The sequence below is a fragment of the Lygodium microphyllum genome, chromosome 12, assembly GCF_053477565.2.
Source record: "Lygodium microphyllum isolate KBCC chromosome 12, Lygodium_microphyllum_v1.1.10, whole genome shotgun sequence".
Classification (NCBI taxonomy): domain Eukaryota; kingdom Viridiplantae; phylum Streptophyta; class Polypodiopsida; order Schizaeales; family Lygodiaceae; genus Lygodium; species Lygodium microphyllum.
The window spans coordinates 135,470,315-135,542,403 of NC_141146.1; the positions used below are offsets into that span (position 1 = coordinate 135,470,315).

A 72,089-nucleotide genomic window follows, 5' to 3' on the forward strand; every position below is an offset into this window, starting at 1 on the left:
GGGGCAAATGGGTTTGAATGTTTTCTTTTATCACAAGGGGCATGCGTTTTTGGGGAAAATTAAGAGTCTATTATCCAATATTAATTGATGAAATTTATTTGTGAATTTATTGCTTGTTGTAATTCATGTATAATCAGGTTTATTACCACCTTTTTGGAGAAGGAAGGCTAGTTTCATTCTTTGTCTTCTTTTGTTGTAGTGGAGCTTCTTAAAATGGATGTGAAGGAGTTGGAGTGATGGCTTGAGGAGTGCACCACTCTAATCATGAGATTACTTATGGGCTTCCAAGCTTCAAGCTACAAGATGGGAAGGAGTGTAGGTAAGTCCAACCTGAATCCTCAATGCTTTCTTTGCTGTCATAGGATTGAGATAGAGAGACTTGGTTGTTTTGAATGTAGAGTATGCGTCAATTAGGTGAGAGGTAGTTGAGCTATGGTTTGGGCTCTTGAATTAAAAAGAATATCCATCCAATGTCCCACCATTGAGATGTTGTTGAGGCCAATCTTTTGGTTCTGTTACTAGATATAGTATTGAATCGATTTATTCACAACACTTTGTTCTCACCATGTGGCACAATTGGAGGCTTGTACTCTTGAATGGGATGGAATAGTGAGGAATTGATCTCTTGCTTATGCATCTTGCTTACTCTAAGCTTAGTCCAAACCATGGACTATTAGATTAGGAGATCAGATTGATGTGAATGGGTTTGAGATTTGATTAGAGTGAATAATGTAGATTAAGATAAATAAGAAGATTAAATGAGATTTAAAAATTCTAGAAAATTTTAAAATTTCATTAAACTTACTATCCTTTGTTAGTGATGTTGAGCTTGAAAATCTATTTCTTTCTTGCATTGAATTAGTTGTGATTTTTGAATCATCTTCAAAAGGTTTTTGTGTGGTTGAGAAGAAGGATGAGGTGAATAACTATGAATACTAGAGCACTTAGGATAGTGTACCTACAATCACACTTGTTTGTTTACCCTCAGACTAGTTTGATTAGCTTACTAATAAGAGGCATACAAGTCTCCTTATCCTTAAGCTTTTCCACATAAACTCACATGTAGTTAGATTAGTTTGCTTGCACACTAAGGATTCTAACCCAAAATAAGGAGCCTGAGAGCACTTAACTTAGACGTGTCCAATCTACGAATGATCTTTATAACCTAAAGCTACTCTCACTTGCTTGTTCTCAACCTCAGGCTCAACCCTCTAGTCTAAGCCTACTTGAACTTAAGCTTGCCTAGCTATCCACTCTTAGTAGTGGGCCAAGTAAGCTCAAGATACACATATTTGGCACAAGGAAAGAGGCACAAAGGCTATAGTAGTCAACTCTAATGCCTAAGAGAAAATCACTGCTATGTAGCCAAACTCACTAGTCACCCTACTACTACTCATACTAGCACTACCTTACCATCCTTAAGCCTACGATTACTCATTGTACCACTCACACTAGAACCAATACCACCACAATTATCATTCACCCTACCACTACTCATCATACCACTATTGTTCCATTATTAAGCCTACAACTCACCCTACCATGGTTTGCTCTTCCACCTTAGGCCTAGAACCAAGTAGGCCAACCTACCACTAATTTATAAGATAGAATATAATAGCCAATCAAGCGACATGCCATGTAGACTCTAACCCCCCCTCCCCCCTCCCCCCCTGGCCCGCCCGCCTGAAAAAAAGAAAAAAGAAAAAACAACAACATAAAAAGTGCATATCACTAGATGATCTTACACCATTGCCAATCAAGCGACATGTCATGTGGCCCACAATGGTAAAAACTCACATGACTACCAACACACCAAATCTCAACCCTAATGTGCATACCAGTTTGTCAAGAAGAGACTTTGCAAATTAACTTCCTTCCTGAGCTTGAAAATTTTAGACTCATTCTTGATTTTCATGATGACAAGCCATTGGTTTTCCATCAAAAAGGCTTCGTGCTATCCATCCATGTGCTTCTTGCACCACAACCTCTACTTTGTCTCACACACATTCCTTCAAAATAGACTATCCTCTACATTATACCATTGTCATGCAATCATTTGCTAGGGTTGGATCTTGATCATAAGAAGGGTGAGTCATGCCTTAGGTGTTTAGGTGAGCCTTTCTCTAAGATCCACATGATATTATCTTCCAATGTAGGGGATGGGCCTCTTTTTGGATCTAAGATGATAAGAAGACTATTGTTGGTTGTTGTTGCCTTTTCACCACATTACTCTCCATGTGTGATCAGCCATGTAGTATTGCTTTCCTTTTTGCATGACCATGGTAAACTCAAATTCTAGCAGAAGCAGGAACCATCAAGCCTCTTATGCACAATTTGCTTACTAGATATAGAAATGCTTGATGATCCACAAAGAAAGTAAATGAGATGGTGATAAAATAAAATTATTCATTGCATATACCATTTCCAATCCTTCCCTTTCAATAATCGAATATTTCATCTTTGCATTAGTCAATTGTTTGCTCGCAAAACTCATTAGAAAGTCCATGTTGTGCTTGCCATGTTGGCATAATATTGTTGCGATAGTAGCCTTGCATGCATTGATATGCACATGAAAAATTATTATCCAAGTATCCAATTAGGAGCTTGTAAGATAGATGTGGTCATGACTCACACGAGCCTTTTTAATGCTTCAAAGGTAGTTGGATCCATTCCTCGATAATAAGAAGCTTATAAAGGGGCCGTGCTATTGAAGTGTATTTTATCACAAAGTGCCTATGGTATCTAATATGCCTCCTAAGAAGCATCGTATCCCTTTGGGTTAGTTGGTAGTGGTAAATCCATTATCACTTGAATCCTTGCCATGTCTATAGCTATGTTATTCATGGATACAACATAACAAAGGATGATTCTATGCTTCACTTGGAACTAGAACTTCAAGGGTTTCACTGAGAGAGTTGATACTATCTTTGCTATATCACTCATGGATACAAGATAACTAAGGATGATTCCATGCTTCACTTGAAACTAGCACTTCAAGGGGTTGAGAGAGAGAGTCCATACTATCTACATTGTTTAAAGACTATTTGCAACAATTCTAAGTGTCCATGCCAACTAGAGTTAACAAAAAGTTTGTCTACAAACACTTCAAACCATTTCCATAATATGTCCTTGAAGATGTTAAACATCAAGCATTGGCTTCACTTGAAACTAGCACTTCAAGGGGTTGAGAGAGAGAGTCCATACTATCTACATTGTTTAAAGACTATTTGCAACAATTCTAAGTGTCCATGCCAACTAGAGTTAACAAAAAGTTTGTCTACAAACACTTCAAACCATTTCCATAATATGTCCTTGAAGATGTTAAACATCAAGCATTGGCTTCACTTGAAACTAGCACTTCAAGGGGTTGAGAGAGAGAGTCCATACTATCTACAATGTTTAAAGACTATTTGCAACAATTCTAAGTGTCCATGCCAACTAGAGTTAACAAAAAGTTTGTCTACAAACACTTCAAACCATTTCCATGATATGTCCTTGAAGATGTTAAACATCAAGCATTGAAATGTGACTACTACATTATTGAAGTCGAAAGGCATGCCTATCCATACAAATTCCTTGTTTCATGGAAATTTTGTGCTCATTCTCAAGATGGACTTGCACTTGATTGTAACTTAAGAGGCTATCAAGGAAGCAATATGCCTCCTTTCTTGTCACTTCATCGATCATGTGATTAGTCTACCACAATGGATATTGGTCTCTTTTTATAGCAATAGTCACTTACTTGTAGTTTACATATACTAACAAAATTGTTTTTTTTTTTAGTAGGGTAAGGATGGATGATACCGAGTCTCTACGCTTTACTGCATAGATGAATCTTTACTTGAGAAGTTGATCCAATTCTTCTCAAACATGATATGCATAACATGGATCCATACGATAGTTCATTGTTTGACGTCCTTGGCGCCAAGGTTTGTTGGAATGGTACGTGTTAACACGTGAGATGTATTCCCTCGAGATTAGTGTAATTCCAAGAGAGCATACCTCAAAACTTCTTGAGCAAGTCAATGAGCTTGTTCTCATTTCTACAATGAGGTGACAGGTCCTCTACAATGTGTATTGGCTTTAGTGTCTCTCCATTTTTTGTGAGGTTTTCCTATCTTACTTTAGTAAGTCCCTCTATGGGCTCACTAGATTCACCTTATCTCTTTGTGCCACACATTATAATGATATGGTCCCTCCTCTTAATTTTTTGAAGCACTTAGGAAGATCTTGAGGTTTATCTTGACTCCTTGCATCAAGTTTCAATCCCTCTAAGCATTCTTGGGTTGCCTCCTTTACATGTGACATGAAGATCTCTCTTTGTCCTTTAGGTTTGGGCAAGCTTTGGGACTCTCAAGATCACTATCTATGCTATATTCCAAATCTAAGCTTGACTGTTTTAACTTCCTTGGGGAGTTAAAGTCAATCCTCTTTTCTCTCTAAGTCATGAGGAATTTGAGAGGGGGAATTAGGTGAATACCCTAAGAATTCATGATATAAGACCTCTAGGCACTCTAGCCATTTTAAATTGGGTTTTATTTTGACTATACTAGTATCGACAAGCAAACCTTGTACTTTTGAGTGCCTTAAATTTACAAGGATTTTTCTGTTGTTCTTTCACTTGTATCATAGTGAGTGGACTTGATATCTATTCTTGCACTCATACTCTAATGGTTTGTCTTTTGATTTCCTACTGTTCTTTCTCATTAGTGTCATCAATCTGCATTGTGGATATAAATGTATTCTATATATTATTTACAGCTTTTCCTTGGGGATCCCAAACCAACCAAAAGGCTCCCAAGCCTATGTGGCATAAGGAGGAGAAGCTTGGTACCCAAGATATAAAAATGGATTTTTCTTGAAGGGTGAGTGGGTACTAGGGGTTATATTTGTTTTCTATCATCTCTCTCTCTCTCTCTCTCTCTCTCTCTCTCTCTCTCTCTCTCTCTCTCTCTCTCTCTCTCTCTCTCTCTCTCTCTCTCTCTCTCTCTCTCTCTCTCTGTGTTGAAAACACACATATATACACTCTCTCCTTCTCTTTTTAAATTGAACATAGGATATAATCATGGAAAGGGGAAATGTGAGAATTTGAAAATTTGTATGTGACTCTCTCTCTCTCTCTCTCTCTCTCTCTCTCTCTCTCTCTCAATTGAAAACACATATAGATACACTCTCTTCTTCTCTTTTTTTAATTGAATATAGGATATGATAATGGAAAGGGAAAAGGTATTGAGACATTCCTTGATGAAATTTTCTCATCACAGTGGTTGTTTTCCCATAACACAAATATTTATATTGCATATCATGAATCCAATCTTTGTATATGGTAGTGTAACGTGCCATTGGTGGTCTGTTCTTAGTACCTCATCAAGAGATGTCCTAGGAAGCACAGTCCGAGATTTTGATAAAACCCTCAGAGTTTGCTAACTAGGCTCTCTTGAGTCTACCCTACAGTGGAAGTATCGATCGCTCCCACAAGGATTGACCTGAGGTTTTCTAATCTAATCTATTACTAGTGGCTAATTAATATTAGCAGATTCTAAAGTGATGTGAGTCACCCTTTCTAGTTTCTAATGGTCCATCAAGTGCGATATTTATTCCTTCTTAGGAAAGCTCTCGGCTTACTGAGACCACCTAGCCATAGGTCTGGATCCGTTAGGGGTCCATACCATCTTCCCACTTCCATTGAGAGAGTAGTTTTAGTTATTTAATTACCTACCACTTTAGGTTCAACATATAAAATCAGCTTCCTTGAATTATCTCCTGATACAAATTCGTTACACCCCTTTAATTTACGGTACAAAAACAAAGTAAAGCAATTATTTCTTAATAGTTCCTTTTAGAAAAATGACTTTTACAATGTTTTCTGTTCGAAGTATTATTCTCTCCAAGTTCAGTTCCCCAACTAGTATTGGAACTTCCAAAACACAGTCTGGAAATTGAAGGGTAGTTGGCAGTTTGTAAGAGACTAAGGGGTTTATGACCAGAGCCCCCTAGTTCGTCACCTCCTTTTGCCGATTAGAGTTCCCTATGACAAGTCCTTTCGTATCATGATTGGTCTAAACTCACTAACGCGAAACAAAAAAGAAAAAACCCTTAGAGTAGGCTTTATTCACGCTGGCTTTGGGGAGGTCTAACGTCATCAAGAACATTGCCTTAGTGGGCATTCTGTGTTCTCCAAAATATTGCCTTAGTTGGCGATCCATACTCAGTCATCCATCTTTTAGCTTGATGATTTTAGGAAAGATCAGTACCTAGCTTACAATCACAAACATCTTATTTCGAATGCATTATACACAAACTCTTAACAAGTTTATTTCCAAGACAAATATTTTCTTTCCAAAAATAATAACATTGAGACAATTTAACATAAGTGGCAAAAAAATTCGAGACAAATTAGCATAAGTGGTAATATAACTTCGAGACAAATCAACATAAGTGACAATACCTTCCAGTAGTCTTCTTGGATTTCCTCTTCCTTGGGATTAGTTTGGATTGAATTTAAGAAAGAATTTAATACTTGAGGATAACTCCCTTGGAGTTTCGTGGGTCTTTGCCCGTAATAAAAGAAAATCTTGATTAGTTTGATTACGAGAACAATATCATTTGGCAATTGCATTTCAAGGTCTCTTATATACATAGGATTAGCATTTGTGATTCAGAGATTTCATTTGATCAACACAAAAATCAGAAATTATATGCATGAATTGAATAAAATCTTATTTTTTTCATGCAGCTTCTATTGCCTATTCATGGAATAAAGGCATGCTAGCTACTTTTATTTAAGAAAATTAGTACATGAAGATCCGTGTGACAGGTGCTTGGTTGATGATATTTGCGGCTTCGTTTGTAATCCCCATACACACCATTTTGTTTGTAGTAATTGTGTCCGCACCGCTATTGTGGCAGCTCCTGCCTCCTCAACCTTCGTAGCTTTCTTCTTCGGGGCAATGGCCTTCATTGCAAGACCACAAAAAAGGGGAATTTGGCAAAGGAGCTTGGGAGTAATTAGATTGATGGAATTTTGATTAATCGAGGGGGAAGCTATTACCAAATATTTCAAGAAATTGAGAAGAGTATCGATTCCATAGGAAGGAATAGGATAGAAGAGATGGAGGAATTGAATTTGAGAGATTGCGGAGTATCCTCCTTGTCTTCTTGACGAGAAATTCCCATACTCGCACTTCTCTTGCCTCACTTCCTCTTGTTCTATACTTCTGAGAAGGGCCTCTCCCCTCTTGCTTGGATTACTCTCAATGGCTCCCCATGCCTCTTATTTATAGCTAAATTAGAGAGGAAGGGTTATGGCTAAGAAGAAGCGCTCTTTATGGAGGGGATCTTGTCAAAATCAACAATCTAATCTAATGCTCAAATCACAAATTTGATGGTTTCGTTGGCTCTGAAAGGGGGGTAAAACTCCAAGACACTTGCTTAGAAATATTTTAGATCACTCCTTCTTCTTCTCCTTGTTCAAAGTACTATTTGTTGCCTGTAAACTACGATCGCAACACACACGATTTTGCCAATCCTCTTTTTTAAAAACATGACATCATGTTCTAGAAATTTTTATATCTTTTTAAGATATTTACAATAAATGATGGTGATGCCACTGGGAGGACATGATCTACTATTCTTCTTGATAGGTGGTTTTGAGGTAGGTGTCTCAAAGGTCCCATGCCAATGGGGATTGGTAGTGGTGTTGTGCTAGATAAGCCAAACACACATGTGCCTTCCATTACTTTTTCTTCTTCCAATTTAGCTTAGACCTCCTTAACCCAATGCTTAATGTTGTTGATCATAGCTAATTGACACTTTGGGTCAATATATTCACCTACTTTGGCTATAGTTTCCTTTTTATTTTGGGATATTGTAGTGAGCTTGTTGCACTTGAAGCAACTTTGTGCTGTGGAAGTGTTGTGAGTCCATTCAAAGTGACCATGAGTGTAGCTTGCTTCTTTCTCTTTTCTACCTCTTTCTTCTTATCACCAATTGATCCATTAGTAGTGGAAAAAATAGAGCTACAGACTTCTCTTTTCTTGCTTTAGGCTCTTGTGATGGGGATGGTGTCCCTATCATTGATCATCTCCACTCCAAAGAGACTTAGATGCACTAATGGTCTATGATTATATTGTTGGTGCTAGCTTTGTGTTGATGGAAAATGGGTTTCATAAAGTGATTCCACACTCGGCACATTATTGGTTTCCTTGCTTAACTTTAGGAGATTTTTGTTTCTGAGGACATTTAATAGGCATATGCCTTGGTTGGCCACAACTCTAGCACTCTATTGTTTCACAAAACTGGATCATTCCTCTCCATCTGCCGCACATTGAAATCACGATAAGAATCATCTATAGTAGTCCATGAGGACTATGTTGTCCTCTTCATCGCCCCCATTTTCGACTTCAATGAAACTAAAGTTGAGAGTGGAGAATGATGACTTGTTAGTGGTATTGAGGCTCATGAACCACATTTGTCTCTTCTTGCTTAATCATAACCCAAATGATTATGCTCTCTTAAGTCTAAATTGAGCTTATTCTCCTCACCCCTAATATTCCCCTAGAACCCAAACTTAACCCCCCCTTCACTTGACATCATCTTGTCAGCCCATGACCACCTACTGGGCTAACCATTGACTATCACAAGCATTAAGGGGGTTGCCATAACCACTAAGAATTGGTGGTGAAAATTCACTAAACTTGACTTAGTAAAAGAGGAGGAATCACACTTATCTAGAGGGCTTGTTGCATCAAGGTAAACATGAGAAAGAAAGAAAAGAGAGAGAGAGAGCGCATACAAAGTGTTGGGGGAAGAAGGGATATCCAAGAGATTGCAACTTGCATTGAAACCACAACATCAAAACAAAGGTACTTGAAAGAACCTGCCTTCATTTAATTTCTATTTCTTTGTTGAGTTGTGATTAGGTCTCTCTATGACCATGTCTCTCATTGACATTAACAATCACACCACTAGCCTTGCTTACTATTGGACCTACCTATTATTGTTCTAGCCTACCACTAGAAATTTGCTTACCATTGATGTACCCTATCATTTCCCTAGCCTATCACCAACTTAGACTACCATTGCACTAGCCTACCACTAGACTTGCCTACCACTACCCTAGCCTACCACAAGTAGGACCTACAATTTAAATTCCAAGATAGTAATAATTGTGCCCAAAATTGGAAAAGTATGAAGAAAATGTTGAGTCACAATCACACAAGGCCAAAGTCATCACAAGTACATGGGTGGGTAAGATAGACATAACAAAGAAAGGCTTGCTCTTTAGCACCATACCTAAGGAAAACTTGCATATAATACAAGCCTAATGGAAGTAACCATAGTTGATGGGATAATGAAATGAAACTTGAATGATCTGTGGATCAAGTGCACATGAAGCAATTGCAAGAGCTAAAAAAGTTCTTTATAAACTTCCACATGACTAAGGTCATTAATAGTGCCCTGGAGTTTTTGAAAGACACACCATCCACCTTAGTGATCCACTAATAAGAGAAATCCCAACCCCACCTAGGAGAAACTCACCCCAAAGGAATGTAGATAACAATCCCTCAAAGAAAGGAGAGAGGAGGTAGAGAAAAAGAAAGCAAACAACTACTAAGAAGAGGCAAAGAGAGGAGGAAGCACAAAAGGTGGAAGGAGACGCAAGGAGAGTGCATGAGGCAAGAGACGAGCTCATGAAGGAGATGGCCTTATACCTAGCAAGCTCATTACAGAGAGAGAGCCAATTCAAGGAATAGATCCTTGTGTGCAAACACATGATGTTGCCAAAATGCAATCTTATCTACCTTCACGGTAGCTAGTCAAATCTCAAGGATCATGACATATAAAAATTTCCCAAGATCCCCAATGTGCGTGCCAAAAATCTTGATAAGATGTACTTGTTCCAACCCTGGATGTAAAGGAATCACTTGCCAACTTTGTTAAGAACTTTACCGACTATCTTGATAAGATTTCATCACTATTTGCAACTATGTATGGCTGTTGGTGAGATTGCTCAATCAAAATTCATTATGAAGATAACTTACCCTTGCTCTTCTTTGATGTTGACACTGGGATTAACAATGTCACAAAGGCATGGCCCATCTCCAAATTTTTCTTCATCCATCCTATTTCATTAGCCTATTGGAGGATATAATCAATATCAGGTTCAGTTGTTGTTGCATAAACCTATTCTTTTCAGAATCATCTATTAAATTGTGAGAGTTGGTGAAGAAGTACCTCTTGAGAAAAGGTTGATGTTCTAAACACAAAGAGAGCAAATGATCCAATGAGGTTAGTTACACTCACATCTACTACACCTAGGTGTCCTCAAGTTTAGAGATGCCAGATGGCTTGATCAGCTAACTTCATCTCTAATGCCCTAACTCTCCCCTCTCCCACGCTTCACAATTTCAAGGTACATCATGGGCACAAAAATAGAATTGCTTAAAAAAAATGCAACCCTAAATATCACATTGTAATAAGCACCCTATCCAAATGGATCTTCAAGTGTGGGACATGCACCAAGCAATTGGTGTTAGACACATATCCCAAATGCACTTGTATGAGCATCCCATCACTACACAGTTAGTTAGCCACACCCCTAGAGAGACAATTTTTGTGCAAGGACACTAAAGAGTAAGCATGGGTGGACATTTATCCCTCGTTAGCAACAACTACTTCCAACATTTTTCTTTACAATACATCATCTTGTTTACTAACTCTATTAGAGATTATATACAAGCTGTGAACAAGGTTTCCCCTTTCTATTATCTTAGCGGACGTCCATGCATTATGAGGCTTAAATGCATGGCTTCTTCAACTCTAACCTCATTAATTGCTAGGAAGGAGGTCATCCACAATTGTTCTAGTGAATAGTGGGTAGATAGTTGTGGCATTTAAACTTTATTATAGATCATGAATACAACTTAACCACCTCACAACAAATGATTATATTATCTAGAAGTCCATATTGAGGAAACCTTTATAGAAACTCCATGGGATTCTTTAGCCTAACTTGTATGCTGTTTTGTATGTATCTCATAATTTTGAAATAACTTAGGAGACATACATGAACATGTGATAACTTGTCCATTCATTATTATAATGTGATACAATGCAATATTTAAATAAAATAAAGGACACAACTAGAATTGCACCTTTGTGCCCCAATAATCAAGAGAAACCATAAAGATGGAACACTTGTCCTTACTTTCGACATATTGCTTGAGATCCTATGTTCAAAAGTATGAATGTGTATGCACATTTAATGTCTCTATTATGTTAATATAAATTTTCTCCTACATGCACATTCACACTTTGTATTATTTGTAGTTATTTAAGATGTGATCTTACAAAAATTCAGGTCAATCTAGTCTATATTGCTAAGTAAAGAACTTAGCCAATTGCATCACACATGCTACTTAACAAATTCACATATAGTATTATTTTTATCACAATGGGAAACTTAGGAGTTGAACTTGCTTTTTAGTAAAGACATTGGGAAAGTTTAGCATGTACATATAGTGGCTTGTAGTTCACTCTCATAAGGGCAGTAGAAGCATTTTGCATTGACATAACATACCATACCATGTGCAAAAGAACTTGTGTACTTTGTCACTTTTCCAAACCATCTTAATACACCATATTAGATCACACTAGTACAACATAAAGCTCAAGGAAAAACATTTTAAGCCCAAAGTTATGTGAAAGACTACACTTTTTGTACATGGTTTATTTTATTAATCTTTGACCTTGCTTCATACTTGTTAACTTTGAGTCAACTTCCCCATGCACATAGAGTCTAAGTAATCAACTTTCAATGCATGCATACTTTAGCATACAATTGTACCTGCCACCATGATACAAGATTAGTATATTAAGATAACTTTTTGAGGACATCTAAAGTGAACTAAGTCATTGAAATTGAGTACATGTGCAAATAATTACATGCTCTAAAAACAATTTTTTAAGAAAAGTTTGAAAAACATGGATAACAATAGGAAGAAATCACAATGTTTGCCTAAATGAAAGTCTCAAGCATAAGTAGGGAGAAGAAAGGACGAAGGTCAAAGTTAGATAGTAGTGGAAGCCACATATGGGATGGTCACCCTTGTGAAGGTCCTTGTAAACATATGATTAAAATGGAGTAAATGCAAGGACTTCTTGATGTTGAAGATCCATGCTAGCCTTTCTATTTGCCACATAGCCTCAGACTTCAAAATGTTTAGCCTACTCAAGCTCTAAAGTTATTTGTTAAGTTGTGAATGTGAGTAGACATAACCAAGTTGATTGCTTTCTCAGCTTGTCGCCCGATGGCATGCTATGTTTGCTTTGATCTCACTCTAAGAACTAATAATGTGGAAAAAGTTAAGGACGTTAAAAGCCATTGCTATTGTACCTCGCAACAAGCATGCTCTTACTTAGAAGGGGATGATCACCATGTGTCGCGACTATCTGCACGATAGTATGATGTGGGCAAGTAGAAGGATCGGCCAAGGCACCATAGCTGCCCATTGCTCCGCCAGCTCCTTGCATCCCAACATAACCAATGCACCCTTAGGTAGCAATGCCAAGGTAGAGGCACTAAATCCCAATGCCGAAGACTCCATCGTAGAGCAAGATCGGAGACCTTAATATAAAAGATGCCCTATTCATGGAGATTAGGTCATGCCCCACCACATTCATCAAGCTCCATAATTAGAATACTCTAGCATGGACCAAATTTGAATATAAATTTAGTCGAATTATTTAACATCATACATTCATAATCCATGTACATTCATAATGCATGTGTTGGCATAGTATAATGCTGGCTTTGGAGAATATTTGACATGGCCATTATGGACCGATGGATGGGAAAAGAAAAACCCATACTAACTAAAGAAGAGCTTAGAAGGTGAGACTGCTAGCAAGTGCTTCCTCGATTGCCAAATGAGTACTAGTAGACATATGACCAAATGTTCATCTTTTGATACACCAACTTGCCCATAAATCTTCAGTAACCCTTGCAATGTGCATACATAAAATAGAAAATAAAAACTTAGTGCGCCTTTGTGAGATACTACCAAATGTATGGGAGTGAATGAATGAGCTCTCACTTTTTAATAAAATACACATTAGCAAGATTAAATGATAAGTAATATTTTAAAAGAACTTTCCCATCACCAATGAGCTCCTAGTGCCCATGTTGTGTCTTTATTATATTTCTTAGTAGACATACAATTTTCATCTCTGGCACTCCTTTTATTTGTAACTGGCACTCCTTCTCTTCTCAGTCTACTAATTGGTCTTCTTTGACTCCTTTGATTGTTTGCCTTTGCCTTTGTTTCCTAAAATTTTTGCATCCTTATGTAATCTCCTCTACATAGGGTTATTGGTTTCTCCACCCAACACCCACCCACCCTATCCACCCCCCAACCCTAAAAAATTCACGTAACTCTTCCTTAGATTCTTCCACTACTACAATGATCCAAGTGAGTATTGTCGTCACTCAAGTACGGCTGCCACAGTGAATGAGGACTTCGCAAATGCTACTAACATGGAGGATGCTAACCCCACCCCTGCGAACAAAATGACCAGTGTGTAAAATGCCCAAATTATCAAGGCCTACAATAAGAGTGGTTGTTGTGTGGGAGTAGTTGAATTAGAGTAGATTAAACATTGTCTTGATATGATGAGTATTTTATGAAAAGCAAGAGAAGTGCATTGTCGATTTCTTTTTGTAGCATGAATACATGATTATTTGAAAATCTTCCCTCTTCTTATTGATTTCCTCCCTTTTCTTGGTTAAGCTAGGGGGGAATGTTAGCGAGGTTATGACCATAACCCAAGATCATAGTCATTAACGGGGTGAATCGAGCTATTGATTATGTAGCACTCTTTAGGCATGAGCTAGGTGGTGATTGGAGCCCACCCTATTATGTGATGTCCCTTGAACAAGTTGAAGGATCAAATGTTAGGTTCAAAGGGAGAAATCGACTAGCTAGATGCCTTGCTACTACCAAGTACGAGATGTGTGATCCCTTAGGGCATTACCCAATCGATGGGACTAGAAGATCTCATCCTATGTTATTGGTGAAAATAAGAATTGGTAATTGGTGGGTTGAATTGAGCTATCCCATTAGGTTGCATCTTTTGAGAATATATTAATGAAAAGTTCTTTTATAGCTAGAGAACTTTTATGCATTATTGTTTGGTTGATATGTCAATTTCCTTTTGTAGCATGCATAGAAGATTATTTAAGAATATTCCCTTTTCTAATTGATTTCCTCTTGTGTGTTGATGGAACTAGGGAGGGATGTTAGTAAGGTCTTTAGAGGATAATGATCATTGGTGGGTCAAATAGTAGTCATGAATGGGGTGAATTCAGCTACTAATTGGGCATGCAATGTTCTTTAGAGTAAAGTTTCCTAGTATTGTGGGCATGAGCTACGAGGTGATTGGATCTTGCCCAAATGTGTGATGTCTGTTGAAGGATTGAGCATTAGGTTTGAAGGAAAATTGACTAGCTAGATGCTTTACTATTGCCTAGGACAAGGTGTATGGTTCCTTAGCACAGTACACAATCGATGGGATTAGAACACCTATTCTTAAGTTATTGGAAAAAATGATCATCCATGGGATGAATCAAGCTTCCAACTAGATTGGATCTTTTGATACATCAATCAAAGGTTGTTTAATTGCTAGTGAAAGAATATTTACGCATTATTACATGGTTGATAGGTCAAACCTTTTATAGCATGCATGCAAGATTATTTGAAAATATTCCCTCTTCTGATTGACTTTCTCCCCTGCAATGAGGGAGCTAGGGAGGCATGTTGATTAGGTTAGGGAGTACCTAAGTGCTCATAGACCTTGGAGGATAACGATCACTAGTGGGTTGGACCGTACTCATCTCAGTGAGGTGACTCAAGGTGCTGATTAGATAACATTCTTTAAAATAAGTCTCCTAGTATTGTGGGCATGAGAGATGGTGATTGGATCCCACCCTAATGTGCGATGTCCCTCGAAGGAGCTAAAGGATTGAATGGTTAGGTTGGCTAGCTAGATGCCCTAATGCTACCTAGGATTAGGTGTATGGTTCCTTAGGGAATTACCCAATTGGTGGGATTAGAAGGCCGAGTTGTAGATTATTGGTGAAGAAAAAGATTTGATCTTATATTTATAGAAAACTGCTAGTTAATACATTTAAGGTCAACTAGTTTACATCCTATTGGCTTTTGTTCAAAAAGGCTAAAATACCTTTTGAGAATACATTAATGAAAGTTTGTTTCATTGTTATTGAAAGAATGGTTATGCATTATTGTTTGATTTATATGTTGTCCCTAAAGGATCATGTAAAAAACCTTGTCTAACCACTTAATCAATAAAGCTATTTGTATACATCAAAATAGTGTAGTAGCAAAGATTGCTTAGATAACAAAATCTTGCCGATTGCAAGGGGTAAAAGTGGATAGATGGGGGTGCCCACATCCCCATCATATTGATAGGTATACCATTAGTTGGGAAGCTTTCTACGAAGATCATTACATATGATAAAAATCTAGTGAAGATCTTTGTTGATTTAGGTAGTTTTTTCCTTGATTATGCTAGATTAATGTGGTCATGTTCTCGATCCTAATGCATGCCTTGAAACATTGAATGGATATTCAAGTCAAGGATTGACTGGCCACTATAGAGTGCATATTAAGATAGAACCCAAACCAACATTGTTTCAAGTTAATGTAGTGTGACTATCGTAGGAGAGGGGTTGACACATCATTTTCCCTCATTTCTTTCTCCTTGAATTGGCACTATCCTCAAGATGTTTATAAGTGGTCTATTTAGGAGGGGCATTAGATTGTTATTTTTGAATAATTTTAGAGATGAAGGATATTTAGGTTTGATCCTTGGGAAAATACCTTAATACTTCCTTATAAGATATACATTAAAAGCACTCAATCTACCTAAGACATTGCATTGAATGGGGTCCAGACCATATTGCTCATGGAGACGTATCCAACTAAAGGTTGTTGCTTTGACCTATAGGGTATCTTACATCATCTAGGGTATGTTGTCTCCAAAAGTAGCATTGCTACAAACAACATAAGGTAAAGGTGATCATCAACCTACCCTCACCTACTAACACCAAAGGAGTTTAATGCCCCTTAGGGCACACTAAATATTACAAATGGTTCATATTAGACTATCCTATGATCTAGCCAAATAAGGTCTTCTTGGTATTTGTGTGGATCAATGAATGCTAAGAAATCATTTAAAAGTTTAATAAGGATTTGAATTCAGACCTCTCTTACGAGCCCTAGCTTGGACCATCAATTTTGACAAATGCATAAAAAATGATAATCAAAGTGGGCTACCCTAGAGAGAATAACCTTGAATTCCTAGTGAGCTTCACTAGGAAAAAAGCTCAAGGATGTTGAAATAAAATATTCTAAAGGTTATTCTATCGAGAGTAACCTTGAATTTCTAGTGAGCTTCACTAGTAAAAAAGCTCAAGGATGTTAAAATAAATTATTCTAAATTTGAAAGAGAAGGTTTGGGGATGGTTTATATAAGTAAGACATTTATAGTTTATCTTCTAGTTATTCCATTTACTTTCTTGCTTGATCTTAAAGCAGTGCGTTATCTTGTAAATAAGCATTATAAGAAAAATCACATGGCTATTATTATTGCTTGAGTTAAACACTAGTGTAAAATGGGAATGAATGTTACATGGCATATGGCATATCATGACTAGTGGAGAACTTGCATTAGAGATTGACAACAACCTCCTTAGCACCCACTTGTTTTCGATTCAACATCAAGACACCAAACTATCCAAGTCTAAACGTTACACCATATTGGGAAAATGTTACATTTTAAATTCTAGGGAATGGAATACTGAAGAGATTCATCCAAAAAGTTTGACTATACATGCTATTGAGAGAAACTCACCCTTAAAAAATTAATAGCTACATCATTGTGTAGGCTAGGCTGGATGATTTCTTAAAAAGACTTATGTTTGAATTTGAAATTGAATTTTTTTACAAGAACGACACCTTTTAATGACTAGCTTGTGGCCATTTCAATGCTAAGATCATAGCACACAATGTGTTTCACTTCAAACTTTGGTAAGCCTGGTACAAAGGTGTAGCTTGCTTTGTTAGAGACTATGATGAGTGCCAACATGCTAAAGTCCCTTCCATAAAGGATGATGGAGTTAACACTTGTCATAACCTACTAAGCCTTTGAGAAGTGGGGTATAGACTTAATTTCTAAAGTAGCCCAGGTACACAATACTTGCAAGCACCATGAATCATTGTTATAGTGGACTCTTTGACTAGATTGAGGCTAGATCCCACAATAAAAAACAATATCTAAACCATGGAAAAGTTACTATGGAAGCAGGTCGTTTCAACTATCAAATATAAAGCTCATATTGGAATTAAGGAGCTTCCCTTGAGGGAATGATAATTTAGGATTAAGCGAAGCCTCCTTGGCCTCTTTCCTTTCAAAATGGAAGAATCTTATCATGAACGTCCATCTAATGAGTGCTTCACCCAATATGCAGAAGAATATCTAGAATAAGTAATTTGTACAAACCATTGTATAGCTGCCGATGAGGATGGTAATGTAGTCCTTATGTACTACCAACCTATCCTTGTCATGGTGCTTGGATGAGGTAGAGGCAAAGGCATGTGACAACCTCAAGAGGAATATTATGCTAGATTGACCAATTGGTCAAATTCTATCATGGTACCTTGAGAAGTAGGAGATAAAGAAGGACACCAAGGCAATTTATAGATATTGAGAATGTAGCACTACCCATATGTACCTTGGCTACTTGAAGAAAAAAGATTCAAGTACATAATCAAATTCAACATCAAGCACATAATGATATTTTGATCATGTAAAGGTTGTGAACTTGGGTAAGTGACCATGTGATATAACTCTCACAAAAGGAGGTAGGAACTTATCTTCTTACTAAGTGACCATGTGATATAACTCTCACAAAAAGAAGTAGGAACCTATCTTCTTACTAAGTCATTTGATTTTAGAATAATTTTGCTACGAATCTAATTGAACAAATCAATATGAGTCTATCTTGTTATTAAAACATTTGATTTTAGAATAATTTTTCATGCGTCTAATTGAACAAATCAACTAGACCACCCTTATGTGTATTTTTACAGGCTTGACATTAATTTACGAGGACAAGCCATTTGGGTAAAGTTGCAAAATATTAAGTTAGATAATTGAAGAGGGTTTAGTAATTCTACAAATCAAGCATATTTGTATGGAGCTACTAACCAAAAGGATGTTGATGGAATTAAAGTACTTATTCACTTTGTTCGCTCCTTTTGCAACTTCCCTTTATCCATAAGAGCCTATTATAGGATGGGAATATTAATTGTTCTTTGATCCAAATTTTTCCTATCAAATATTGTTGCATTGCACATCACAACTAATATTTGTAAGCCAATTCCAAATTAGGGGAGGGATCCTATCAGCCTCCCAATAATATTTTCTTTTCAAATAAAAGGGGTGATTGAATAAGACTAGGCTACTAAGCAAGTGTAGGGCTTTTTGATTCACCTCACAATGAATTAAAAAATGGAGGATGGTTTCTATATCCTTCCCACTAGTGGCCATTACCAGTACCTAGTTTGGTAGCTCTTTCACTAGTTCAAAGAGCTTCTTACAAGGTCAACCACATAATAGAAGAGATTTTAGATTGGATGGTAGGAGAACAAATATGAACCATCAATTTTTAGTTATGAATTTTGTGACAATGTGAGCCATCTATCTATAATGATGGCTTTAGATTAGATTTTGACCAAGGGAAGAGTATAGTAAATCACTTGCTACACACATAAGTATTAATCCACTATTTCAAGGTTTAAATTTTGGATGATATGAGGACCATGTGTATATAATATTGATTTGAGAATATATTTTTGGATAGTAGAATGTGAGAAATTCTTTTGATAATGCAAGGATGCTGAAGGATTGTTGGAAATGGATTTTAAATGGTTTTTACTTAAGAAGAATATCATTTTTTTCTTATCAAACTTGCTAGAGTGACTAGAGAGAAACTTATGAATAAATCCTTAAAATATTGCAATTAAAACTTTGAATTATTAAGCCTAAAATAATACATTTTTTAAATTAAGAAAAAAACCCAAAATTTGGTTACTAATGGAAGGGTGCTAAAACATTATTGGGAATGGGTTTAAAATGGTTATTACTTGAGAAGAAGATAATTTATTTTCCTTATCGAACTTGAATGATAGGATATAAACATGTAAATAAATCCTTGAAGTCAGATATGTGAGTTATCAAGTGTAAAATAAGAATTTTATTTTATTAAGGGAATAGGATTTTACCCCAAACTTAGTTACTATAACTAGATATATATGTGTGGGTCCAAGAGAAGGTCAACTTGAAAGGTGGAGCAAGAGTGGAAGCACAAATGGAAGCAAGAAAGAAGCAAGAGCTATGGAAGTTCAAGCAAGAGAGAGAGAAAGAAGATATGTGGGAACTCCAAGAGTCAAAATATGTGACTTGCCTTCCCTTATTCTATAGTCATGTAAAGAATAAAGAATAAAGTGATCGTGATGGGCGGTTGACACCTACAGTGTACATGTGTACAGATGTAAGTACAAGTAAATGTAGGTGGTTAGACACATGTGGCTTTTAACCCCCATCAACTTCCCACTTAAAGCATCTAAGTGCGGAGAAAACAAGAAAAAAATGACAAGATACAATGTGTATATACAAGTACAACTGGATGAGGAATATACTTCATCTCATCCTACGCCCATCATCTTCCTAAGAAAGGTATAACCTTCCATTGGGAAACTTTTAGTGAGCAGATATATTAGTCGAGATCTTGACAACAATCTCTATCTTCTTGTCCTCAATCACCTCTTTGATGAAGTGATGGTAGATCTCAATATGCTATGTCTTTGTATGAAAGAACAGATTAAGTGCCAATAACTGAAAGTGCCAATAATTGAATGGCACTTGTAGAGTCCGAACACAATGTAGGAGTCATAGACATACCAAGGTTGGTAGTCTGATGGCCTAACCATAGGGCCTCCTTGAAAGCCTTAATGGATGCAATGTACTTGGTTTCAGTAATAGACAAGGCCATGCAATTCTGCACCCTAGACATCCAAGAAACAACACCTCCAGCAAAGGTGAAGATATAGCTAGAGGTAGACTTCCTATCATTTGCATGTCTTTCATAGTTAAAGTCTATGTAGTCCATGACTCAGTATTTTGGGCCACCATAACAAATGCATATATTTGCAGTGCCCTTACGGTATACCATATCTGGCATGATACCCTTCACAACATCCCAATGTCTTCTACTAAGTGTCACTATAATGAGCTCGGGGGGAGGGATCACTTATGAATACATGTATGTATCATGTGAGTTTAAAATAAGGAATTTTAAAAACATCATTTTATAAATTTTTTACATACAAAAGGATGCCATATAAAGGGATTACTTATAGATAAAATAAAAAATATTATATTTATTCAAAATTTTTTATAGATAAGAATATTTATAAATAGACATTGAATGCATATCACACACACACACACACACACACACACACACACACACACACACACACACACACACACACACACACACACACACACACACACACACACACACACACACACTAGAGAGAGAGAGAGAGAGTGTGTGTGTGTAATGAACCTCTTGAGATAACAAGCCACAACTCCCATTGCTAATGCTATGTCAGAACAAGTGACTATCATGGTATAAATCAAGCTACCCACCATCGCGGATACATATGTGATATTGGCCATCTCAACCTTCTGATAACCTAATTAGGGACAATCTGCCTGACTGACCTTCATATGAGAAGGTAGATAGTCAATAGGATCACCACATTGTATATGGATTCACTCAAGGACTTTATGAATGTAGTTTTTCTGTGATAAGTAGATGAGTCCCTTAGAGTGATTGTGCGTAATACACATGCCAAGTATGTGATATGCATATCCCATATCCTTCATTTCAAAGCTCTTCTTGAGTTGAGTCTTCAAAGCATTTAGCTTATCACGAACATTCCTACCAATTAGGTCATCAACATTATAGCACTAGAATGACAAGGCTACCATCACAAGCCTTCTTTTATAAAGACATGAATCCATATTACCTCTCTGAGAGAACTCTATGAATGCATAAAAGCATCACACTTATGATGCCGTTTTCTAGGTATCTACTTAAGTCCATAAAGACTCCCTTAACTTGCACACTAGGTGTTCCCTACCCTTTTACTTAGAGCCCTTAGGCTGTTGCATATATATATCCTCATGCAAGTCCCTATGAAGAAAATTCATTCTCACATCCATCTCGTATAAGTTCAGATCCATTTGCACAACCAAGGCCAATACCAAATGTAACATTAGTCATCTTGACCATAGAAGAGAATATCTCATTAAAATCAACTCCCTTCTCTTGCTTAAAATTATTAACGACCAATCAAGCCATATATGTTGGCTTAGGGATACCATGGATACTCTTCAACTTGTACACCTACTTGCATGTAAAATTTTCTCATTAGACAAAGGAACCAAATCCCATATATAATTTTTCTATAGTGAATTATACTCAAACTATATGGCCCCTCTCCTAAGAGTGACTATCATCTATATGCATAGCCTCCTCATAATCGAGAGGCTCACTAGCATTTTTCACCATGATGCATAGAGGGCTTAAAACAATCATGAGGATGTGAGGCTCTAGGGGAGACTATGGAGCATGTATGATTTTTCCTCTCTATCTAACATCATGATCCTACACAACAAGTGGATTCAGGACCACTATATTACCAACATCTATAGTAAGCTGTTTGATTGGGACTAGCTGTACTATAAAAGAGGCTCCTCTTGAAAGATTACCTTACATATATCAACTACTTGCTCTGGTCTCATATGCATCTTTTCCTCATGGAATACGACATCAAGAGTGTGGATAATGTTTTGAGCTTGCGGATCCCAAAGGCGATAACCCATCTCATTTGGGTCACCATATCCAAGAAAGATGTATTTAATAGACTTCAGATCAAGCTTATTACACTTATCTTTAGGAATATGGTAGAAAGTATCATATCCAAAGACATGCAAGTGTGCATACAAGGAATATTTACCAAACCATACCTCCTTTGCAACTCCTCGGGTAAGTTACTCATAAATATATGTGTGCATCATGTGGGTTCAAAATAAGGTATTTTTAAAATACTACACACACACACACACACACACATATTACATACAGAAGGTTGTAATATAAAGGGGTTATTTATAGATTGAATAGAAAAATGTTATGTTTTATTCAAGAAAAATTCACAGATAATGATATTTATAAATAGGCCATGAACACAATTGATGTAGACGATATACATATACTAACTTCCCTGAGTGCAACTCTACCACCAATAGCAGTGCATGGGGATCTAGTAATCAAGTGAGCCACAGTAATAACTAGCTCAATCCAAAAGTATTATGGTAAGTTTGCTTGACTAAGTATATTGTGTATTCTTTCCCAAATAGTCCTATTTATATACTCTACAATACCGTTTCAAGGTGGGATGTATGGGGTGGTCAACTCACACTTAATATCCCTCTCATCATAAAATTTCTCAAATACCTTAGAGATATACTTACCCCATTGTCAGATTGTTGGAATTTCAACTTATGCCCAGGCTAGTTCTCATCAACCATAGCAAGAAGGCATTGAAAAGTAGCTAAAACCCTTGACTTCTATTTAATGCATGGCCAATCCTTGCAGTTTGGCACGATGCTAGTAGGTTTGATGTCATCCTCTAGAGCTCTGTTTCACCTGGAAAGCCAAGGTATTGTAGACTCCTTAAAATCCCTTTATAATCTGCATTTCAACACGAGCATGTATAATAACCAATAGCCTATCCAAACTTATCTCTAGAATTAACAAGGTTAGAATGGAAGTAGCCAACTCTGGGACACATATTTTGATGGGCACAAAATGCAATAAGTTCTACAAGAGAGAAATCAACATATTGGACTAGATTATCAACTCCAACTTGAAAAGATGTAATATGACAAACATTCTAAATCCCATCGACACCATGAGGCTCTTGCAAATAAGACAAATCATGAACAAGAAAGCCAATCGATGATTGCAAGTGGAAGCCTATCGGCTAGAGGTATAAGCAAACATCTTCAAATTAGTAAAGGAAAGGTGAAGTAATTCTGCTAGACTTTGTACACAACCCTAGCATAAAAATGTGGAATCTTGAATATAAAAAGAGAGCTCTTATTGGTTAGTTCCATGGGCCTTTGTTGAGAATTAAGCTCGTGATCAGTATCACCAACATGACTGACCTTATCTAGACAATTGTTGTCTTAGCTATCACTCTACATGTGTGTTGTAATAACTGCATCGGTCAGACTCAACCACAGTTAGTGATACAGTTAGTTAGTGACCTAATGTGTTTATTAGTTATGTGTGATTAGACTTTAGTAAGCATCATGGAAGAATGACAAGAAGAGAACAATGAGAGTTGACTACTCTTTATTACAGCTCCATGTCTTTGTGTCTCTCTCTCTCTCTCTCTCTCTTTAAATATTGAACATGGTATCAAAGCCTGAAGCCTAAAGGCTTGGTAGTGGCCATTTGACATCAATACATCATATTGAAGAAAACATCATTAGAGGAAACTATGCATGTAGACTATTTTTTTTGCAGAAGCTATATCTTGCTACAAAAATGGATTTTGGAAAAATGACCTCTCTACTCTTGACCATTTTGACATGGTCTACAACTTTGCAGAAGAATTTTTTTTCAAATTCTTCACAGATTTTGAGATATTTAGTACATACCTGTGTAGATTGGCTGTTTACTACAGTAAACAGTAGGTGGTTCCAAGGCACTGGTGGCTTTCATCCTAACAAGGTATATGCCCTTATTCTCATGCATTTAAGCATGACACTAGGTGTTAAATGCTCAGTTCTTGAGCTTATTTGTAGGCTGGAAACAATGAACTAGTTACTGTCCTGAATTTGGAAACAATATACATACAAGGTTGAAGTATCTATGATGCTTATTTGCTATTAACAAATGTTTGGATCATACCACCTGAGTGGTAGATGCTTTTTGGGATACGGAAGGATACCTATCATCTTCACTTGACATACATGAAATCTATTTTGACTGGTTGGACATGTATAAACTCTTTCATAGAGTGGTAACTGAATGAGATGTTTTGGGACTGTTTTGAGGTCAGAATACTCTTGTTTAAATATAGAAAATACTACTGGTTATAGTAGTGGACTGGTTGTATTTGGTACTACTACTTGCATACAATATAGACATTGATGCTTATTTGGTCACATATTGAATCCCCAATGTACTAGGACATGTCTATGGTGGTTTAAGGATATTTTTGAGCTAAGAATATCTTGATTATTGTAGAGTTTATGCTGCTGGTCATAACTGGCTGCTGGTCTGTCTCATAAACTATGGGAAAGTCTAGTAAATGTCAGCATTAGTTTTATTCATCTATTGATGCTTGTATGGACATAGTTTGTTAATGGGATGTTTTACCACTACCATAGAATGCATTTAGCTTGGTTTATGATAAGTTAAATGTGTTTTTTCATTGTTGTAATACAGTTTACAACAAGTAGGTTATCAGAAAACTGTTCATGAACTACAAGAAGACTGTTCTTGAACTGCAAGAAGTCTGTTCCTGAACTGCAAGAAACTCTTCTTGAACTGCAGGAAACTGTTCATGAACTATAGGAAACTGTTCTTGAACTACATAAAGTCTGTTCCCGAACTGCAAAAAAAAGGTTCCTGAATTGTAGAAAGTCTATTTTTGAATTGCAGGGAGTCATGCACTTACAAATTGCATATAGCATTGAATACCTTAGTTGCAAATATAGCAAATACTCAAGGCACTGACAATATTACTCAAATTGTGGGAGAGAAGCTTGATAACAAAAAATTTGCTCTATGGAAGTTTAGGATGCAAAACTTTTTGATTGGCAAAGGTTATTGGGATTTATGTATGGGAGTTGAAGCTGAACTCGAATTGCCTGAATGGAATTCTACACAAGAACAGTGGAGAGCTCACCAACAGTGGTCAGAAAGAGCTAGTAAAGTATTGTATTGGTTTTCTTTATGCATTTTTGATGCAATGGCTATGCAAATTACCAATTGCTATTCCCCGAAGGATTCTTGGGATGCACTCATGAAGAATTATGGTAATGTCACACATGCAATGAAGATACAACTAAAGCAGCAATTCAACAACATGTGTAGGAATGATAGGATCATTCAAGCATACATGGCGTAAATAAATACCATAGCTGACCAACTGGCTACTATTGGATCTCATGTTTTAGAGGATGATATGATTGCAGTGACATTGAAGGTTAGACAAGGAGAATAAGGCATTTGATACGTCCATTTCTATGAGAACATAACCCCTTGATTGGGATGAGTTACTTGCACTGCTACTACATGAAGAAGTAAAGCTTGGCTTAAATACATGTTCAAGCACATCTTAGGGCAGAGACATTGTCTTTTACTCTAGTTAGTGAGCTAGAGGTAATAGAGCTCGTGGAGCTTCTCAGGGTCGAGGAGACACTCAAAACACACATGAACAACAACAACAAAATGCTTAGCATAGCTCAAATACACAAGGATAATGAGTATTTGGAGCCTTTCGAGACAAGGGAAGATCACCTAGAGGAAGAGGTGGTGCACTCACATAAGCAGTCTAACAGAGATAAAAACTGTCATTATTGTGGAAGATATGGGCATATTGTGAAGGATTGTCATAAAAAGCAAGCTTATATGAAGCTCAGGGGATTCACTATATATATATATGCTCTATATAGCATGTGTTCATGATCTATTTGTAAATATCCTAATCTGTGAATTTTTCTTGAATAAAACAAAATCATTTTTTAGTCAATCTATAAGTAACCTCTTTATATGACACCCCTTCTATATGTAAAAAATGTATAAAAATGGTGTTTAAAAAACCCATTATTTTGAGCTCACGTTATTCATACATATACTCATGAGTGATCCCCCCCTCCCCTCCATCCCCCCTCGAGATATGAAGGCAAAAGGTAGGCAACATGGACATTATGCATCTTCTAGTGGTACTCAGGATGACCAGGGAGATAGACTATTTGCTATGCAGCATGTATCAAAGAATACGCCTAAGAAAGAAAAATATGAGAAATGGTACATAAACTTAGGAGCATCCAATCATATGACTCCTCATGGTGAATGGTTTGATGAGTTAGTGGTAGGGTCTCATGGATTTGTATGTAGTGGTGATGATACATAGCATGATATTCAACATATAGGTGTGGTTCCATTGCTCATGCCTGATGGTAGAAAGAAGAGCCTACATTATGTACTACATGTACCTTTTATTAATAAGAATTTAATGTCGATTGGACAAATGGTAGAATACAATCTGCAAGTCAGATTCAACAGGGATGATTTTTTTATTGAAGAATATGGCAATGGCTGTAAATTGATTTCAAAAGGTAAAAGAGATGGTAGAATGTTTACTTTGGATGCATCTATCCTGGAATTGAAGGCAACCATGTTTGCCCATGATAATGGAGTAGTTCGGGATATGTAGAAATCTGGCACAAATGCATCGGTCATGTGAATGTACAGAAACTGAAAAATATGCAGCAAAAACAGGTTGTATTTGACTTGTCGAAGTTCACGTACAATGATCTTGGACATGTATGCTTTGCTTGTTAGTTTGGGAAACAAGCGAGATTCCTATTCATGAGACATGTCAAAAATAGTTCTCGGCCTTTGTAGTTGATACATTTGGATGTATGAGGTCTTGCCTATAATGCGTCTTTTGGTGGTGCCAGGTGTTATGTATCCTTCACTGATGATTTTAGCCAATACATATGGCTGTATATTTTGAAGCACAAGGATGAGGTGCTTGATGTTTTCAAGGACTTTAAGAACCATGTTGAAAATGAACTTGGTTGTTATATCTCATGTTTGAGATCTAATAGAGGTGGATAATATGTATCCAAAGAGTTTGACATGTACCTTGCTAAATATGGCATAAAAAGGCAGCTCACATGCAGTTACATACCTCAGCAGAACGATGTGGCAAAGAGAAAAAATTGGGTGCTTATGGAAGCTACCAAGGAAATGCTTAATGGAAAGAATTTTCCAAATGCTTATTGGGTTGAAGCAATGGTTATTGCAGTTTATGTGCTAAACCAAACACCTACAATTGGGGTTCATGATTTGACTCCGTATGAAAAACTGTATGGACATTAGTCACCTAAAGTATTTGGTTGCATTGCCTACGTACATGTGCTTGATGAAAAGATGAAGAAGTTAGTCCCGAAAGCTGTCAAAAGTGTTTTTCTTGGCTATGCACAGGAGAGAAAGGCTTACAAATGCTATGATCCATCCACTTGGGAAACCCTGATTAGCAAGGATGTAGATTTTGATGAGCTGGCCTCATGGTATGGTTATTCGAATGCATTGGTCTTTGATGGACTAGCCAGCCCTACTTATGCTGAAAATTATCATTTAGCTAGTATATCTATGAGTGGCCTGATGGGTGATGGTTCATCTACTATTAGTCCTTGGACAGGATGACTCATAGATGTATCGCTAGTACATCACAGGATGACTCCGCAATTGTACTACCGCTTGTACTACTACATCCACTGACACAGATATGTCGGTGAGGGGGGAGATTGGGTAAAGGCAAAGAAAATATATTTGACAATGTGATTGGCTTGCTTACATCTGGATATGAGTTACCTGGTAGTGACTGTCTTGATAGTGAATTGGGCATACCATCAGTTCTGACACCTGGTGCAAGGCAAAGCAGGTATGTGCCACCTCATGAGAGGCAAGCCTAAAGTGCACCACAATTGAGGAGGTCTGAAAGGGTCAGAAAACTAGTTGATAGGTTGACATACAGTGGATATTTAGTCGGACATTATGCATATATACTAAAGTGTCGGAATACAGAGAACCTACAAAGTTCAGTGAGGCAGCTACAGATGAGAATTGGTGTGCTGCCATGGATGAGGAATACGTAGCTTTGGCTGAAAATGAGACACGGGAATTGGTCAGTTTGTCTCCTGAAGGTGAAGTACCCATTGGTTGCAAATGGGTCTATAAAGTGAAATGCAAGTCAGATGGTTTGTTGGAAAGGTATAAAGCCCGACTGGTTGCAAAGGGATATGCACACAGTAGTACGGCCTAGATTATGAGGAGACTTTCAGCCCAATTGCCAAGATGGCAATGATAAGAACAGTTATTGCATTAGCGGCTTCTCAAGGCTAGAAATTATGGCAGATGGATGTCAAAAATACATTCTTGAATGGTGACTTGCTTGAAGAGGTGTGTATGGGGCAGCTTGAGGGTTATGTACACCCTAATTATTCGACATACATGTGTAAGCTAAAAAAGGCAGTGCATGGGCTGAAACAGGCACTAAGAGCATGGAATGATTGCATAAGCACTTATTTGCAGTAGCTTGGTTTTCAGATAGGTCATGTAGATCACAACCTGTTTACAAAGAAAACATAGCATGGTTATGTTTTTTTGCTGATTTATGTCGATAATTTGATCATCATTGGAGATGATGATCATGGGATTGCTGAAATTAAAGCAATGTTACATGCTGAATTTAAAGTTAAGGATCATGGTGAGCTAAAGTACTTTCTCGAGATTGAGGTTGTGTCTACACCTCAAGGCATATGGGTATTAGAAAAACAATATGCTCATGATATGTTGTTGAAATATGGCATGATGGAGTGTAAAGCCATGGAAACACCATCGGATCAACATGCCAAACTTATAGTTGATGTTGGGACTAAGATTGAGAATGCCACTGTGTATAGACAAAAGGTGGGTAGCCTAATTTACCTTACTATTACCCGTCCTGACTTGAGTTATGCAGTGTGGCTGATTAGCCAGTTTATGTAGAAACCTCGTAAGCCACACTTAGATGCAATTAGGAGGATTATGCAGTACGTGAAGGGTACTGCTGATTATGGGTTGTTTTATGAGCATGGGAAATCATTCGACTTGACAGGTTATACAAATGCTGATTAGGCTGGTTGTCTCTATGATAGGAGGTCAACCAATGGTTATGCTTTTAGTTTGGGCAACAATATGATCAACTAGAGTAGTAAGAAGCAACCGATCATTACTTTATCTAGTACATAGGCAAAATATAGGGGTGCAACCTTAGCAACATGCGAAGCAATTTGGCTTGTGAAACTGCTACATGACTTGGGTATAGAGTTGGTCAGCAAAGTCACATTATATCGTGACAATCTTAGTGTGATGCTAGCTAGCAACCCCCATCTATCATGCTAGATCCAAACACATAGAAGTTCATTACCATTTTATTAGGGAGATGGTACTTGCTGGAAAGATTGATCTACTTCATGTGAAGATAGAAGACCAAGTAGCAGATATCTTTACCAAATCACTTGGTAAAGAGAAGTTTGTGCATTTCAGGGAGCTACTTGGAGTACAATAGTTAGCTTGAGCTTGAGGGGCAGTGTTGAGAATCAAGCTCGTGATCAATATCACCAACATGAGTGACCTTATCTAAACAGTTGTCATCTTAGTTGTCACTCTATATGTGTGTACCAAACAATCTCTGACCTATAGGAATCTACCTAATGCATGTTTTAAATGTTCAAAGGTAGGGCATTTTATTAAGGATTTCCTTGAACTCAAAGCCAAAGGAAAAGAAGGAACTAAGGAAGAAAAGAAAATATAGATGAGGGATTTAAAACAATAAATAAGAAGGGGAAAAGGAAACAGCCCCCAAACTAGTATACAAGTCTTTAAATAAAAACTAATAAGAATAGATATGCTCCCCTTCAAATGGAGATTCCTAATGAGTTAGTAGGACATAGTTTTGCTTAAGGGAACCAGAAGGAAGGAAGTGCATGTTCTGAGTTGGAAGATGAAATTTAGGTTGAGAACATGCTCGGGGGGGGGGGGGGGGGTCACTCATGAATATATGTAAATAGAACGTGAGTTCAAAATAAGGGGTTTTTAAAACACAAATTTTATATATATTTTACATATAGAAGGGTGTCATATAAAGGGGTTACTTAAATATTGAATAGAAAAGGATTGTGATTTATTCAGGAAAAATTCACAGATTAGGATATTTATAAATAGGCCATGAACGCACATTATATAGAGAATATATATATAGTGAACCCCCTGAGAGAGAACATGTAGAAGAAGTAAAAGGAATAAATCTTAACGAAAAGACTGATGATGCTATTATTTAGGATATGAAAGAGAACGAGGAGGATTTTGAGCCATTCCAGAATCCAAAGTTCTCTATGAGCCCTCAGCAGAAGAACTCGACATGAATAAGTCATAATATGAAGAGAGGACATTCCAAAGTTGGAGATAGAATTAACAATCCTTCAACAAAAACACAAAAGGGGTGAAAAAGGTTTAAAATAAAAAATAAAATAACTTCTTTATAAAATTATGACATTTAATTGCAAAGGGATGATTGACCCTTCTAGGGCTAGAAGGGTTAGGGATTGGCTAAAAGATATTTACTCAATTCCTAACATCATATGCTTGTAAGAAGTGAAGGCTATAGGGATGATTTCTTGATGAAAAATTTAAACATACTCTCCCTAGACTATTCATTGATATGTACCAACCATTCCGACAAAAGTGGCGGAGTTGTATTAGTGTAACGTGTCCACTTGTATCTTCAGGACACGTCTTAACAGTCTATCGAAAAGGATGTCTAGAAAACTCCACCCGGCACTCCCATGGAATGTTATGGGGTTTGCGATCTAGGGCTTTCCGTGTCTGCCACGTAGCAGAAGTATTTCGGACATTTCCACTTAGGATCGACCTGAATTGGTGTTTTCCTTATTGGTCATTTCCTAACGGCAACTAGCGTTGGACCCAAGCGAACTAATTTACGTAGAAACGCCAGGTCCGAAGCGGATTCACTCTTCACTTGGTTCAAGGAGAATGGGAAACGAGAGGGAGGCAAAGCTCAACCTCTCTGCCATAAGGCATAGTCCCATTCTGTTCCCCTAAAACAGTGTAAATCGGGTTTAATCATAACTCTAGGTCAACGCTTTAGTTGTTCGTGTTCTTTGACGATCTTCCTATTGCCCATCGTGAATTTGAGAAAAGTTCCCGGCCAACCGGGACCACCCATCCATAGGACGGACGTATGGCCCATCCTCTGCACTTTTCTTGGGTTGTTTTAGTTATCTAATTACCTAACACATTGGTTGGACATGTAACAACTAGCTTCTTTAATTAACCCGTTAGGCACTGGTTCCTTCACGTAATCTTATCACTTGACATAGAAAAACAATATCAGACAAGTTCCTTATTAACAGGTTATCATATTTATCTTTGAAATACAAAGAATCCAGCCCGTAGGCTTATCCACAATCTGCTCGAAGGCTATCTAGCAATCCAAAGGGATCACTAATCCAAGTTTTCCGCCCGTAGACTAGTATGCGGGCCTCAAGATCCAATCCTGAGTCACGTTAGCCTCTTGTGCAAGGCCCGAAAGGTGAGGGATTTATGGCTAGAGCCCCCCCTGGCACCCAAGCGTCCTCCTGTTCCAAGTAGCGCTCAATGGAGAGACCTCTCACAACGAGTTCGGTCCACTCTCCCGGCGCGGTCAACAACCCCCTTGGTTAGGGTTAGGCAGGCAGTAGGGGGTAACTGAAGCTGCCTCTCCCTTCAGGCCTTCAACCTGATGTATAGATATCCATTTATCTTTTAATTCATTGATCAAACAAAGCCAAACAGTGCTCTAAAATCTGTAGCAAGCACAAACATTTCCATTGATCGTTTTTGTTGTTGGCAAACTGCTAAGGAATGAATCCTTCATTTCGAATGCATCCAGCACTCGATCCGGGATGACTTGCAACTTGGCAAGATCCCCTATATCCTGGATTAGGGCGTACCCTATTAACCCAACTTGGTTAAACCTTAAGTTCATTGGGTACTTCAGTTTATCGGCTGGTCTTTAGTTTCTAATCAATCTTCTTTACTCAAGAAAGACCACTAAATTAGGATGATTATTCATCCTCTTGCAAGATAACTTGCATAAGGACATGCCAACTTCATTGCGAGAACTTGGCCATCCCCTTATGATCCAATCACAAGATCATATAACTCCGCACTTGTTGCACAAGCGGTTCGAATCTCTTTTGTTTCAGATTATGTTATTTGCCAGAGATTTCTTAACTTACTTAAAAAACAAAACATCGAACTATGAGACTATGGAGTCGTGAAACAATAGGTTTCAGGTTCTTTAGGCTGACGTCATTAGACCTAGGGTTTCCAAGTTTCATCTTTGTAAGATTCTCAGGGACAAACCCTAGTTCACTTTACGATTACAATTTACTGTCCCTACATTCAGTGAATGTGGGCAAGTATTTAAGGTATAGGCGTTTCCTGGAATTTAACTTATTTCGAATGAGTATTCCGCGGCTTAGGTGTTTTAGGTTTTATGCCAATTTGGTTAACTCTAGAAGATAATTTTGAGATTACTTCCACATGATTCGTTGACTATGCGTAAATTGATTTTTCAACCTTAACTTATCGGTTTGAGGTCAGGCATAGGTTAGGTTAATTTCAACTAATCTTCCCTTTTCTTTGCGAACAAAATTCATGCTAAATAAGCAACCTTTTTCTTGCTAATTTATACAGTTGACAACGATAATTTCATAGAGTTTATGGATTGTAAGAATCGTTTCATGCTTTGCACTTTCCATGATGATTCATTGCAATATGGGTTAATAGTGCGAGATGCAATTTATACTTCTAGGCTTAACCGAAGTATACTATTTTAATGGATAATAATCTAGTCTTATAATTCATTTCAATGCATAAGCTATTTGCTAGAAATGCATTTATACTTTCTTAATTTGCATGTTTCATTTAAAAGTATTGATGACTAAGTTCCTTTGTCATGAACAACTAGGACGAAAATATATCCTATTTCTAATAATTAACCTTGCATGATTGAATTACAACAATATCAAATAAAAATTAGGAAGGAAAACCTGGGGTTGGGGTGAGATATCCATGTGGATGTTGGGAGATGACCCTCCCGCGGTTGCGCCTTGGACTTTCTTAGGAGGCATTTCCGCTGTGGAAGCACCTTAACAACTTCTTTTTGATATTCCACCGTGGCTCTCTTTCGTAATAACTTGCAATGTCCCTCGAAAGCAGTTTTAGAAGGCTTCCCCCTTGGAGTCGGGAGTTCGAAAGGGGGTGTTTCAGAATCTTTCACGACTAAGATCTATTAAGCCATGAGAAAGGCTTAATGGCCCTTGTAAGGACTCACACAAATGGGGAATAATGAGGTGTGGAATCCCTTACGAGGGTTTTTTGAGTGGGAAAGGGAGGTGTTTAAAAAAAACATTTAACACTCTTCTTCTCTTTTTCGAGTGGGGAAAAAAAAAAGTCCCAACGGTATTTGGCATACGGGGAAGAATGGACTAAGGACAATTTTTCTTGGGGAAAATGGCCTTATAGAATCCTAAGGGAGGAACTTCCAAGGGGAAAAAAGTAGCCTTTAAAGGCTATACCTTTTGGAATGCGAGAAAAGGCCTAAGGGCCTTTAAAGACAACTCGGAGGGGGTAATCCTAAAATCCCTTGAAAAGGGCCTAATTGGTTTAAACACGGGGGGGAAAAGGGGTTTCAAAAGGCACAAGAAGGGGGGCTTATGAATTTAAGCACGAGGGGGGGGGGGGGGGGGGCGCGGGGGGGGGGGGAGTAATAAGACTTTTAAGCCCTAGTTTCTTTTGGGGGAAAATCTCCAATCCCACAGGAAGGGGCCCTAAGGGGGGGTTTTTATTTTAAGATGGGGGGGGGGGGGGGGTGGTTTAAACATCCATGGGAAAAGGGGGCTAAGAAGGCCCCCCCCCTTTGGAAGCTTCTAAGCTTCGAGAAACTTACAAGGGGGGTTTTAGAGTCGTCCAATGGCGTCAATGTCCAGGCGGCAGGCAATCATGGCTGCTCCTCGCCAGCACGTGCGGCTATTTCCCTCGGCTTCTCCCTCCCTCAAGCCCTCTCTCTCTCTCACGTTGACAGAACGACGTTGTGGCGGCCTTACTCCCTCCTTTTTTTTTTCACAGTAGCAGCCCCCCCTTGATTTAAATAGGGGAGGGGAGGGGGATCCTCCCTCTCCTAACATGTCGATGCGCCATGGCAGCTAGAAGCATCGAGCTCCACCAAGGAGCTTTATCATGCATTCCATTCCCCTCCCCTTCTAGCACGACAGTCGGCTGGGGAGGGAAATAAGGATTTTTTTTTTTTACCATTATTTCTTTAAAAGGAATTATCCCCATAATTATCCTACCCTTAAGGGGGTTTCCTATGTGAATGGTCTATTTATCCTTTCAAAGTTGTTACATTCTCTTCCCCTTGGAGGAATCGAGATGTTCTCATCTCAAGATAAACTGGGGATATTGACGGTTGAGAGTGCCTTCATCTACCCAAGTGGCATCCTCTTCCGGATAATCTTTCCACTGGATGAGGCATTCTCTCAAGGTTCTAGATCTTAATTGTCTCTCCTTAACATCTAAGATCCTATCAGGCCTTAGTTGGCATTACAACTTGTTGGTCATCGAGTACATGGTTAGGATTAGGTACATATTTTTTCAATAGGCTGATATGGAATATGTTGTGAACCTTTAGGTTCTTAGGGAGTTGCAATCTATAAGCATTAGGTTCTAAGAATTTGAGGAACTTGTACCGCCCACAATACCTTGGACTTAGCTTCTTGCAATCTCCTAAGGATAGGGAACTCTTTTTAGGGCGTACGCGAATGAAGACCATGTCTCCTTCCTCAAAGATTCTATCTTGACGCTTCAAGTCCACATATGCCTTCTGCCTATCCTTGGCAGCTTGGATGTCTTGTCTTATTGACTTTATTTGGTCATCCATCTCTTCCAACATTTGCCTTGAAGCTTCAACCCTTAAGGGTGGATATGAGAAGTTTAGGGGACTTCGACAGTCATGACCATATAATGCTTGGAAAGGGGTCATTTGAATGCTTTGTTGGTAAGAAGCATTGTAGGAAAATTCAACCAAGGCCAAGTATTGAATCCACCTCTTTGGCTCACGATAGTAGTATGCCCTAAGCATGTCCTCCATGACTTGATTTACTCGCTCTGTTTGGCCATCCGTTTGGGGATGGTAGGTAGTGCTAAAAAAGAGTTGAGTCCCAATAGCTTCAAAGATAGCTCTCCAGAAGTGTGATGTGAGGAGAGAATTACGATCACTAATGATTCTTCTGGGTAACCCATGTATCTTGAATATCTCCTTGATAAACAATCTTGCAATGTCTGAGGCTTTATAGTTTGTCTTTATTGGAATAAGGTGTGCAACCTTAGTAAGCATGTCAACCACAACCATGATGGAGTTGTATCCTCCTTGGACTTGGGGTAGGCCTACAACAAAATCCACACTAATGAATTCCCATTTCATTTGGGGAATGTCAAGCGGTTGCAGTTTCCCTGGCATCTTGACATGTTTGCCTTTGATACGTTGGCAAGACAGACACTCGGTGACATATTTGAGAACATCACCTTTGAGCCTTTCCCAATGTTAGCTCTTCCTAACTGCATTGAGAGTCGTGGCATAGCCAGGATGTCCTGCGAAAGGGGAATCATGAGCTTCCCATGATATCTTCTCCTTAAGTGACTGATTTGCTGGTATACACAGCCTTGTTCTATAGTAGACAAGCCCACTATTGATAGAAAATTCATGATACTTAGCCTGCAACTTTTGATTCTGATCCTTGATAGAGATCTCCCTTAGCATTGTTTGGTAGGCCAGATCATGGCATGCATCCTCTCTAGCTAACTCAAGTATTGGATTGTTTGGCATAGATACTTTTGTAGCTAGAGATCTAGCTGTTGATGGGTTCTGCAAGATTAGGGAATTAAGGAATGCCTTGCGACTAAGTGCATTGGCAACTACATTCTCTTTTCCTAGTCGGTACTTAATTTCAAAGTCATATTCCTCCAACACTTCAATCCACCGACGTTGCCTCATGTTGAGCTCATTCTGGGTAAAGATCCATTTGAGACTCTTATGGTCAGTTACTAGAGTAAACTTGTTACCCAATAGGTAGTGTCTCCAAAGCTTTAGAGCATGGATGATAGCTAACAATTCCAGATCATGCATAGAATAATTCTTTTCATGACTCTTCAATTTCCTTGAAGAGTATGCTATTGGATGACCTTCCTGCATGAGTACACACCCCAAGGCAAGAATGCTAGCATCAATTACTACCTCGAACTCCTTATTGAGGTCTGGAAGTTTTAAAATAGGTGCTGATACCAAACTTTTCTTCAATCTATCGAAGCTATTTTGTTCGGGAGTTGACCATGCAATGGTTGTTTACTTTTTTAGTAAATCTGTCAGAGGTGCTGCAATCAAAGCATAGTTTTTTATGAAGACCCTATACCATCTTGTCAACCCAAGAAAGCTACGTATTTCTTTGACAGATGTTAGTATTGGCCATTCTAGCACATCTCTGCTGGTCCACTGAGATTCCTTCTGTTGATACTATGAATCCCAAATATTCAATCTAACGCTTGAAGAATGCACACTTCTTCATTTTAGCATACAACTTATCTGACCTCATTGTCTCAAGGACAATCCGAAGTTGGGGTTCATGATCTTCTTCATGTTTAGAATAGACTAAAATGTCATCGAATAAGACGAGCATGAAGTCACCAAGATATGGCCTAAAGATATCCTGCATTAACCTGTTGAAAGTGGCAGGTGCATTCATAAGCCCGAATGACATAACTAGAAACTCAAAGTGCCCATATCTTGTATTGAAGGCCGTCTTGGGAATATCTTCTTCCTTGATCCTTATCTGATAATAACCTGACCTGAGATCAATCTTGGAGAAGATCTTTGCACCCTGAAGACGATCAAGAAGCTCATCTATTCTAGGAATAGGGTACTTGCTCTTGACCGTTGATTGATTCAATCCTCGGTAATCAATACATAGTCGAAGTGTCCCATCTTTCTTTTTCTGGAATAGTACTGGAGCTCCCCACTGTGAACTGCTAGGCCGAATGTAGCCCTGATCTAGTAGTTGCTTAAGTTGTTCCTTCAGCTCAATTGCTTCTGGTATGGACATTCTAGACGGTCTCTTTGCAATTGGCACAGCTCCTGGTACTAACTTAATCTCATGATCCACTTCTCTTTGAGGCGGGAGTTCTGTCAACTCTTCAGGGAATACATCTGCATATTCCTTTAGCCAAGAAGGTCCTTCATTAGATTCTTGCTTCTGATCTAGCTTGTTGAGTTTGATCAAGTAGACAGGTAATCCTTTTCTGACTCCTTTTATGATTCGAGATACTTTGGCCAATTGGATTCTTGGCACTCCAGCCTCACCTTGGGTTGTGACTAATTCGCTTTCAGAGTTTTGAAAGGAAACTTAACCCTTTCCACAATGAATGTGGGCATCATTAGGCTTAAGCCAATCCATTCCAAGTAGACACTCATGGATTCCTAAATTCATGACTCTAAATTTGACCTAAGCCTTCTTTCCTCCCAGAAAGAATTCCACCTTAGCAGTTTGCCTGGTACAAGTAACCTCACGACCATTTGCCAATTTCATAAGCAAGGTAGGTGCTTCTACTGTGGCTATTCCTAATCTTTTTGCACAAGTTGGTGAGATAAAGGAATGTGTACTGCCACAATCAATCAAGGTCTTGAAACTTTTACCTTGATAGTCCGACGGTGTCTGAATCACCAAGAACTGGCGATTCGGGCCTTTCTTGTGTAGAGCGGCATGGATTGTCGCCCTTTCGAATTCTGCTTCCATGGTCAGATCTTCTTCTTCTTCTTCTTCGCACATTTGCCTATTGGCAACGCAGGCGGTTCTTCCTCTGCCTCGGGTAGCGGCTCCTTGACCACAGCCCGTTCCTTGGAAAGGTGCTTAGCGATGTCCTCCACCAAGCTTGGGACATTGCCTCTTGAAGTGACCGGGTTTGTTGCAGTGGAAATAACAGAGGTTTCGGCCATTGCTTTGAGTAGGAACAAAGTTGTTGATGTTATTAGCCCTTGCTTTCTTTCTTTATCCCTGATTATGACCTTGAACTCTCTTTATCTGAGGTCTGAATGCTCCTCTGTTCGGGTCATTATAAGACCAAGCTTTATTACTCCTTGGTCTAACCTGCACCTCCTGAATTATAGGCGCAGCTCGAATGAGTGCGTCTTGAAGATCTGATGGACGCATAGATTCGAGACGGGTATTTACTGGTGGATTTAAACCCACACAGAATTTGGACACCTACTGTGTCATGTCCATCTGCGGCGCATACTTTAAAAGTGAGACGAATTTAGAATAGTATGCGTCAAGAGTGAGCCCCAACTGTTTTAGCTTGTAGAAGTCATTCATTTTCTACGTGCGATATGCAGGTGGCAAGTATCTTCCTTGCACGGCTTTCTTCAACTTCTCCCAGGTAACGCATCCCTCTACGATCCCTTGATCCCTGCACCATTGCTTCCACCAAAGTCTGGCTTCGTCGGTGAGCTTTAACTTGGAGAGCATAGCCTGATTGGCGGGTGCAGTACCGGCTACTTCGAAGTAATCCTCCATGGATTCAATCCAAATTTCAGCATCAGCTTGAACGGACCTACCTCTCCCGTCAAACTCTGGCAGCTTGATCTGCTTGAGAAGAAACTTCTTCTCCTGGATTATAGCAGTACTTGATGTAGGAGGCGAACTAGGAACCTGTACCTGGGGTTGTGCCTGGATAAAGGTTTCTTAACATTATTATACGATAATCGTTATTGATTACATCTTCAATTCTGCTATTACGTAAGCAATGTAGCTACTTAACTTTTTATCAATTCTCATGCACAATTAGACATTGATAAAAGGAAGTCTTATTTGTATTTATATGGGCATAGCCCTTTCGGAATACAACATTTCTTGCGATGATAAGCCAACTGTTACATTTAGTTTGGGGAGAACAACGTTGTATTATATTTATCTACAGGAATTGTATAATAGTATGGTTCTGGGTCATGGATCTTCAGAAATCGGTAAGTCATTGGAAGTTTAGGATATCCTTTCCGTTGGAATCCATTCTTCTCATGGCGGCCCAACACTTTAATCTTGTCGGCAGGAATTACACGGGTTACTTCCTCATATACATATGATTTCATCTCAACCCTCCGACCTTGAATATGTAAAGTTGAGTTTACGTGAGCTTCCACAAAAATAAACAACTTCATGACTTTCAGATCTTCCAACCACTTAATCCTTTTTAGGTTGGTTTGTAGGTAAGCAAACCAGTGGGCGGCTATATAGTAGATTCCTGAGGCACCCGTCCATCTTCGTTCCATGTACAAAGGTGATGGATTATAGATTTGCTCCATGATGTTCATCATCTCAACCCTTTGTCGATAATGCTGAGAATGCATTGCAGTCATAAACATGACTCGAAATACCAAGAACTTGTTCCACGCTTTGTAATTTTGCAAGACAACATTGAAGGCAAGGAAATGTTTGGAACATCAACATTTTCTTTACTTCTTCTTATTAAGATTTCATAAAACAATTCCGTTGTTGGTCGGCTCTGATACCAACTGTAACATGTCCACTTGTATCTTCAGGACACGTCTTAGCAGTCCATCGGAAAGGGTGTCTAGAAAGCTTCGCTTGGCACTCCCATGGAATGTTACAGGGTTTGCGATCTAGGGCTTTCCACGTCTACCACGTAGCGGAAGTATTCCGGACGTTTCCACTTAGGATCGACCTGAATTGAGGTTTTCCTTATTGGTCATTTCCTAACGGCAACTAGCGTCGGACCCAAGCGAACTACTTTACGCAGAAACGCCAGGTCCGAAGCAGATTCACGTTGCACTTGGTTCAAAGAGAATGGGAAACGAGAGGGAGGCAAAGCTCAACCTCTCTGCCATAAGGCATAGTCCCATTCCGTTTCCCTAAAACAACGTAAATTGGGTTTAATCATAACTCTAGGTCAACGCTTTAGTTGTTCATGTTCTTTGATGATCTTCCTGCTATCCATCGTGAATTTGAGAAAATTTCCCGGCCAACCGAGACCACCCATCCGTAGGACGGACCTATGGCCCATCCTCCGCACTTTCCTCGGGTTGTTTTAGTTATCTAATTACCTAACACATTAGTTGAACATGTAACAACTAGCTTCTTTAATTAACCCGTTAGGTATTGGTTCCTTCACGTAATCTTATCACTTGACATAGAAAAACAATATCAGACAAGTTCCTTATTAACAGGTTATCATATTTATCTTTGAAATACAAAGAATCCAGCTCGTAGGCTTATACACAATCTGCCCAAAGGCTATCCAGCAATCCACAGGGATCACTAATCCAAGTTTTCCGCCTGTAGACTAGTATGCGGGCCTCGAGATCCAATCCCGAGTCACGTTAGTCTCTTGTGCACGGCCCGAAAGGCGAGGGATTTATAGCTAGAGCCCCCTGGCACCCAAGCGTCCTCTTGCTCCAAGTAGCACTCAACGGAGAGACCTCTCACGGCGGGTTCGGTCCACTCTCCCGGCGCGGTCAACAACCCCCTTGGTTAGGGTTAGGCAAGCAGTCGGGCGTAATTGAAGCTGCCTCTCCCTTCAGGCCTTCAACCTGAAGTATATAAATCCATTTATCTTTTAATTCGTCGATCAAACAAAGCCAAACAGTGCTCTAAAATCTGTAGCAAGCACAAACATTTCCATTGATTGTTTTTGTTGTTGGCAAACTGCTAAGGAATGAATCCTTCCTTTCGAATGCATCCAACACTCGATCCGGGATGACTTGCAACTTGGCAAGATCCCCTATATCCTGGGTTAGGGCGTACCCTGTTAACCCAACTTGGTCAAACCTTAAGTTCATTAGGTACTTCAGTTTATCAGCTGGTCTTTAGTTTCCAATCAATCTTCTTTACTCAAGAAAGACCACTAAATTAGGATGATTATTCATCCTCTTGCAAGATAACTTGCGTAAGGACATGCCAACTTCATTGCGAGAACTTGGCCATCCCCTTGTGGTCCAATCACAAGATCATATAACTCCGCACTTGTTGCGCAAGTGCTGCATCGAACTATGAGACTATGGAGTCGCGAAACAATCTGTTTCAGGTTCTTTAGGCTGATGTCGTTAGACCTAGGGTTTCCAAGTTTCATCTTTGTAAGATTCTCAAGGACAAACCCTAGTTCACTTTACTATTACAATTCACTGTCCCTACATTCAATGAATGTGGGCAAGTATTTAAGGTATAGGCGTTTCCTGGAATTTAACTTATTCTGAACGAGTATTCCACGGCTTAGGTGTTTTAGGTTTTATGCCAATTTGGTTAACTCTAGAAGATAATTTCGAGATTACTTCCACATGATTCGTTGACTATGCATAAATTGATTTTTCAACCTTAACTTATCGGTTTGAGGTCAGTTAGGATAATTTCAACTAATCTTCCCTTTTCTTTGCGAACAAAATTCATGCTAAATAGGCAACCTTTTTCTTGCTAATTTATACAGTTGACAAAGATAATTTCATAGAGTTTATGCATCGTAAGAATCGTTTCATGCTTTGCACTTTCCATGATGATTCATTGCGATATGGGTTAATAGTGCGAGATGCAGTTTATACTTCTAAGCTTAACCGAAGTATACTATTTTAATGGATAATAATCTAGTCTTATAATTCATTTCAATGCATAAGCTATTTGCTAGAAATGCGTTTATACTTTCTTAATTTGCATGTTTCATTTAAAAGTATTGATGACTAAGTTCCTTCGTCGTGAACAACTAGGACGAAAATATATCCTATTTCTAATAATTAACCTTGCATGATTGAATTACAACAATATCAAATAAAAATTAGGAAGGAAAACCTGGGGTTGGGGTGAGATATCCACGTGGATGCCGGGAGATGACCCTCCCGCTGTTGCGCCTTGGACTTTCTTAGGAGGCATTTTTGCCGTGGAAGCAGCTTAACAACTTCTTTTTGATATTCCACTGTGGTTCTCTTTCGCAATAACTTGCAATGTCCCTCGAAAGTAGTTTTAGAAGGCTTCCTCCTTGGAGTCGGGAGTTTGAAAGGGGGTGTTTCAGAATCTTTCACGACTAAGACCTATTAAGCCATGGGAAAGGCTTAATGGCCCTTGTAAGGACTCACACGAATGGGGAAGAATGAGGTGTGGAATCCCTTACGAGGGTTTTTTGAGTGGGAAAGGGAGGTATTTTAAAAAAAACATTCAACACTCTTCTTCTCTTTTTTGAATGGGGAAAAAAAAAGTCCGAAGGGTATTTTGCATACGGGGAAGAAAGGGCTAAGGACAATTTTTCTTGGGGAAAATGTCCTTATAGAATCCTAAGGGAGGAACTTCCAAGGGGAAAAAGTAGCCTTTAAAGGCTATACATTTTGGAATGTGGGAAAAGGCCTAAGGGCCTTTAAAGATAACTCGGAGGGGGTAATCCTAAAATCCCTTAAAAAGGGCCTAATTGGTTTAAACACGGGGGGAAGGGGTTTCAAAAGGCATAAGAAGGGGGGCTTATGAATTTAAGCACCCGGGGGGGGGGGAGGTGGTGGTTTAAACATCCATGGGAAAAGGGGGCTAAGAAGGCCCCCCCCTTTGGAAGCTTCTAAGCTTCCAGAAGGTTACTACGGGGGTTTTAGAGCCGTCTGACGGCATCAATGTCCAGGCGGCGGGCAATCATGGCAGTCCTCATTAGCACGCGTGGCTATTTCCCTCGGCTTCTCCCTCCCTCAAGCCCTCTCTCTCTCACGTTGATAGAACGGCATTGTGGCGGCCTTACTCCCTCCTTTCTCTTTTCACGGCAGCAGCCCCCCCTTGGTTTAAATAGGGGAGGGGAGGGGGATCCTCTCTCTCCTAACATGTCGACGCGCCATGGCAGCTAGAAGCATCGAGCTCCACCAAGGAGCTTTATCATGCATTCTATTCCCCTCCCCTTCCAACACGATAGTCGGCTAGGGAGGGAAATAAGAAAAAAAAAACCATTATTTCTTTAAAATGAATTATCCCCATAATTATCCTACCCTTAAGAGGGTTTCCTATGCGAATAGTCGATTTAGCCTTTCGGAGTTGTTACAATTAGGCTACAAGACTAGTCTGAAAGGTATGGTAAACAAAACCATGACTGACTTGGGCAACAAATGGGTTGGCCTACACATCAAAGGGCAAGAAGAGTTGGCTATAATTTCTCTATATGCCCCTTGTATTGCAAGTGATCAAAGAATCAACCTATCGAATTCACTATTGACAATTCAATGCCCTTTAGTAATGGCTATGGACTTTAATATGGTTGAAGACAAAACTAACAGATATCTTATGAAAGGCCAAGTCATTGCAGGTAGTGAAAAAGAAGCTTGGGCTGATTGTGTGTCCTACCATGGTCTTATAGATGTTAGTACAAGGATTGTGGGTTCACTTGGACCAATAATCAATCAAGGACAATTGCAAGAAAAGCAAGGCTTGATAGAGTGTACATGTCCTTAGGTCTACTCTCTACTTTCTCTAATTTCAATTGCATAATAAATAAAGAGATTGTGCTCTTGGATCACTATCCACTAATTGCCTCACTCTCAATAGTACTGCAATATTAAGAGTAGGGTGGTCCCATACTAACCCCTCCCCTTTTAGATCAAGAGATATAAGGAATAAAATAAATAATTATGACTCAATATTTTCTCAAAAACTCAATATCCTACCCAGACCTCGACAACCTCAGTTAGAGCTACACATGCAATTCTCAAACAAGTCAAGAGAAAGAAAGTAAACAAAAGAAAAGAAGAAAGAAGACTAAAGTATTTTAAACTCGCAAAGTTGGAAGATGAACTGATAGGGGGAGATTAGAATGCCAAGATAAAATATTAGAAATCAAAAAGAATTTGAGAGTACTAGAGGAGGAGAAAGTAAAGTCCATTAGACTCTATATAAGGGATTGGTGGGTAGGAAAGGTTGATAAACCCTCCAAAGAGATGTTTAATACTTTAAGGAAGAAGAAGGAGAGAGAAGTAGTGCCAATGTTCACTAAAAAAGATGGAAGTAAGGCCAAGAGTGATGAGGATAATCTATAGATATAAGTGAGACTATTCTATGCAGACATTTTCTCTCCCCCTAAGGAGCAATTAAATGAAGTCCTACTAGCCAAGGCCAAAATAGTACGATTGAGACCAAAGGTAGTTCCATAAACTCTAGCAAACATTCTAGATATGGACTTTTCAAAATTTGAGATAGGAGAATACCATAGATAGCTTGGCTAATGGCAAAAGTCTAGGCCTAGATGGATTACCTAATGAGTTCTACAAAGAGTTTAAGGAATTCCTAATTGTCCTCCTTATCAAAGAATGGAAAGAATCAATAAGATACGGAGCACTCCTGGTGACATCAACCAAGGAGTTATTAAATTAACACAATAAGAGGGATGATGAGAGTAATATCTCAAATTGGAGATCTATTACTTGTCTCTCCTCAATATATTAAATTAATACATAAGAGGGATGATAAGAGTAATATCTCCAAATGGAGACCTATTACTTGTCTCTCCTCAGTATATAAAATCTTTGCAAAAACTATGTCTAGAAGACTCAACCCTCATCTGAATGGCTGGTTGAGAAAGGAAGAAAATGGATTTGTTAAGGGAAGATATATCTTGGATTCCATAATTAGTCTATGGGAAGGATTTGAATTATATGCTAGGAAAATGAACCAAGACTTTCTTTTCTTTAAGATAGATTTTGACAACGCTTATAATGATAGGTTGGATTGGTGCTTTATCCTTTAGTCCCTATATGATCTGGGGGTAGGGAAAAGATTCATAAAGTATGTTAGTATCCTATTTGGGAATGCTAGTGCTAAGGTAATAGTCTTAGCCCCCTTTCCCCTTTACAGGTCTATAAGGTAGGGATGCCCCCTTGCCCCTCTTCTTTTTGCAATAGCCTCGAATACTTTGGGATGGCTCATTGGAGCATAATGAAGGGAGGGCAAGACAAAAGGAATTGTATTGCTCAACAACAAGGACATGATCCTTAACTTGTTTACTAATGATACTAATGGCATTGTTAACAATGATCTTGAATTGATTTAAACATTTTGGAACTACATATAGACTTTCTGTCTAGCCTCGGGCTCCGTGGTAAACCCTAATAAAATAAGGATTAAAACATTGATAACCCCCCTTAGTGGCTCGTAGATGAGTGCTATCAAGAAATTGAAGATGGTATGGTATTCAAATTGCTTGGGATCCCCATGGGATTTAGAGTAACTTAGAAATAGAGATGGGATTGGGTTCTCAATAAAGTTAAAAAGAAGCTAGAATATCTAAAAGGGTTACAATGTTCCTTTTTATAGGGAGGGTAGTAGCGCTTTAGCATGTCTTCATTCTCTCTACAATCTACTTCATGTCCTACTCGAAACCATCACATACGGGGCTAAAAAGCCTTGAAAGCATGGCTAGAAACTTCTTATGGTCAAGGAATAGTGAGTGCTTTAAGATACCAAAGGTAGCATGGGAAAACTATACAAATCGAAGAAAGAAGGGGGAATAGGACTACCAATTTGGTAGAGCTTGCAAACAAACTAGCAATCAAGTGGGTTATCCATGCATTCCAACTTGACCATGAAGCCTAGGCCTCACTTATCCTTCATAGTTGTCACTCTTTCTCAGTCATCACTGCCCTACCTAGGTGAAAAGGACTCTCAGTTGTGTCAATTGCCTTCAGTCAAATAAAATTCACAATCAAGGGATGTTGTGAACAGATGAGGAGTTTATGAAGTGCTTGGCTTTCCTACAAAGAATTTGTTTGTCTCTCACCTAACCTGAATTTTACCTTGCCCTAATACTCTTTGGACCCTTGGGGGGGCCACTCATGAATATATGTATATATAACGTAAGTTCAAAATAAGGGGTTTTTAAAATACCATTTTTGTACATTTTTTACATACAAAAGGGTGTCATATAAAGGGGTTACTTACAGATTCAATAGAAAAGGATTGTGTTTTATTCAAAAAAAATTCACAGATTAGGATATTTATAAATAGGCTATGAATGCATGTTATATAGAGAATATATATATAGTGAACCCCTCGAGCTTGGACCCTATATGGTGGCATAGCCTATTTCATAGACTAGTTTTCTAATGGACAATTACATCTAGCTTTAAAAATCAATAAAAAAAGGACTTAATACATGGAGTGAATTATGAGATTCCCAAACAACTACTTGGAGAGAGTTGGACTCTCAAGCAATAGCATTAGGTCTCCCTTGAAGAACTTCAACTTATCAAAGCAAGTTAGAGTGTTGGGATCCTAACATTTGTAGGGCAATCCGACTAAGAATGGAATTAATCCCAGAGGACTCTGTTGGATCGATGATAAAACCTCTGTTGTCAATTTAGATATTTTAGAAAGGTAATCCTCAATTAATTGCTAGACTAAATAAAAGATGGAACATTAATTGGAATGAGGAGCAGTGGAAATATGGATTTCAATTGCTCTGGAATCCTAGTCTCCAATCTAAAATATCCTATTTGCTATGGTTGATTACCCTTAAAGCAATATGGATATGCTAGAGGGCTGGAAAAATAGGATTGGGCAATGGGTTTTGCCCTAGATGCAGGAAAGAATCGGAATCAATACCACATTTATTCATTAATTGTAGTTTTAATACTAATATTTTGAATCTTTTGCAATTTGCTATAGCCCCCATTCACCCCTCAAGCTTCTCTTGGACATAAATACTTCTTGGTGAAATTTATGGTATCCCTCCCATGAATGGCAAATATGGATCAACACGAATAGTCTAGTGTTTGAAAATGTGATTTTGGATCCTATATGTGGTTTTAAAAATGAGATTGTTTGGCAAGAACCTTGACTATAAGGCAAGATTAGCAAAGGAATGCATAAAGTTCACAAAGAAAGAATGAAGAAAGAAGGAAAGAAGCAAATAGGAATGGAGCAAGCAAAAAGTTCCAGGAAGAGCGCACTTGCTCAAAACAAAAAGATTGATGAAGGAAAGAATGCTAAGTTCAAGGTGATATTTGATGAAATCTATTAAGAAACTCTCGAAACTGTGTGAGCAAGGGCAATTGCATACCCGAATTATATCTAATGAAAATTTGCTTCTGACCATACCGCCAATGTTACACTAAGATATAAGGTGGACTCGGCCTGCAATAAGTCCATTTTGTAATCCTGTTCTCACTTTTAATATAATTTCAAGCTTTCATGAAAAAAATGAAGAGAAAGATGACAACCTTGCAGCAGCAATAATGCTTCTTCACAAACATTTAATGGATCGTCTTCAAAGTTGACGCAGCTGCAAAAGAAACAAAAGACAAAATTGTTTGTTCAAGGTTGAAGGAAGAGACTTATTTACCTGCACACTGGAGTCCTCGATAGCGCCTGCCACAGATATTGCCACAACGCTTGGGAATGGCCAGGGCAGCTGCTTGAATGGATCGCACGTCCAGCCAAGGCAACCGCATCAGCAGCTTCTTGCTCAGGCACTGCACCTGCTCGCACAGATCCACGTCTTTGTCCGCCTCAAACTGCGCCTTCACCGCCCTGCAGCATTCCCCGTTTACAGGCCCAGCAGCCATCACTACCGCACCCGCGCAGTTCAGCAACCCCGAATCCAAATACCTCTCCGGATGGCAATCCTTATATAAATCACTGTTCATCAACCTCACCCCCCTACGATCATCCCCTGACTCCGCCACCTCCACCTCCGCCTCCGCCTCCGCCTCCGCCAGCTGCATACTGTTTGCTAGCAGCTTGTTCCTGTCTCCAGCTGCAATACCCCTATTTTCACTCCTAACAGCGGACGCTGTTGCTGTGAAATTCATCAGCAGCAGCAACAATATCTTTATTACCATCACTACGATCAAGGTTTTAATCCCGCCGGCCATATTCGCGTCTCAGGAATATACTACTCAGCCCACGCACACTAGGCTATCTGCTTATATGAATTACTCGACCACACACCACCATTGGCATTGCTTGCGTCGTGCGCCTTATCATCACAAACAACACGGGGAGAAGAAAAAGCTTTCACCAGAGGAACATATTCCTGTAATGAGTAACCTCACTTGAGATTCAATGAGTATCACGCTTTACTCGATGAGACGTCTAAGCCCTTGTGTACCCTTCAGTCCTTTTGTTTCTTCCAACTTCTTAGTCCTCCTCCCCAAGGCCTTAGCGGTTTTCACGTCTCCCAAATTCTAGGCAATTGCTATGGACCCACACGCCCAAACATTCACAAGAGGGTTACCTCCCCTCCAAATATTAGCCATGAAATAATAACATCAACATCTCCTATCGCGGCCATGGATAGTTTGCCAGCCAAGCAAATGACGTTGGGATCCTCTCTTTGAGCCATCCACAAGGAGGTGGCTTGATTTGAGTATACAATTGACAAGAACCTCAACCACGCGAACACTCTATGCGAACATAGTTGTCACTTCCCATGATGCACGAGCATGAATTCACAACCTCTAGATTACGAATCACAAGCTTTGCCACCACTGATGTTTTTCTTTTAGGCTAAAAAGAAAGATCCTCAGACAAATCAAGTGAAAAGTAAGGTCATTTTTGAGGCCCCAAAATCATAATGATCACAAAATATTGAAATGTTTTGTTACAAAATTGGAGTTTTGATAGCCTAAGATGGGCATTTCTATAGCAGAAATGTATGGATATCCACATACACCAATATAAAAGTATATAGCAACATGCAAAAAAGGTACCTCTCAAGTTGAGGACTTTGCCACCAAATCATGATTAATTTTTTGAGAGAGGTGTTTGAAAAGAAAATCAATGTTTACCATTAAACCATCACTTTGCGGATATACTAAATTTAGCCTCTAATTTCCAAGGTACAAAAACTTTGAGGGTTTCATTATAAAATCATAACAATGAGCATACTTTCTAAAAGAAATTTCAGGTTATCTAATCTGATCCCCCTAAGAACTAAGGACTAAAAACCAAGGTATTTTCAAGCACTATTAAGGGGCCACAACAACTTTCATTTTGAACAAAAAGTAGAGATTTTAAAAATCATGATTGGATGTTAAGTCATTGAGTGCATAAAAGCTTCAACCTTGGTAATGGCATATCAAACCTCTATATGTGTTTGCATGTGCATGCGTACCTACTCACAATGTCAACATTCTTCTTTCTCCACTCTCATGATGATGCATGATATTTTGCTGATACATTCAAAGGTGGTGACAAATAGATTGGTTAAGGTGGAAGAGGTTGGTAAGCAAAGAATAGCTCAGACTTTATGTAAGGTGGCAGAGCATGGTGCTTAGTTTCTCACATCAAAAGTGCCTACATGCTAATTGTGTATAATGGGCTATCACATCGGCTAAGATTAGATGCCCTCACATTCTAGAGGTAGCGAGGTAGTTATATTTGACTACTTGATGGGGATCACTCTCTTTGATGCTAGATGTTACAAAGTTCATCACTTCTAGTAGACTTTTCACCTAGTAACATATCATGTGTATTTGAGCTTCACATTGCCAGAAGGTTGCTCAATGTGTGTGTGTGTGTGTGTGTGTGTGTGTGTGTGTGTGTGTGTGTGTGTGTGTGTGTGTGTGTGTGTGTGTGTGTGTGTGTGTGTGTGTGTGTGTGTGTGTGTGTGTGTGTGTGTGTGTGTGTGTGTGTGTGTGTGTGTGTGTGTGTGTGTGTGTGTGTGTGTGTGTGTGTGTGTGTGTGTGTGTGTGTGTGTGTGTTATAATAGATGTAGGAGACAAGTAGTAGTGTATACATATATACAATATATGATGGGTTGGATATCTTTAATGATATGTTTAATCCACACTAGTCTACGGAGGAGATCATGACATGGTTGGTAGGAATCTTGCATGCTTTTGCACCACAATTGTTTATGTATACTTTAGTGCTCTTCACCCCCTCCTCATAGTACTTCCCTAGAGAGTAGTTGGTAGCATGATGAGTGCCATGGTATATAACATAATTACAATGGGGATTACCATGGGATCTTGCATATCATACATAAATAAGCAAGGACCATTTTTTTATGTTTACTTACAAAGGATGAAATGAGTCAATCTAGCTCAACTTTAGTTGGAGACATACCAAGTATTCCTATGATGAGATAGTAAAATTGGATAGGAAAATGTTTCAAGAGAGGTGACCAATGAGCACACTTATCATAGCACTAGAGGCATGTTAATAGTTATACTCTCACACTATATGATGTGCCAAAACAATCCATAATATCCTAAGTTATATTGAAATGATAAATGTTTAATATAGCTATATAATACATATAATACCTTAATTATTATAATTTCAATAATATTTTGTATGGAAGAACCTTTTGTATGAAAGCATTACTTTATGCAAAAGATTTTCTTTTGAACAAAAGAGTGTTTTGTACTAAAAATGAGTTTCTTATGAAATTGTTTCTTTTCATAGAAAGATGTATCCATTGGTACTAAAGAGTCATTCAATGCACAACCAATATTTCAAAGAAAATACTTTGAAGGATATGGAGATCAAATTCTCACATAACACTAAATATAAAATACTCTTCAATAATAGATAGCTCAAAAGTTAGTGCATCTTTGTTATGGGTGAAAGGATGTATGGGTGTCCTAGAAAAAGTACTTTATGGCACTTAAAAGTCGGCATTTGAAAGTACTTAAAATCTTAAAGAGAATCTCAACAATTAAATCCAATAGAGTATAAATATGGTAAGGAAGACATGTTAAAATAGATATGTTTTTTGTATTTAATTAAATGGAGAAAGAAGGCACCTACAAGCTCATAACCTTGCAATATGCAACACACTAATGGCTTGAAACCTCTCTCTCTCTCTCTCTCTCTCTATGTATGTATGCATGCATGCATGCATGCATGCATGCATGCATGCATGTATGTATGTATGTATGTATGTATGTATGTATGTATGTATGTATGTATGTGCATGCCCTATGAAGGCTAATACATGAGAGCTTGTTGAAAGTGTGTGTGCGCGCACGCACGCACACACATAGTGCGCGCACACACGCACACACGCACACACGTGTTGATGCAATCCACTAGGGATGTGCTCTCTCGATTCCTCTTCTACATGTCCTTGAGGTATGCTAGCTAACTTCTATATGCATAGCCAATATTATTGGAAATCAATGCAAGCAATCTCACATTTGAATGAGAAGTGGAGCCTTTACCAATGATTTGTCTTGTTTGTCTTTGCGGGGAAATCCCTTGCAACAATGAAACCCTCCATGAGCTCTCCATCACTAAATAGAGAGATTTAATTTCATTGTAGAAAAATAAAGAGAAAATATTGGGCTTCTCAAAAGTAGAAGCAACATGTGGCAATGGTCAAAACTCTAGGATGGAATACAATAATAGGGTGTTGGATTAATGATAGAAACATAGGATATGTATGCATGTGCTAGGAAGGAAATATTTGATGAATTCCTTCAAAATTCTTACTTTCATGCTATGAAAGTAAGTCCAAAGAGTTGTAAGCAATTCTATTGAGAAACATGTACAACACTTTGAATCATGTGAATATTCCAAAAACTTTAGATGAGTTTTTTGTGAAGGAATCAACAATATTGATGTTGATGAATGGTGAAAGTGGGAGGCAAAGCATTGATATCAACATATTGCAAGTTGTCAAGCTTATAAGAATCCATTAAAAATAAAAAAATTATATACAACCAAACACCACTTGGCAATGACAAGTGAAGTTGACTGTTTGTCCCCTGAATTTGCATGTTGTAGAAAAGATGGATGGAGAACCCATATCATACAAACTATCAAAATATTTATTCTTTTAAATTTTGATGGATGAGACAAGGGTATCCACCAATAGAAGGATGTTTGTATAAAACCACTAGATGTTCATATGCAAAGCATCCAATTCCATTGTTTATTGGTGTACTATAATTTATTTTTGTATTTTGTATAGATTCCTAGATATATTTAGTATCAATTCCTAGTCATACAATTAAACATCACTTGTTGGTAGTAGTAAGTGAAGCTAATAGTTTGTTACTCACATTTGACAATTTAGTATATTGGTTATAACACTTATATGTTGTGCATTATTACTTGTAAGTAGTCCCCTCTACAACTTGTGATTGTAATAATACTATCTCTTAAAAGTGGGATACTACCATTCATAAGTGGTGTGCCACCTCATACAAGTGATCTAATACCACTCAAAAGTACTATATACAACTTTCAAGTGGTTACCAATTCACTTAAAGTCCAAACCACTTGCTACTTGTTGTAAGTTTTTCTTTGGGAAACCATTTGAAAGTAGTCCCTTATCACTTTACAACAGCTTTCTATCATTTATAAGTGGTTCCCACCATTTGAGTGGTCATCTGACACTTGTTGCAATTGGTCCTCTACCACTTATCAGCGGTGTCCTACTGCTCCCAAGTGGTCCTTGTGTGAGGTGTCCACCAGTCTCAATTCAAGGTGCACCTTTTAGTAGTCCATCAGTAGGTTTTCCAAAATGGTGCTGCCCAGCACTCCCTTGGAGTATCACAGGGTTTGTCACTTAGGCCCTATTGAGTTAACATCGCAACGAAAGAGTTCTGACCGAGGAACCCAGTAGAATTGACCTAAATTTTTGGGTTACTAAAATCAGACTGGTCTCCTAACACCCAACTAATGTAAGTAATTTTGAGTTTCCACTTCCTACAGGATTACTCGAACTGAAGTGGACTTGCCATTGCACTTGGTTCAAAGAGAATGGGAGACGGAGGGGAGTGCAATATGTCAACCCTCTTGCCCATAAGGCAAAATCCCATTCCGGCCCCCTAAAACAATGCAAGTCAATTCTACCTAACAACTAGTTAATTAATTTATCATCTTTCTATTTCTATTGTCGATTCAGAAAAGCTCCTAGCTAACCAAGACCACCCTACTGTCTCTCTACCGTTGGATCGGACCCGTTGGGGGTCATGCCCACCCACTTTCCTTTGATGACGGTATCATCTTTAGTTTTTTAAATACCTACATCACATTTATTGAAATATATACAACCAACTTCCTTAATTAGTTTGTTAAATCATATGTTTCTTCATGTAATTTATTTCACAGGCACACATACAATTCAAACAACCCTTGAATAAAAATAATTTTTTATTATATTGAAATTTATTACAATTTCTATCTTTTCGATCTTGCGGAATATATATAGAATTCTAGAAGGGTATTCTGTCCACTAAGATTCCTACCTTCTAACTATCCTTATTCTTCTCTCCATTTGGACTATTGTTTTCTACATGTAACTGCGATCGAGATACGCGCGATTTTGCCAATCGTTCTTTTTGCATTAAATCTCCAAAATTGACTGAAAAAGCTACTTGTTTTTTTTTTATATGACACCATGTTCTAGAAGTTCTCATAGCTTTTTAGGATATTTACAATAAATAATATCCAAAATATAAAAAATATGCTAGTTTTGTCCAAAAATCTAGTATTTTTGGACCATCCATACTACAGACACTGACACGAATGACTAATATGGCTCAGAACTCTCATTCACATATGGTAACTTCCATGATGGGTGGCTACAGTCCTTGTCAATCCGGAAAAAATATCAAGTTATGATCCTTGGGTTTTTTTTGCTCGAGATCTTCTCTATTTAATGATTTTAGTATTCTTCAAGTCTATTTTGCGATGAGAAGTCAGGAAGATTTCAAATCAAACTTGAGATATCACATCCTCTCTCCCTTAGAGGAATCGAGATGTCCTTATCTTGAATGAAACTGGGGATATTTACATATTGACTCATGGTCAATCCTAGTGGCATCCTCTTCAAGGTAGTCTTTCCATTGGATGAGATATTCTCTAAGGGTTCTACTCCTCAATTTTCTGTCCCTTACATCAATTACTCTATCAGGTTGTAGCTCAAGGACTCCTTGGTTAGGTATTACAACTTGTTGATCATCAATGATATGGTTAGGGTTAGCTATATATGCTTTCAATAAGCTAACATGAAATACATTGTGGATTTTTATATTCTCAGGGAGTTGTATCTTGTTAGTGCTTGGTCCTAAGCACTTGAGAACTTTATAGGGTCCACAATATCTTGGACTTAGCTTCTTAAATTCTCCTGAAGACAAAAAACTCTTCTTTGGATGGACATGGATGAAGGCCATGTCTTCTTCTTTGAAGATTCGTTCTTACCTTTTTAGATCAAATTGTTCAATTGGCGTCCAAATAATGGCGACTTGCTTTTTGAGTAGGTCTGTAAGAGGTGCTACAGTTTGGGCATATTTTTTTATGAATATCCTATACCATCCTGTAAGACCTAGAAAACTTCTCACTTCCTTGATAGTGGTTGGGGGTGGCCAATATTAAACATCTTTGACCTTACTAGGATCTACTGACATACCTTTAGTAAACACTATGAATCCAAGTACTCAATCTTCCTTTTGAAGAAGGGGTACTTTTTCTTCTTGGCATACAATTTGTGCATTCTCATCATCTCTAGGACAATGCCAAGATGTGGTTCACGATCTTCCTCCTTAGAATAAGTTAGGATGTCATCAAAGAATACAAGAACAAAATCATCAAGATGAGACCTGAAAATGTCATGCATTAACCTATTGAAGGAAGCTGGGGCATTTGTCAACACAAATGGCATCATGATGAATTTGAAATGATAGTATCTTGTGTTGAAGGCAGTTTTAGGAATATCTTCATCCTTGATTTTGATATGATAATATCCTAACCGAAGATCGATCTTAGAAAAGATCCTTGCTTCTTGTAGATGATCAAGAAGCTCATCTATCCTCGAGATTGTATACTTATTCTTCGATGTTACCTGGTTTAGCCCTCGGCAGTAGTCGATACAAAGACAAAGAGTTCCATATTTCTTCTTTGAATAATATTGGGGCTCCCCATGGTGAACTACTTGGCTGAATATACCCTTATTCTAGTAGTTGTTTGAGTTTCTCTTTTAGTTCTATGGCTTCAGGAATAGACATTTTGTAAGGTCTTTTGCCACTGGGGTGGCTCTTGGAACAAGTTTAATCTCATGATCGATTTCTCTTTCCAAAGGTAACTCAGTTAGCTCTTCAGGAAATACGTCGGCATATTCTTTTAACCAGGATGGTTCTTCTTCTGTCTACTGACCATCTTGATTTACCTTGTTAAGCTTGATCAAGTAAAGTGATAATCCTTTCTTCAGGCCTTTCACAATTTGAGAAGCTTTTGCTCATTGAACTTTAGGTTTCCCTATTTCACCTTATGTAGTTGCTATTTCACCATTCAAATCTTGAAATGTGACTTGACCTTTTCCACAATGGATATGAGCATCATTGGGAATCAACCAATCCATTCCTAGTAAATACTCATAAGCTCCTAAGTTCATTACTTTGAATCTCATACTTGAAAGGTTTTCTCCTAGGTTAAACTCTACCTTGGCAATTTGTTGTGTAAAAAGTAATTTCTTTCAATTTGCTAATTCAACAAGTAGTTTTGATGCATTTACTGTATCTATTCCTAACTTCTTAGCACACTTGGGAGAAATAAATGAGCATGTAATTTCACAGTCAATCAAAACTTTAAATGATTTACCTCAGTGACTAGCTAGTGTCTATATTATCAAATATAGACAATTTTGACCCTTCTTGTGGAATGCAACATGAACAATTGCTTTTTCAATATCTTCTTCTATAGTAGAGTCCTTCTTATTAATCTCTTTAAGGGTAATATTTGGCGTTCTTTCTCTTGCCATAGCTACTTGACCATGGCCTTGGGCGGCTCTGCCTTGACCTCGAAATTGGCTTTGGCATTGGTTTCCACCAAGCTTTAGACAATCTCTCCTGAAATGTCCTGGCTCATTACAGTGAAAGCGCCTAAGACCATCCCTGTTTCCCTGGGTAGGAACAAAATTTCCAATTGCATTGTATTTTCCCTTTTTCTTCTAACTGTGGTGAAATTGGCCTTGGGTTCTTTTTGCTTAACCTTTGAATCCTCCTTTGTTTTGGTTATTGTAGCTTCAAAACTTATTATTTTTAGGCTTTGATTGTACTTCTCGTACAATAGGAGCAGCTCGAATCAAAGCATCTTGGAGGTCTATTGTGCACATTGATTCCAAACGAGTGTTCAGAGGAGAATTTATCCCATTGCAAAACTTGGACACTTGTTGAGTAGTATCCATGGAGGGTGCATATTTAAGAAGTAAAACAAACTTGGAGTGATACGTCTCCAGGTTTAGTCCCATTTGCTTCAAATTAAAGAACTCATTCATCTTCTGGGTGCAATAAGCTGTTGGAGGTAAATATCTTCCTCTTACATCTTCTTTCAGCAAATCCAAAGTAATGGTATTTTCAGGGACACCTTGATCTCGACACCACTGCTTCCACCAAAGTCGGGGCTTCGCCAATTAATTTTAGCTTAGCTATCATGGCTTGGTTGGCTGGGACAGTTCGAATAGCAGTAAATAATCTTCCATGGATTTGATCTAAATTTATGCATTAGCTTCCACATTATTGCCTTTCTCGTTAAAATTCAGAGGTTTGATTTGGGTTCAAAAGATTCATTTTCTCTTGGGCTTTGTTGGAAATTATTGTGGGTGCAAAATTCTAGGAAATTTTCAACAATTTCCAAGTTAAATTTTACAAAATTTGTATAGCGTTAATGTTAGAGTTTGATACTTAAATTATTTCTCACTTAATTTATTGAAACAATATCAAATAAAACTCTTTTGCCACTGCTAAAGTTAAACTGCAATTTCAGAGGTTCTAAGGGAAAATAAGGTTCCATTATTTCTTTGATTGCTAAAGTGTCAATCAATCTTTATTACAACGGATGTACAAGGTAATCAAATGAAAAAAAAAATAAAAATTTTGATAGCTCACATGTTCATCTTATTTTTTTCAGAAAAGGATTCCCTACTACAATCTAAGCATGACACTCTGATATGTCCTTTATGAAGTAACTTGGATTCTAAGAGTAGATATCTAGGAATCTATTATTTTGAGTGTGTTTAGAAAATCCATCCTTTTTGAAATTGTGGCTAGAGAGACCTACAACTTTTATTTTGTCGACGGCTCGAAGGATCTTTGTAACTTTCTCATAGATATACGAGTTTAGTTTGATCTTATTGCCCCTAGTATATAGGATTGAGTTTACACTAGCTTCACAAAATAGATAGATCTTGACAACTTTAAGATCTTCCATCCATTTAACCATTTTCAGATATTATTCTGAAGATTAGCTAGACAGCTTGCATCAATATAGTAGTATCCTCTGCTAATCATCAACCATCTTTCACAATATAGAGGTGAGGGGTTGTACAACTGATCTAATATCCGCATCATTTGATTCCTCTAGGCAAGACTTGATGAATACATAACTAACATAAACATTACTCGGAAGATCAAGAATCATTTCCAATATTTTTTATTCTACCATATTTCAAAAATATACATTAACAAAAAAAGAGAAGAAAACATGTCCTAGGCTATATTTACCATCCAATAAATTTTTTTCTTAAGCTTAAGTAATATTCTATTCTAACGAGCGCTCTGATACCAACTGTGAGGTGTCCACTAGTCTCAATCCAAGGTGCACCTTTTAGTAGTCCATCAATAGGTTTTCCAAAATAACACCCGCCACTCACTTGGAGTATCACAGGGTTTGTCGCTTAGGCCATACTAAGTCTACATTGCAAAGGAAGAGTTCTAACTGAATCCACTAGGATCAACCTAAATTTTTGGGTTCCTAAAATTAGTCAGGTCTCCTAACAACTAGCTAGCGTCAATAATTTCGAGTTTCCACTTCCTACAACTGAAGTGGACTTGCCATTGCACTTGGTTCAAATAGAATGGGAGATGGAGGGGAGTGCAGTACATCAACCCTCTTGCTCATAAGGAAAAATCCCATCCCAGCCCCCTAAAACAATGCAAATCAGTCGACTAGTTGGTCAATTTATCATCTTTCTATTTCTATCACCAATTTAGAAAAGCTCCCAAGCTAACAAGGATCACCCTACCATTGAACAGGACCTATAAGAGGTCATGCCTACCCACTTTTCTTTGATGACGGTATCATCTTTAGTTTTTAAATTACCTACAACACATTTATTGAAACATATACAACTAGGTTCCTTAATTAGTCCATTAAATTACAGGTTCCTTCATGTAATTTATTTCATGGATATGCATACAATTCAAACAACCCTTGAATGAAAAATAAATTCCTTTATTATATTAGAATTTTATTATAATTTTCATCTTTTTGGTCCTGCAGAAGATATACAGAATTCCACGAGGGTATTCTGCCCACCAAAATTCCTCCCTTGTAACTAGTATTAGGGTTTTAGGATCCCATCCTGGGTCGTTAAGGGTCTTGTCAAATTCTAGGAGTAATGTGGAATTTATGGCCAGATCTCCCCCTAGCATTCACATTTCCTACTGCTTGAGACTATCCCTACGGGCGACCTTTCCGCTACGGAGTCGGTCTAAGCCTCTCGAAGCGATAATCATGACCCCCTTCGAGTAGGGTCTCGCAACTAGCTTGGGGGTAGCCTAGCACGATCTTTCCTTTTATCCTGTTTGTCAATATTTTTAATCAAGATCTAGATTCTAGCAAACACAAAAAATCCTTTCAAACAATGACAATCACACCATCGTGTAGTTCACATCTTCACATAGCTAAGATAGATACTTAACCCAAGGTAACCTTACATTCTAATGAGGATTCTTCTTCCCATAAAGAACCGTTGAGTACAAATCTTTCAATGTTGTTAAGCAAGACACAATTGTATAGGGCTAACTTACTCAACATAAGTGAATTTATTTTAGTTGCTTGGTATTTAGAAAAATATTGTGACAATAATTTAACGAGATGATTTACACGATTCTTTAAATAGACTTTTACTTTTTAAGCGATAATCAACTCCTAACCATTGTCACATTTGGCAATAAATATATCGAGTTATTTTACTAATCTCAAGTGCGCATAATGTCGTTTACTCATTTTTTGTAATAATCTCCTGCAACTATTTTCATCATGATTCTACGAATTATAATCTCGATTAATCTATCTACAAATCATAGGTAGCAGTTAACCATTTGGACAAATATTAATGTGCTCTCTAGATGAAACTGACATCTCATATAAGTGGAAATGCAAAAGCTAACATTTTATGTACTTAATTATGGAAAAAACCTTATTACTTTATGTGGCGATATGAAAATAATAGCCTATTTTTGAGTTATGAACATTTTGGTTTGGCACGATGTCATTGAAAATTTCGTCTTTGCTTACGCTTGTGTTCGCCACACCCGATGTTCCGTTGGTAGTGGCAATTCCTGGCAACCTCAAGCATTGTATTTTGTTTCCTTTACAGCACTCCATTACAAATCGTGATCTGACTGGCCTTGAGACTCGATATGTAGAGAGGCACGGTCTCACTGCATTGATCGACCGATTGTATAGACGCGGCGGCCCTATAAGTCACTCATCTTTCTTGTCCGTAGTTACCATGTTTAATTAGAATGCATTATTGTATGGCGGACTGATGTGTAGCTTGAGACGATATGCAAAGAGGCACGGTCTACCTTTTAGGGAACAGGGTTCTTTCACGTAATTTACGACACAAACACGAAAACAAAGCAAGCAGTCCTTTTGATAGACAAGTTTCTTAACTTATCTTCAAGTTAATATTTGTCTCCTGTCCATACAGGAGAAATTATATATCCCTTCTGTCCTACAGAAGTACTTGGTCCAAATCACATGGCACCAAAATTTCCATCCTTTATCTAGAATAGGATCTTCCAACACCACAAACGTTGGGGCCACGGAAGTCTTCAACTCCGTTTCGAGCTTGGCAAGATGTGTCCAAAGCTCCACCTGACCCACAAGCAACCTGGGAGTGAAGCACCATTTCTGTGGTTGGCCTTTTCACCACTCGAACTTCGGTCCATGAATCGAGTAGTGACCTTGGGTTAATCCGTGGTGCCATCTTAGGGATGATCCACCCGTGCAAAGAACCTTTCCTTAATTAAATCCCTTAAGGATCAAGCAGAAACAAGGCATTCATCCCTAATACCATCTTTCAGAAAACATTCCTTTATTCCCATGGCAACTTGTCATCACAGACCCCTGCCATTCATTTACCATCAATCAAAAGCACTTGGAATAATCATCCAAATGACAAACCAACAATCAGTTGAATGTAAAAACATTTAGGATGTCGTTCGATGGAGATGGGCCATGCCTTTGTGACATTGTTAATCCCAGTGTCAACATCAAAGAAGAGCAAGGGTAAGTTATCTTCATAATGAATTTTGCTTGAGCAATCTCACCAACAACCATACATAGTTGCAAATAGTGATGAAAGCTTATCAAGTTAGTCGGTAAAGTTCTTAACAAATTTGGCAAGTGATTCCTTTACATCCAGAGTTGGAACAAGTACATCTTATCAAGATTTTTGGCATGCACATTGGGGATCTTGGGAAATTTTATATTTCATGATCCTTGGGATTTGACTAGCTACCGTGAAGGTAGATAAGATTGAATTCTAGCAACATCATGTGTTTGCACACAAGGATCTATTCCTTGAATTGGCTCTCTCTCTGTAATGAGCTTGCTAGCTATAAGGCCATCTCCTTCATGAGCTCGCCTCTTGCCTCATGCACTCTCCTTGGGTCTCCTTCCACTTTTTGTGCTTCCTCTTCTCTTTGCCTCTTCTTAGTTGCTTGCTTTCTTTTTCTCTACCTCCTCTCTCCTTCTTTCTTTGAGGGATTGTTATCTACATTCCTTTGGGGTGAGTTTCTCTTGGGTGGGTTTGGGATTTCTCTTATTAATGGATCACTAAAATGGATGGTGTGACTTTCAAAAAATCAAGGGCACTATTAATGACCTTGGTCATGTGGAAGTTTATAAAGAACTTTTTTAGCTCTTGCAATTGCTTCATGTGCACTTGATCCATAGATCATTCAAGTTTCATGTCATTATCCCATCAACTATGGTTACTTCCATTTGGCCTTTGGAGATCCTAGTGGTGTAGGAGTTTCGTTTGACATAAGTGGACTATAGTATGGAAAACCCATGTTGTTTGCATTATATGCAAGTCTTCTTTAGGTATGATGCTAAAGAGTAAGCCTTTCTTTGTTATGTCTATCTTACCCACCCATGAACTTGTGATGACTTTGGCCTTGTGTAATTGTGACTCAACATTTCTTTCATATTTTTCCGATTTTGGGCACAATTATTCATGTCTTGGAATTTAAATTGCAGGTTCTACTTGTGGTAGGCTAGGGTAGTGGTAGGCAAGTCTAGTGGTAGGCTAGTGCAATGGTAGTCTAAGTTAGTGATAGGCTAGGGAAATGATAGGGTACATCAATGGTAAGAAAATTTCTAGTGGTAGGCTAGAGCAATAATAGGTAGGTCCAATGGTAAGCAAGGCTAGTGGTATGCTATGGTAGCCTACCACTAAGTCAGTGTGGTAGGCTAGGTCAATGGTAGACTAGGGAAATGATAGGGTAGGTCAATGGTAGGCAAGTCAAGTGGTAGACTAGGGAAATGGTAGGCTAGGTCAATGGTAGGATAGATCAAAGATAGCCTAGGTTAATGGGAGGATAGGGTAGTGGTAAGCTAGGTTAGTGGTAGGTTGGCACCCAATGGTAGACAAGGCTAGTGCTTTTAGGCTACATCAGGGTAGGCTAGTCAATGGTAGGAAAGTCAAGATGATATTAAGTGGTGTGATTGTTAAGGTTGATGAGAGACATGGTCATAGAGAGACCTAATCACAACTCAACAAAGAAATAGAAATTCAATGAAGGTAGGGTCTTTCAAGTACCTTTGTTTTGATGTTGTGGTTTCAATGCAAGTTGCAATCTCTTGGATCTCCCTTCTTCCCCCAACACTTTGTATGCTCTCTCTCTCTTTTCTTTCTTTCTCATGTTTACTTTGATACAACAAGCCCTATAGATAAGTGCGATTCCTCCTCTTTTATAAGGTCAAGATCCGTGAGATTTCACCACCAAGTCTAAGTGGTTATGGAAACCCCCTTAATGCTTGTGATGGTCGATGGTTGGTCCAATAGGTGGTCATGGGCTGACAAGATGATGTCAAGTGAAGGGGGGTTAAGTTTGGGTTCTAGGGGAATATTAGGGCTGAGGAGAATAAGCTCAATTTAGACTTAAGAGAGCATAAGCATTTGGGTTATGATTAGGCAAGAAGGGACAAATGTGGTTCATGAGCCTCAATACCACTGACAAGTCATCATTCTCCACTCTCAACTTTAGTTTCATTGAAGTCAAAAATGGGGACGATGAAGAGGACAACATAGTCCTCATGGACTATTATATATGATTCTTATCATGATTTCAAGGTGCAGCAGATGGAGAGGAATGATCCAGTCTTGTGAAACAATAGAGTGCTAGAGTTGTGGCCAACCAAGGCATGTGCCTATTAAATGTCCTCAAAAACAAAAATCTCCTAAAGTTAAGCAAGTAAACCAATAATGTGGCAAGTGTGGAATCACTTTATGAAACCCATTTTCCATAAGCACAAAGCTAGCACCAACAATATAATCATATACCATTAGTGCATCTAATTCTCTTTGGAGTGGAGATGATCAATGATAGGGACACCATCCCCATCATGAGAGCCTAAAGCAAGAAAAGAGAAGTCTATAGCCCTAGCTGTTCCACTACTAATGGATCAATTGGTAATAAGAAAAAAGAGGTAGAAAAGAGAAAGAAGCAAGCTACACTCACAGTCACCTTGAATGGACTCACAACACTTCTACAACACACAGTTGCTTCAAGTGCAACAAGCTCACTACAATATCCCAAAATAAAAAGGAAACTATAGCCAAAGTAGGTGAATATATTGACCCAAAGTGTCAACTAGCTATGACAACAACATTAAGCATCGGGTTAAGGAGGTCTAAGCTAAATTGGAAGAAGAAAAAGTAATGGAAGGCACATGTGTGTTTGTCTTATCTAGCACAACACCACTGCCAATCCCCATTGGCATGGGACCTTTGAGATACCTACCTCAAAACCACCTATTCAAGAAGAATAATAGAGCATGTCCTCCCAATGGCATCAACATGACAAGAATTTTCATGACCTTGGTCTCCATCATATGACAATCCTATTAGAAACACTACCAAAAAGGAATCCAACCCTCTAGAGAGAGGACCTTTAAAGCTTGATTCAAAGGAGTGTCCATCCATGTGATAGCCCTAGTAGAAATGCTACTGAAAGGGAATTCGGCCCTCTACATGAACTTTAAATCTTGGGATAAAGTAGTAGGTGAAACAACTAAAACCTCTCCTCAAGAACCTTAGCAAGGTGAAGTATTTAATCTAAATTTGACTCTAGCTTTGGGGAAAATATGTGTTAACACTTTTCGGGAAGGATCCGAGCAACATGCCATCCTCCTTGTGGAAATCTAAGGTGACTCTGTGGGAAAAGGAATCAATGATACTACAATAGGAGCTAGTATTGTATATCAAATAGACTTGAGCTTGGAGAAACTATCCCATAAAGAATATACACTTCAATCTTATTGTATTCTATGGATTCAAGGTCCACCCATTATGAGTATTAAAGGATTGGCTAATTAAGATTGCAAGTGTGAAGTCAGCATTAATTTTGCAATCATTTAAGGAGTTGACTATGACTTGTTGCTCAAACCTCCTTGGATGTAAAATGTGAGACTCATCAAGGATCGAGGTAATGGCTAGTCTTCTTGGGCAATAAAAGGATGCCATTTAAGTTGAAATGGAAAGCTAAAAGACTAGCTCAATAGATTTAGATGCAATATGTAGCATGTTAAGAGACTTAAATTGTCCTCTTGCTATAAAACCATTGAATAGGTGCATCCCTTGTCCCAAACATGTGTAGGACTAAATGCATATTCTTGTAACACCAAACTACCATTCATGTAAGAATAAAAGTATCGAGAGGCTCACAAAAGAATGAGTCCAAAGGGGACAAAAGACCCCACTAACACATGCTCAAACCTCACATGGAAGTAGACTCAATACATTGATGCATGAAGAAACTTGAACCATTGAAGTAGCCTAGAATGGAAGGATTTTGCATTCCCCTCTAACATACTAGAGCTTCGTAAACTACTTGCATCATGGCAAGGACACCTCAAGGATAAACCAAAATCTAAGATTTTAAGAGCAATTAGAGAGCTCTAAGTGGATATGGAACAAGTTGTAGCAAACATTGCTTGGTTACCATAATAACTTACTAGGCACTTCGCAACTAGATTCTCCTTGTTCTTCGCACCGATGTCCTCCCAATGCTTCACATGATGCTTCACATGGTGGTTTGAAACCATGTTTTGTGTGGCAAGAGGGTTCATAGGAGTTTGATATAAGAAATGTAATCTAAACTTTGAAAGATTTGGCAAGTTAGACTAACACAATATGAATGCATAGAAATGTAATATATGGAGATGTGGCACTCACTGATATATAGGTAGTGAAAGACCTCGACATTAACAGGATCAAGCCCAAACTATATCTCTAAAGAACCCTTATGACCATTTCTCAAAGTTTCTCAAAACAAATACATTTAGTAATAATTCATATTGAGCCTATTATGTCATGCATAGAAGTTAAGCTTATCATTTAACAATGATTTCTATTCACCTTGAGCATATCATGGCATGCACATTATCCTTGTTAAATGATGTGGATCTAGGACATGACACAAGCTATGGTGGATCAAAGATGTAAACCAAGTTCATAATGACATGGACAAGTAGAGACAAACTATTACACAAGTGAATTAGGTTCCAAGATAGATTAGCTTGGACTCATAAACACAATATTGTGTAGAATTGACAATGACAAGACACTTAACTGAAAGTACCAAGCATCATGATATTGTGTTCATTTCATAGTCAAGTACAATGCTTTATAGGCTTTGAGTTGTTCCACTCTCCTCATTGTGCATATGGGATTCAGGACAGCTCCTCTTGGAGCATACATCATTTGTCTATTTCTCAACACCCTCCCTCAAATGATGAGTCCCTACACTTGTTGGCTTTTGCCCCCCCTTCATGATAACATGGCCCGGAAGACTAGCTCATAGGCAGCCTAGTCAAGTTAAAGCTTGAGACTTTACATCTTGGCAAGGGTTATACAAATCAAATTCAGTAAGGAAAAGAAAGATCCACTGTGGGAAAACATATGAAAGATACAATGAAAGTTCTTCAAAACAATTTGTCAGAGTTGTTGATGGTAGTGGAAGCATATTCTTCTTCTTCTCTTTCTTCCATGTATTGGTTCTGGTGATGATCGCTTTGCAATTGTTGGGCTCTCTTCTTGTGGAAACATTCACTAGCTACATGGCCAGTCTTACCACAATAGTGACATGTAATCCGATCCTTGTTATTGTTGTTGATGAATCCTCGACCTCTTCCTTTAGGTGCAATAGCTCCTTTGGTGTACAAAAGATTTTCCCTAGATGATGAGACATTGTCTTTTGCATTCTTGGTTTTTACTTTGCCTTCTTCATCGAGTAGTGAGTGCTCAATATCTTTAAGTGTGAGGCTTGGAACATTACTCAAAGTGGACACAAGATTTTCATATGGATCCTTGTTTACACTTGCAAGCAGTACGGCTATTGCTTCATCTTCCTCAATATTCTTTTTAAGAGATGCAAGTTGAGTTTTTAAACTCTTAAACTTATTAATGTGTATGGTCATAGAAGCATTGTCTTTGATATCCAGTTTATAAAACTGCATGATAAGTTTTACCTTTGAATTCTTTGCTTGAGTACCAAATATTTTATCAAGTTCCTCCCAGGCGGTTCTAGCATTTCTAATGCTAGATATATGATGTAACACGTCATCACTTAGTCCCCAGGCAATGATACCTAGTGCCTTATTATTCATCTTCTTCCATTCTTTGGATTTGAACTGTTCTTCTTCAACGAACCCGTCTTCATCATCTTCCTTCTTGTTATCTGCATCATCTTCAAACAGGTCCCACAAGTCTTTCCGCATTAGGTGATACATGGTCTTTTCCTTCCATGCATGGAAGCCTTCTCCATTGAATTTTTCTATTTGCTCAAGTTCTGCCATGTTGAGCAGCTCCAATCTGAGAAAAGACTAGCAAGGGGGATTTGTGAAGTGTCACAAGGAGGTTAGTGTCAACTGACACTAGTTGAGTATCAATAGATACTATTCTTGAGCTTAGTATTGAATGTCGGTGCTTGATCTTCTTCTTTCTTGTTGATTTGAAGTGTTAATCTTGCTGGGAACTGATTCAAACTCAGATAAAAGTGGCAGTGTGTGCCCTCAGTTGAAAGGAATGAGAAATTGAAGGAAAAATGAGCTTGCACCTTGATGGCTATGGCTTCCTGGATTAGGGTTTTGACCCAGGCCTGGTTTTTTCCAGATATCTAGAGCTAGAGTTGATCATTTTGGAAACTTTTTTAATGGAAATGTAGCTTACTCCATGCTCTACAAGAGCCCCATGATAATTGTCAAGATTGTGTACTACAGTCCGCGCACAGATCAACGAAACATAACCAGGCGCAAATATGGCAGCGACATCGAATTTCAGCAATGCCAGGCTTGTAAGTATCCAATGTCAGGCTTAGATGTGATAGGTAGAAGCTCCTTGTGTAAAAGAACAATCATCCTGAAGAAAGTACACTGAAATATTGCCTAGTTTGAGAGATATGAGAGCTCAAAGTGAGGTATGTCTTGCAGGCCACAAACTGGGGCTATGGCAGCAACTGACAATAGTGACAATGCTGAGGTCCAGATAGACAAATCTCATGGATTGATGTGATATAGGGAAGCTTTGTGAGGTGGAGAACAACTTTCCAGAAGGAAGATCAGAGAGATTTGGTATGTGGAGTGAGATACAGGAGCTTCAAGATGACAGGGTGCTGCTGGCTATGGCTGCCACAAGGTCCAACTGAGATTTGAAGTTGAAACTGAAGATATGAGCTGAATGTGGGCTGGTTAGAGACCACCAGAGATGAAGGGAGACTAGAGATTCAGAGTGTGAGCTGTGCCATGCCCAACTGGGCTCTGATACCATGTTAAATGATGTGGATCTAGGACATGACACAAGCTATGGTGGATCAAAGATGTAAACCAAGTTCATAATGACATGGACAAGTAGAGACAAACTATTACACAAGTGAATTAGGTTCCAAGATAGATTAGCTTGGACTCATAAACACAATCTTGTGTAGAATTGACAATGACAAGACACATAACTGAAAGTACCAAGCATCATGATATTGTGTTCATTTCATAGTCAAGTACAATGCTTTATAGGCTTTGAGTTGTTCCACTCTCCTCATTGTGCATATGGGATTCAGGACAGCTCCTCTTGGAGCATACATCATTTGTCTATTTCTCAACAATCCTCACACACTAAGCCTACAACATTACATAAATTTGATAGCCCATAAACTATACTGAGAATCTCCTCTCTCTCTCTCTCTCTCTCACACACACACACACACAAAATAATTAATAACATATATACATAATTATGTATATATAATATGTTGATTGGAATATAATTTGTACATGTTTTATTAGCAAATAAAAGATGTATTAGAAATTAATTATTAATAAATAATTTATTATTGTATTATACAATAATTGAATATTAATACATAATATAAATATTAACTATGAATATGCATATTAGTTAGAGGGTAAGTGCAATTTACATATAATATTTAATAGTTAATTATTAATATGTAATTAATTATGTTAACTATGAATAATTTTAATTAATGTATATTATTGAATTAACATGCAACTGTATTATATGTATCATCATCATCATTATTCATATTAAACATAATATACATATACATATAATTATAATTATAAGTATAAATATTAATTATAATATATATGTGCAACGAATCATAGCTAAGGTGTGAGTATATTGCTCCACCATTGCAAGAGGTGTGTATCTCACAATGATCTCCATTTTCCTTGTAACATTTCTTCATCACATAAATTTGAGAATTAGTTATGGTTACCCTGATCATGGCTTTTCTCTATTTCTTAAGTATTTCTTGTTCATGAGTAACCGTTATTATTACATTGGTATCAGAGCATGTCTTTGATCCTATTGCAAGATCATTTTCTAGTTGAAATCTAGTCATAAATATAAAAGACATGTAACTGGAGTTGAAGGTTTGGTCATTAGCGGGTATGATTCCATTAAAACCATGACTAGTCAATTACTTTTGCAATAAATTGCGACTATTTTGGAGCTTCCTAGAACAAATCTGGAAGAAATGGTAGTCATCTTGCCATTTTAGCAAGTCGTGACCCTTGTTGAGTCCCTTTTTGGTGGTTCCTAAGGACATAATAGGGCTCAGAGAGTTTGAGAAGACTAAAACTATGATTACTTTTTTAAAAACCATGTTTTCATTTCTTCCTTAAGCTTTTTTCAAACTTCCATGGAAGATTTTCTCTTATACCTTCTTACTATCACTTATACTGCTTTGGAGACCACAAGATCTTGATTATTTTCCTCAAATGGAGTCCAACAAGCACCAATTTGAAGAGGTTTGATGCCACGTGGAGTTGTTGGTCACATCAGTGCATTTTGCATTGTTTATAGGTAGGGACAACACCTCTTTCTTCATCAAGATTTGTTTAATTTCCAAATAGAATGGCTCCTATGCTTTCCTAAGAGTTATGGACAACTTCCTCCTTTGCATTCAAGCTACAGTTCTTTTCTTCAATCCTATTTTTCTTTTCTTAAAACTTGACAAATCCTAGCTATGGAGTACATGGACAACACTCAATCTTTGATATCTACTTGAATATTTCAAGGGGCTTTTGGCTCATTTTACTTCTAGGAATCCACATGAAGCTCAATCCATCAACATTGAACCAACATTGAAGCATTCTTACAAGATTGGAAGCATTTTCTCTCTTTCTTTAAGGATAGTGATAAAGATTAAAAAACTCTTTTATTCTTGTGGCTTTGATGAGGCTTTTAGCATTTTATTGTCCTAAGAGTGTGATTATGGCTTGGAAGCACTCTCTTCATCGACATTGATTCATCCTATCAAGATTTGGAGCTTCCTTCTACTATGGATGATAGTTGATAGTATACAGCATTCAAGAGCACTTAAAGAATTGGGGATCTCATCAAAATAGTGATTAATCGTAGAGAAAGAGTACCAATATGTCATTTCTTTCCTTTCACCAATGGGAGAAGGAGAATTTATCAATTGGTTCTCCATCAACACTCTTCATTGCTCATTAAGATGTACATTTGAGACTGTTCTCTTCAATCTCTCTTTCCATTTATTTTTTAAAGCTTATCCACATGTTGAAAAGAGGAATTAAGAGGCATCCATCATCAAATTTTACATTGGGTAGCATACATAGCCTCTCTTATGAATGATACTGGTTATGCTTACATTCACCTATCCTATCCACTAATTTCAGTGCTCCATTGATGCTCTAATTGGATCATTGACATCATTTTTATCATAGCATTGATCTTTTATGTTTTTGTGATCCACTGAACACTAATATTGGAAAATAATCATAATGGTAAGTGGAAAACGTTGTCACTCTTGAAGGATACTTCCCTATCCCTCGTCCATCCTATTTCAACCTTTTGTACCTATAAATTCTTGCATATCATTGAAGTGTACAAACACTCTTTTCAACATTGCATTTCATACATATTTTCTTAGACTTAGCATGTATTTTCCATGTATATTACCACGAGGAAAAGAAAATGCCAAGTGAGTTCGCAAGCTAAAAGAGAGGTGACCCTTCTTTATCGATTATGACCCTGAAGAGGTGCACCACGAGACAAACTTTGCAAACCCTCAATGATTCGAAGCCCATAAGATTTCTAGGTGTAGCGATAAGTTGTCCTTGATTTGGGGTTGAATTTTCCAATGATTTGGGGTTGATTCAATAATTCATTGGCATTCAGCAACACACTCTCATTTACAGGGATCTCTCATTAAAAACAAGGCCAAAAATAAGTCATGCATGTGCTAAAGCCTTCATTGCAAGTATCATCAATCATTACAAGATCAAAAGAAGGTTTTAGAATTATTAAATCCTTCTCCCTCATGTATTATTTGTTATTGAGTGTACTTAGAGGTTACAAAAAGATTTACAAGCTAAAACAAGGCTCAAACAACGTTCTAGACAATTCTGAATAGATAAAAAATTTTGGTTCCAAAATAGATCATTGCAATTCTAACAAAAAACAAGGATCATAGCTAGCTAGAGGACTTCATTATGTGGGTATAAAGCCATAAATCTCTTCAAATAGACACCAACATCAAAAGATATTGTTGATTTTGAATCTATTGTGCTCATTGTGGATAACAAGTAGTAAACATGGCTAAAAACAAAAGATAATACCAACTTATGGAAACCATAAATGAGGATGTGAGAGCATATCATTTAGAACCAAATGGATCAAATATTGGCCTAAACCAACACTAGGAGTATGATGGCATGAGTGTAATAAATGCTCAAAACAACTGCCACCAAGAGAATGAAGCATTGCATGTGTCTCAAGGATCAAATGACTACCAACAATTATCCAAGAAGTCAAATCACATGAATATGGGGATTCTTGGAGGTAAACATTTACTAAATAAATCCATGCAAAAGATGGACAATAGGTTTGATAAATTGATTGCTACTACTAAATGCTTGGGCAATAGAATGCATGGATCTTAGCCTACTGATGATCCTATTCCATCCCCACATGATCCATTTCCAACACCACAACTTAATGCAACCACTTTTGAGAAGGGAGAACCATCTAAATTTAGGGACAGTTTTTAGCCCAAGAACAATAGTTTAGCCAAAGAAATGATTCTAGGTAAGAAGAGGATACTAGGATTGAGGTGACCATCATGGGTGATCCATTCTCAATCACTTGATCAAGCCCTCTAACCATGGAATTGGTCGGTCGCCTCCTCATGATTTTGGTAGCAACCAAAATGGGCAGTCCTCCTATAGGCAAAATTCATGGAATAAAGAGGCACAGAGGCAACAATCTTATGGAAAACCCAAAAAAATCCACCACTACCTTATAATGACCATGAGTGCAAAGTTAAAATCAACATTCTTAATTATTTAAGAGACAATTCTTCACATGTGGAATAGAAGGAGTGGATCTAAAAGTTGGATATGTACTTAACACTGTAGCCTAGGAGCAATGAAGCAAATATCTATTATGCATCCCTTTACTTTGAAGGCTATACCCATACTTGGTGGAGATACATGTGAAAGATTGAGAAATAGTTTCACTTGGAAATATTTCAAGAGGGCAATGCTTGATGTATTCATATCTCCTATGGAAAAAGAGAAGTTGCAAAGGAGGTGGCATGATTTGAAACAAAGAGAAATGTCTATTTGGTAGTATTCTAACATGTTTCTCAATTTATCAATGTATGTGGAAGGGATTCCAAATTTAGCAAAGATAAATAAATACATTTATGGACTTGATTTACATATTTCTTTGGAGGTTGGTGCCATGCAGCCGAATACCATACATGAGGCAATTCAGCTTGTTAAATAGTGCATCCCAGACTCGGGTAAGTTACTCATGAATATATGTGTGCATCACATGGGTTCAAAATAAGGTATCTTTAAAATACTATTTTTATACACTTTTTTACATACATAAGGGTGTAATATAAAGGGGTTATTTACAGATTGAATAGAAAAGGGTTATGTTTTATTTAGGAAAATTCATAGATAAGGATATTTATAAATAGGCCTTGAACACATGTGATGTACAGAATATACATATAGTAACCTCCCCGAGATCCCAGAATACCATAGAGATGTGTCCTTTTTTAAGCCTAAAACTATGGGAAACATTCCTTCACATCAATCTTCAAGGTCAATCATCCCAGAAAAGAGACTCGTTTAAACAAGAACAAAGGCTTCAAAACTCTTACAACAAAGTCTCAACGTATCCTATAGTATATGTGATGGGACCT

The 72,089-nt window shown here is 38.1% G+C and overlaps 1 protein-coding gene across 4 annotated transcripts; it reads right to left on the reverse strand.

Moving 5' to 3' along the window:
• Positions 1-11,667: 11,667 nt before the first annotated feature.
• On the reverse strand, positions 11,668-48,286 carry LOC148028316 (uncharacterized). Of its 4 annotated transcripts, none has more exons than XM_087690120.1 (3): positions 47,477-48,286; positions 22,690-22,909; positions 11,668-11,848 (listed from the first exon to the last, which is right to left on the reverse strand). In XM_087690120.1, the coding sequence occupies exons 1-2, from the start codon at positions 48,006-48,008 to the stop codon at positions 22,848-22,850; spliced, it is 594 nt and encodes a 197-aa protein (XP_087546246.1). In that variant the 5' UTR covers positions 48,009-48,286; the 3' UTR covers positions 11,668-11,848; positions 22,690-22,847. The 4 variants fall into 4 exon arrangements, with proteins under 4 accessions (XP_087546246.1, XP_087546249.1, XP_087546248.1 ...); XM_087690123.1 differs by having other exon boundaries at positions 22,690-22,864; positions 47,477-48,278; XM_087690122.1 differs by lacking the exon at positions 22,690-22,909 and having other exon boundaries at positions 47,477-48,271.
• Between the last annotated feature and the right edge of the window lie 23,803 nt (positions 48,287-72,089).

What these genes read in the sequence shown, in the direction of transcription:
- LOC148028316 (XM_087690120.1), bottom strand. Translation starts at nt 48,008, where the DNA reads ATGGCCGGCGGGATTAAAACCTTGATCGTAGTGATGGTAATAAAGATA. An exon ending in TCGAGGACTCCAGTGTGCAG is followed by an intron (nt 22,910 to 47,476) that starts GTAAATAAGTCT and finishes GTTGAAATGCAG; the next exon opens with ATTATAAAGGGATTTTAAGG.